The 72,089-nt window shown below is 43.0% G+C and overlaps 4 protein-coding genes across 4 annotated transcripts; all 4 read right to left on the bottom strand.

Moving 5' to 3' along the window:
- Positions 1 to 5,005: 5,005 nt before the first annotated feature.
- Positions 5,006 to 9,248, bottom strand: LOC307262951 (uncharacterized protein; the record flags this gene model as incomplete). The annotated part of the gene is made up of 3 exons (XM_080043972.1): positions 5,006 to 6,411; positions 7,175 to 7,618; positions 9,131 to 9,248. The coding sequence occupies 3 exons, from the start codon at positions 9,246 to 9,248 to the stop codon at positions 5,006 to 5,008; spliced, it is 1,968 nt and encodes a 655-aa protein (XP_079900098.1).
- Positions 9,249 to 19,025: 9,777 nt separating this feature from the next.
- LOC307262950 (uncharacterized protein) lies at positions 19,026 to 26,011 on the bottom strand (the record flags this gene model as incomplete). Its single annotated transcript, XM_080043971.1, has 3 exons — positions 19,026 to 22,613; positions 23,376 to 23,819; positions 25,894 to 26,011. The coding sequence occupies 3 exons, from the start codon at positions 26,009 to 26,011 to the stop codon at positions 21,232 to 21,234; spliced, it is 1,944 nt and encodes a 647-aa protein (XP_079900097.1). The 3' UTR covers positions 19,026 to 21,231.
- A 15,750-nt stretch (positions 26,012 to 41,761) lies between these two features.
- Positions 41,762 to 49,437, bottom strand: LOC307262868 (uncharacterized protein). Its single transcript, XM_080043874.1, has 3 exons — positions 49,427 to 49,437; positions 46,485 to 46,605; positions 41,762 to 43,300 (listed from the first exon to the last, which is right to left on the bottom strand). Exons 2-3 carry the CDS (start codon positions 46,600 to 46,602, stop codon positions 42,261 to 42,263), a joined length of 1,158 nt encoding a protein of 385 aa, XP_079900000.1. The 5' UTR covers positions 46,603 to 46,605; positions 49,427 to 49,437; the 3' UTR covers positions 41,762 to 42,260.
- Positions 49,438 to 51,154: 1,717 nt separating this feature from the next.
- On the bottom strand, positions 51,155 to 57,531 carry LOC307263335 (uncharacterized protein). The gene is made up of 3 exons (XM_080044468.1): positions 57,517 to 57,531; positions 56,815 to 56,934; positions 51,155 to 53,481 (listed from the first exon to the last, which is right to left on the bottom strand). Exons 2-3 carry the CDS (start codon positions 56,930 to 56,932, stop codon positions 52,583 to 52,585), a joined length of 1,017 nt encoding a protein of 338 aa, XP_079900594.1. The 5' UTR covers positions 56,933 to 56,934; positions 57,517 to 57,531; the 3' UTR covers positions 51,155 to 52,582.
- Between the last annotated feature and the right edge of the window lie 14,558 nt (positions 57,532 to 72,089).

The following is a 72,089-nucleotide window of genomic DNA, read 5'->3' as shown; positions in this document are numbered from 1 at the left end:
TCGGTAGCTTTAGAATGAGCTGATAGGACCAACTGAAGGACAACACTGGTGTTAATATTACAGCCAGGAAAAGATCACTAGAGCACTGTGATGAGATATGACAGAATATTAGACTTTATTGTCTTGTGTGTGTAAAAATTTGGTTTAACAATAAGAACACAGAACAATAGACAGAAATACAGAAATTAAACGTGAAAAAGGAATCACTCTGATGGACAAAGTCAAATTGTTTATTTCCATTCAGAAATCGAATAACCTTGAAATCTCAAAACATGTCAAAATATATTTACAGAAGTCTTAATAAGCTCAGATTGTGTAAGTCATGTGAACAGAAAAGGTAAAGGGATTCTTTGAGAACAGTTAACAGTCAATCAAGGGGCTCAAGGGAAAATCTGAAATGACCCTAGAAATTCATTTGACAGAAGCTTTTAATGAGTGGAATAGAGAACTTTTGTGAGGATTTTAAAGGTATTTATATGCATCTGCACGAGTCAAAAATATAGCTGTCAATAAATCTAGTTCTAAGTGATATTAAAAGGTCTTAAATTTGATTTTGAAAACCCGGGTGGTACTCTAGCAGACTAAACAAGGTAATTCCCAACATTTGATGAAATTGGAAAATTATAAAAACAGGTTGTGTTAAATTATATAATCTCATAACGATCGCAGGCCCCTGAATCAAATTGAATTGAAGTCATGTCAGGGCAGACTTTGTGACTCTGTGAATATTGTATCATTGTCCAATGAATCTAAAATCATATCGTGATGAAACCAGCGATTTACACAACAAGTAAATAACTGTCTCCCACATGAACCACAGTACTACGGCTTCACCCCGTGCGAGTCCTCATGTGAGTATTGAGGTGGGAGCTCTGACTGAACGCTTTCCCACACCTGTCACAGAGGTACGGCTTCTCCCCTGTGTGGGTCCTTGTGTGGTTATGGAAAGCAGATCTGTCACGGAACTCTTTCCCACAAATGTCACAGTGATACGGCTTCTCCCCCGTGTGTGTCCTCATGTGAGCATTGAGGTTGTCGCTACGACTGAACGATTCCCCACAAATGTCACAGTGATACGGCTTCTCCCTTGTTTCATTTCCCTTTTTACTGGGTTACTAGCTGAGGATGGGGCATTCAAGCCAAATGCCAAACATTCCCTCGCCTTTAGAGACTCCAACCGAGAGCTCTTTTCAAGATTCTGACAGTTCCCTTAAGTGCAATTGTTTGGATTTCACTTGCACTCGGGTCTCCGGGTATACTGGCCAAGTAGTTTTTAAAGTTCTTTTTCATGAGCCCAGTGGCTCCTATAATAACTGGGATGATTGAAACCTCTAGGAGGTTCCAGTTTCCTTTCATGTCATACATGAGTCCTTGGTATTTTGTGACCTTCTCCCTCTCAGCTCTGTTGAGCCCCCCATCATTCGGAACACTGACCTCAACTAGTGTTGCTGTTCTTTCTGCCTTGTTCCAGATCACAATTTCTGGTTTGATGGCTGAGTTTTCCAGGTAGGTGGCTGTAGGGATTTCATGGTCGTAGTGTATGATGTGCGTGTTATTTCCCACCGTTCTTTCGGGTACGTGTTCCCAGGACTTGCTGCTACACTTGATGTTAAGTTTCCTGCAGATGGTCCAGTGGAGGTACTTGCACACTCCGTTGTGCCGAGCTGTGTAGTAGCCGTCCCCCAAGAGCACCTTGCAACAGGATGTCAGGTGGCTCACACTCTCCACTTCAGTGTGGCAGAACCTGCATTTATTGTCATTGCTGAGGCCAGCCATCTTTTTAAAAGCATTGGTCATCAGGCCTTGATCTTGAGCAGCCATTATGAGTCTCTCCTGGTCGTAATGGAGTGTACCCCTCTTAAGCCAGTCCAAGGAGCCTTCCTTGTCGATATACTCCTTGGAGAGCTCCTCCAAGAAATATGTGGCACGCTGTTGTGATGCCCACTCCTTGAGGCACTTGCTTTTAAAAATCTGGCTGTACTTCTGCTGACTTTTCCGGGCCATCTCCGTGGCAGGCATATTGGGAGTCTCTGTCTCCATGCTAAGGCAGCCTTCTCCAAAATGCCTGGCCAGCTGTGTGATGGAGGTTGTTTTACTGGCCCTTGAGTCTTGGTGTTCTTTTATGATGTTCATGATGAAGTTGGCCGAGCTGGGCAGGTACTGGCCGATGCTTACGACAGTGGCCCTATGTTGGTGATTGACCTCTGAGAGCCCTAGACCTCCTTCTCCTCTCGGTAAGTACAGTCTTGGCAGACACTGATTCCTGTAGATCACCCTGTGCAGTGTTAGGATTTTCCTTGTTTTTATGTCCAGTCTGTTTATGTTAAGTTGGGGCCAATCTATGATGCCAAAGCTGTAATTTAGGACTGGCATGGCAAGCTGGTTGATGGCAGTTATTTTGTTTTTATTGATAAGCTGTGTTTTGCAGATCTTCCTCACTCTACGCACATACTCCTTGCCAACCTTCTCCCTCATTTTAGCATGTTGTATGGCGTCATTCTCTTCAATACCAAGGTATTTGTATGGCTCCTGCTCCTCAAGGTCTCTGATGTCATTTGCCTCATCAAGTTGGATGTTCTCTGACTGTACCTTTTTCCCAGCCCTTAGGGTGCATTTGGCACATTTGTCAAGGCCAAACTTCATCCTGATGTCATTGGAGAAGGTGTGCACAACCTGTAGCAACTGGTGTAGCTCGGTGTTTGAGCTTGCATACATTTTGAGGTCATCCATGAAAAGCAGGTGATTGACTCGCTTGGTTGGGTAACGGTGGCGGCCAATGCTCAGGTTGTAGGCGCTCTCACAGTTGTTCAGGAGCTTGCTGAGCAGGTCAATTATAGGTAGTCATATATGCTATCCGCTAGCAAGCCGGTGAAGAGCTTGTAGGTGGTGCACAGACAGCATATAGGGCGATACTTGTTTGGTTTCTGTGTTTCATTCGATTTTGGGATGAGGCTTGTATCCCCTCTGGTCAGCCATGGTGGAGTGGCCTCCTCCCCCCTAAGGAGCCTGTTGAAGCAGTTGCTATAGTGGGGATGGAGCGCAGTCAACTGTTTCAGCCAGAAATTGGGGACCTTGTCAATACCAGGCTTCTTGTGGTTAGCATAGTGTGCCAGTTTCCTCGAGACCTTCTCTGGTGTTATTTCCGGTTCTGGCATTGGGGGCTTGGTCTTATTTAGCCTCTGTATGTCGCTTATCCACTGGGCCTCATAATTATGAGTAACCTTGTTCTCAAACAAAGGTCTCCAGTATGTCTCCAGGTCTTGTTTTTCCGGGGGGGTTTCTACTGTGATTGTTTCTCTGATTAGTGTTCTATAAAACATTTTGGGGTTAGCATTGAACTGCCTGTTTTGATATTGTGACTCTCTCTTTGCCTCCTGGTTTTTTATCCTCTTTGCAATTGCTGGTATTTTGCCTTCCAGCTCTCGGGCTATATTGCCAAGCCCTTCGTTGTTGGTGGTACGATATTTCGCGTGCAGTCTACAGATGGCGTTTTTTAGTCGACCCTGCACGGTGGGAGCTGTGAGGAATTGCTTTATCTGGTTTAGTTCCTTCCTGCAGATGTTAAGTTGTTTTTGCAGCTTGAGCTTCCATGCAGGTGTGTCTTTGCCGGATCTAGTATCTGTGTTTCCCCCGATGGTAACGTGGGGTAAACATTTTTCTATCAATATAGAGTGCAGCAGCATATGTGACCTGGTTGAGTTCTGTGAGGGGTATCACCGGTGGTACCAACCTCTGGAGGGCGGTGTTTACTTTCCTAATAATTTCCTTGGTGGTTCTGGTGGTTTGAATCTTGGACAGTGCCGGTCGATCCTCAGGTCTCATGGCTTTTACTTCTTCAATTGTGTTGCTGAGGTGTTCTTCCAACATCAATTGGTCATCATCCAGCTCCGGTGGCGGGGGTGCTGGGATAAAAGCAAGTCGCGACAGCGGCTCTGTTGTGGAGCTATGTAGTGGATAGGGGCTCTGTGGTGGGGCAGAGCTTGGTGGTGAAGGAGGCCTAATGGGAATGCTTAAGGGCTGTCCATGTGTTTGGACTGGTGAAGAGGGTTGTGTTTGCACTGGGTTTTGGGCTGGAGAGGCGGGCTCAGGTGGTACTTGCCTAGTTGGTAGTAGGCCTCTAGGGGTTGGCTCTGGAGTACTCCTGCCAGCTGGTCTTGATCCCCTATTCCTCGGGCTTCCTGGAGTTTGGTGGCGGTTTGGAACAGGAATGGGGTTTTGTAATGGGCAACTGTCAGTAGTTATAAGGGCCCCTACTTGAGCTCTCATGCAGTCAAAGTCTGCTTCACTGAAATACCGCAAACTATTGTGGTGCTGGGTGTTGAGTCTATTGGTGGAATATTACACTTTGCTGGGCAGAAATGGAAGAATATCATCCTCCATGACGCTGTAATTTCTTTTTGCTTCCTGTGTTTTGTTTTTGCATACTCCATGGCCCATATGAGTGTCCATCTCTCTACCATTTCCCATCTGGTCTCTTGTCTCCTCCGGGATTCCTCCTCTTGTATTGGTAGGTAGTCCTGCTCTGCGTCCTTTTGGGCTTTGCTTTTAATAGTTTCGATTTCCTCTGGTGTAAGGTATTTGCTTGCCTGGGAAATTATGGAACGTAGGTTGGCCATTGTTGATCTTTTCTTCTCCTCAGAGAGGTCAGACATCGTGATTCTCTCGGTTAAAATCTCACTGGAGTTCCTGCTCCATTTCTCAAACATTGAGTAGTTGTAGCAGTGCATCAATACCTTCTTTTCTGCAATTGACCATTTCTGGGTTTTTAGGCCTCTTAAATTTCTTTTTTGGGTCACTGCTAGCGGTGGGGGCTGGGAGCCAGGGCCTTCTTCATCAAGGCCTGGTGGGGATCCCTGCCTAACCTCTGGCATGGGTGAAGCACCATGGTTAGAGGGAGAAAGGTTTGCACCATCGCTAACCTCTTCCCGCCTGGTGCATGAACGGGTTGAGGGGCCCTTTTTATCCTGGGCGACGGCCTGCCAGTATGGGTTACTCTTTGGGTTACTCATTTTTCATGATTCCTCATTGTCCACGGCTTCTTATTGGCTATTCGAAGCTGCCCTCGTAGAGAGGGGGGGCCCCCATCCGCAACCCGGGGGACGCACTGGATGGCCTGAGGAGACGGCACACCTGTGTGGGTCCTTTTGTGGTTATGGAAAGCAGATCTGTCACGGAACTCTTTCCCACAAATGTCACAGTGGTACAGCTTCTCCCTTGTGTGTGTCCTTATGTGAGCATTGAGGTTGTCGCTACGACTGAAACCTTTCCCACATATGTCACAGTGGAACGGCTTCTCCCCCGTGTGGGTCCTTATGTGAGTATTGAGGTTGGTGCTCTGAATGAAAGCTTTCCCACATATGTCACAGTGATACGGCTTCTCCCCTGTGTGGGTCCTCATGTGAACAATGAGGCTGGAGCTATTAATGAACCCTTTCCCACAAATGTCACAGTGGCACGGCTTCTCCCCCGTGTGGGTCCTTATGTGTCTATTGAGGTTGGAGCTCTGACTGAACACTTTCCCACAAACGTCACAGTGGTGCGGCTTCTCCCCCTTGTGCGTCTTCATGTGACGATTGACTTTGGTGCTCTGACTGAACCCTTTCCCACAAATAGCACAGTGGTACGGCTTCTCCCCTGTGTGGGTCCTTGTGTGTTTGATCAGGTCCTGTTTCCTGAGAAATGTCTTCCCACAGTCTTGACACTCAAAGTCTTTAATCCCTGTGTGTGTCTTGGAATGCATCCGTAGGTTGCACCTGTTGGAGAACCTCTTGCCACAAACCTTACAAACCAGGTTTTCAGTTTGAGTTCCCTCCAAATGACTGAGGAGCTTCTTCTCAGACTCGCTCATCCTCTTGTGGGATTTCATGTGCTCTGTTAAATGAAACATGTAGCGGAAACCCCGTCCACACACGGGACAAGTCCTGCTGTCTCTATGACTTCTGGAAGACTCTCTGTCGGGCAGCGCTGCCTGGACCTTCTCTTTTGTTTTTTCACTTTGTCTTTGTGGAGCCTTCAATTTCGGTGTCCTTGTTTTTTTCTGCGGCCCTTTTCCCTCATCGCTGCCGTTGTTGTCGCTCTCGGCCACAGAGAAGTCTGAAGTAAGGAGCAACTGTTCATTGTAGTCTGGTGTTACTGGCTGCTGATCTCTCTCTTCTTTCACAGATTCAGGAAAGGGAAGAATGACCTCCTGTGTTTGACCGTCATCAAGTTGTTCCTCCGTCTCCTCTTTTATCTCTAAGCTAAAACAAAGCGAGCTCTGGTTCCCGTGGCTGTTTTCTGTATTTATAATGGTGTGAGAAAGGCCTGGGGGCTCAGATGGGTCATGGTTAAACTCTTCTTTGATGGAGGGTTGTGTTGAAGTCTCCTCTCCGGCCAGAGCAGCAGCACTGTTGGTCAACAAAGGTAGTGTAGCTACAGGAGGAGATAGAAGCAGAAGTCACTCAATAGGCCACTTTACCTGACTATTACTGGATCAAATACACAGAGTATTTATCTACAACACTTGAGATCATCTTAAAGTCATTTTAAGCATAACGATAGAAGGTTTAAACTGTAACTAGAGTGTTATGAATCCTGGATGACCACCAGATGCTCAAAGTACTGGATATATCCGTCCTGCACATGTGCAGTTCAAGTCCCTTTACCTACGTAGCAACTCCTCATATTCAAGCAGAACGCTGCAAGCTTAAACCTTGAAGCCACTGTTCCCCCGCAAGCGAGATGATGAAAGGAACAGATTCTTGGATGAGACTAAAACATATAGTCTTCCCTGGGTCATGTGAGGGTTACAGGGGACTGTGTTGGTATAGGGACTCGAACTGCACTTGGATTAATCCGGTGTTTTAAGCACCACCTCTGCAGGTCAGTAAGGATGAAATAGATCACTATTTACAGCCTCTGATGTGTCCATGTGCTGTTTTTCTTTGTCTTATATGATATCATATATTTGGGGTTTTGACTCTTGGTTTAACAAATATGAAACTTGAACTTAGGAAAATTCTTAGACATTTTAAATTACATTCTATAAACCAGACAGTGGATTAATAAAATATTGTTTATCAGATTAATGATAAAGATAGTCTTTCCTTGCAGCCTTACTGTGGATCGAGTCAACAATGACGATGGCCTTTTAAAAATCTCTTCACATCAGATTAGAACTAACAAACCCCCTAACCTGTAGTATGGAGCAGGGAGTCCGGGTCAGCCAGCCTGATGGTTCTCTCTACCTCCCAGAGGATCTCCTCTGCTGCCGCCAGCAGCCGCAGCTGGATGAAGGTCTCTCTGTCAGGCAGCGCCTCCTGGACATTCTCTTCTGCTTTTTCACTTTCACTAGCCGTTACTGGCTGATCTCTCTCTTCTTTCACATATTCAGGAAAGGGAAGAACAACCTCCTGTATTTGACCGTCATCCACAAGTTGTTCCTCCGGCTCCTCTTTTATCTCTAAGCTAAAACAAAGCGAGCTCTGGTTCCCGTGGCTGTTTCCTGTATTTATAATGGTGTGAGAAAGGCCTGGGGGCTCAGATGGGTCATGGTTAAACTCTTCTTTGATGGAGGGTTGTGTTGAAGTCTCCTCTCCGGCCAGAGCAGCAGCATTGTTGGTCAACGAAGGTAGTGTAGCTACAGGAGGAGATAGAAGCAGAAGTCACTCAATAGGCCACTTTACCTGACAATTACTGGATAAAATCAATAAACGAGCCGGACACTGACCCTCCAGCCGAGCTGCCCGCCTGTAAAGACATTACAACAGGCAGCTGTGGACAGCATGTCATCCTCTTAGTAAGAAGGATGCGCAGCCGCAGCTAGTATACCATGAGCTGGTTGGGGGTTTTGTAGGGCTTAAATCTGAGCAAACTTGTTTGAAAGAGTATCCACCATGGGATATCCAAAATGTCAACCTTATGGGACTTCCCGAGGGTCCACCAGCTGCCGAGGCGTCTGGTGCCACTAGGACCAACACCCGAAGGGGGCGACCCTGGTCCACCCTCCACTTCAGCCAACCTAACAAGCCTCAGTGCATGAGGCATGGAACTATAGTTCATGCATGGGCGTTTAACATGTCAGCAAAAATGAATTATGTCAAGCCAACTTTAGGCGGGAGCGCCCAAGTCACGTTGTGACTCAGCGACGATGACTATCGGAAAAACCAAGCAGCTGCCGGCAAATTAATTAGTAGCAACCGGGCTTCAGGCGAAAGCACCAACGCAACGGTCCAACACCCCTAATAGCAACAGTGACGGCGACTTTAGGAAAACCTAAGCCGACCACTGGCGAGCCAATACCGGTATGCAACAGGCTTTAGGTGATAAAACCCGAGCACGGGGCGACACGGTGCAACGGTGAAAAACTAAGCTGTCGACGGGCAAGCCTCTTAAATTAAAGTAATATACACCACCGGGATTAACACAGCGGGGAGGTTAGCTGCCGAGCTAGCCAAAATCACAACAGCAGGTCACAGCCTCTGGTGGACGAAGTGGTAAAACCAGTTGAGGCACCAACGCTTGGGTTACGAGGCTACAAGCGACGAGCTAAGATCCAGTTGGAACAGATCCTCTGGTGATTTCAGGAGTATATAGATATTTCGGGTTCACCAATGTGTCACAGTGACTTTGTCGTTATAATATCTCGACATGCGCTTGCGCGAGATGGAATCACCCAGTGCTGAAGCACCGCCTCTGGTCAGTAGGAATAGAATAGAACTGGAACTAGAGTGAATCCTGGATGACTATACATCCGTCTTGTGCAGTTCAAGACCCTTTACCAACACAGTCCCTTGCGACCCTCACATGACAGTAGGAAGGAAACATCTTCCAGGCTATTCAGAACCCTAACCTGCAGTATGGAGCAGGGAGACAGGCTAACCTGCAGTATGGAGCAGGGAGACAGGCTAACCTGCAGTATGGAGCAGGGAGACAGGCTAACCTGCAGTATGGAGCAGGGAGACAGACTAACCTGCAGTGAGGAGCAGGGAGACGGACTAACCTGCAGAGAGGAGCAGGGAGACAGACTAACCTGCAGTATGGAGCAGGGAGACAGGCTAACCTGCAGTGAGGAGCAGGGAGACAGACTAACCTGCAGTATAGAGCAGGGAGACAGACTAACCTGCAGTGAGGAGCAGGGAGACAGACTAACCTGCAGTGAGGAGCAGGGAGTCCGGGTCAGCCAGCCTGATGGTTCTCTCCACCTCCCAGAGAATCTCGTCGGCTGCTGCCAGCAGCCGCTGCTGGATGAAGGACTTGAGCTGGAACATTGTCTGAAATGACAATGTTTTTTCTTTTAAGATTGTATTTTTTTTTAGGTATTTTTATACTATTTATTGTGTGAGTGTTGTGTGAGCATTGTTTTAAGAGGCTGCATAAGCACATTTTGTTGTATGGTTCTACTGCATAATGACAAATAAAGTATATTCTATTCTATTCTATTCTATGTCTGAGTGGATCAGATGCAGGACACAGACCCAATCACACTTTATATAAATGATTAGTCTGGATTTACAGTAGGAAAACAGACAGTGAAAAGCAACATGACATAGCAGGTGTAGGTGTTCATACGTTCGTTGCTGTCTTAGGAAATATGATGTATGAATGTATCTGTTGACTGAAGGATTCTCCTATTTTTATAATAATGCTGCTGACTAATCCTGGTCTCAGTACTGTACGTGGTCATCCACGTGGAAACATTGGTTTAATTGTCTCCTTTAACGTGTATGTTGTATGTCTTTTAAAAGGACCTCGAGTCTCTTGAATAAAGCTGATTGATTGATTGATTGATTGATTGTACACCTTTAAAGTCTCTAGTGGAGAGAACAAGTTGGTCTCGTCTGCAATTTGTTTGATTTATTCATAATTATCATGATATGCAACATTTTCTGGGCGAGTACATTTCTAACCTATCTGTATAAAATGATGCTGTGACCGCACTGCATTTATTTTGTATATATATTTAAAAAGAATATATAATATATTAAATAAATGTAAAATAATAAACAGCAACTTGTATAAAAATATGAAAATAAATTAAATTAGATGCTTAATTCAATTTGCTGCATTTTTACACATGTTAATACCACCAGCATTAATATTTCCTATTGAACAGACACAGGGCCGACGGACTGGGGGGAAAAGTGATACAGTCGTGGGGGGGCCCAAGGCAGAGGGGGGCCCATAAAAAAAATATATATTTTTTTATATATTTTTATACATAGGGGAGAGTGGCCTAAGTTGTGCAACTTTTCACTCAAAGTGACTTTAAAGTAAGGCCTTGACAGTAAAGCCTCCAACTCAAATATGTACATATATTTCAGGGTGTTGTGCATCCCTGGCAATAAAAACTTTGAATCTGGAATAAACTGTTGAAGAAATATAGCTTTCGGAAAAAAAGTTGTCTTGTTGCACAACTTGCCCCCGGTGTGGTGTAAGTTGTGCGGTTGGAGAGAATACCATGGGGTGAATTGTGCCATTGATATATATCTCATAAACTGTAATGCAAGACAAATCCATTAGACAATTACTTATTTAAGGTGTATTTAAAGTAAATAAAGTAAATAGTTGCCAAAGATTGAAGGACAATTTTCTTAAACAAGGCCTAGCAGATCTAGGTGGTTTTGCCTGCAAAGCTCACAATGACAAAGTCACCATGATCACCTTTCTGGCCATCTGAACTCTCATCAGTGGTGTCGTTAAGTGGAATTGAGATGTCACTCTCTTCTGAGCTACTGTAGACAATCACTTTCTTTTGGTGACCAGCGTATACAGCCATGCCACTGGCACAACTCATGTACAACACAAATGTACTTTGCACTAGTTGCTCCGTGCTTGTGGAACCAACTGCCACCTGACAAATGTGATTCCCCCTACATTTTAGGGGTGTAACGATCCATCGATGTAGATCGATCCATCGATTGATTTGCGAACGATCCAACTGAATCGATACAACGTCCAAACATCGATACAAATCGATGTTGTATATGCTTTTATTTTGACAATGTCCTTGCCCGGATGTTTGTGACACCATTTCCGCCCGACCGCAGCAGGCTTTTCACGCTTGTTATGATTATCAAAGTTCATTTCGGACACTGAAACCATCGGTAACAGACCTGTCGGTGTTTGCACCATGGGCAGAGGATCATATATCCCCGCTGACAGAGCAGTCGAGCCGGCGCTTACCGGGGCAGCGCGCCGCTCGACAGGCTCGCGGGGTTAGCAGCCGAGCTAGCGGGGCATTCGGCTGTTATCCCCGCGGGCTGTCCAGCACAGCGCTGCCCGGCTCGCAGTGTAAAGTTCCAAGAATGCGCGGCTCGGCTGCTCTCTCAGCGGTGAGAAGCTCCTGCGCTCCCCCGGGCGGTCACCCTCTCCGTGGGGTGAATTTACAAGCCACCGCAGCCTCAGCTAAAGAGGATAGCTCTATTAGGCTAATGAGCTAAGCTAGCGAGGAATCCACCAATTCAGTCCTGTGCCCTGAAACCCCACACGGCCCAAAACTACTCAAATGTCACTCCAAGCATTGTTTACTGCACCTTAAGATATGAATAATAGTAAGAGATTGAAATATATTAATCTTATGAAAGATATTAATCTTTCATTCAAATAATTCGAGCTAATATTTTTTAGCTGTATTTTACATAGAGTTATTTTATAAGGAAGTCCCCTTGACATTAAATAAAATGTCATCAAAAAGAGGGAAATAGCCGAGGTAGCAGCTTAAATTTGTTGTTTATCCTGTTAATTTCAAGATCTTTAGTGTTCAGAATGCATACAATGGATTAAAATTATACAAACAATTAAGAAGGCTATTCTATTATCAACATGTATTGTTAGATAACGAGATAGGCCATCTTGTGTTAAATGGGCATATAATATCGTCTCATATCGTCTCATATCGATCGCAGGCCCCTGAATCGAAATCGTATCGCAGCAGATTTTAGATATCGGCAAATATCATATCGTTGTCTAGGGGGCGCCTTTAGCTCAGTTGGTAAGGCGTCCCCCTCCCGGGCCAGGCCCAGCAGCAGACCCGGGTTCGATTCCCACCCGCGGTCGTTCTCTGCATGTCACTCCCCTCTCTGCCCCATTTCACCTCTGTCTCTCTGCACTGTCAATAAAAGCATAAAAATGCCAAAAGAATATCTTTAAAAAAAAATATATCATATCGTTGTCTAAAGGCCAGGACACACCAGCCCAATAATCGCCGTCGTCAAAAAAAAAGACGAATCCGTTTGGTCTGTGCCGTGACGTCGGCCGACGTAGAGGTCGTCGGGCTTGTTTTGAGCCCGTCGGCCGCCGATTGAACATGTTCAATCGGCGGCCGACCGTCTTTCATTTGGAGCAATTTGATTGGTGGAGGGCTAGCGAATCAGTGAAGCCCGGAAGTGAGGCGGGTAGCACAAACAGCTAACAACAGCTAGCCATCGTTTTAATGTGTTTGTTCGTTTCGTTTTGAGAGTACTCACATGCATCAACCCTTGTTGACTGCTCGACACCATGCTCGACACTCTCTGCTAAAAATTGTGCTCTTATGGTCCATAAATATAAATACGTATTTCTATCTATGTTTATGCTCTAGAGAGATGTCCAATCATTTCCGGCTTTCGTATTTTTTCGGGCCACAATACAGATTAGCGCCGCCTGCTGTTGTGGAGACATTACGTCCCGCGAGCGTACGGAAAATAAACAGTCGTCTCGGTGTGTTCTTTGGCCGCGACGGGAAGACTGGAGCTTCCTGAAACGGCCGACTCCATTTTTTGCGTAGTCGGAACATGTCGGACTGGTGTGTCCTGGCCTTAATGAATCGATTTAATATCGTATCGTGATGAAAGCAGCGATTTACACCCCTACTACATTTCTGCCTTTAAATCAAGGCTCAAAACCCATATGTACACCCTGGTGTTTCCTCCCCATTAACTATCTTACCTCTGCACTACTATCTGTGTTTATGTGGATGTATGGGCTTTACGTCTTTTATTTTGGTTATTGTTATTTTACCTTCATTGTTTATCTACTGAATGCACTATGTACAGCACTTTGGACAGTGCAAACTGTCATAAATGTGCTTTTATAAATACATTTTACTTACTTACTTACTTATAACTCACCTAGGCCCTTTGGCACAAATCACCCCATCCCCAGAATTTTGGATAATAGGCATGATGCAGCAATTTAGGGCTGACATCGTGCTAACTATATAGACTCAAAGTGTAGCATACCAAAGCACTATCTGTGTTTATGTGGATGTATGGGCTTTACGTCTTTTATTTTGGTTATTGTTATTTTACCTTCATTGTTTATCTACTGAATGCACTATGTACAGCACTTTGGACAGTGCAAACTGTCATAAATGTGCTTTTATAAATACATTTTACTTACTTACTTACTTATAACTCACCTAGGCCCTTTGGCACAAATCACCCCATCCCCAGAATTTTGGATAATAGGCATGATGCAGCAATTTAGGGCTGACATCGTGCTAACTATATAGACTCAAAGTGTAGCATACCAAAGCACTAAAACATGTGTCAAATGTTTTCAAACTTGTCTATAATTGTTCAGACACAATAATCAAAAAACCTTGATCATGGAAATTTTACTTTGAAAGGCAAAACAGTTTTTTGAGCTTAAATGTGCTTATATCTTATTCCTTGTGTCTCCCTTCTTTACAGGATGAGTCAAATGGATGGCTCTTCTTAAATATGTGGTCACATTTCCAATTTCTTCCACGGTTTTCTAGAAACAAGGGGTGGCACAACTTCCAAAATGCACAACTTAGGCCACTCTCCCCTATCTATCTATCTATCTATCTATCTATCTATCTATCTATCTATCTGTCTATCTATCTATATATATATATATATATATATATATATATATATATATATTTTTTTTTTAACAAGCTAAATGTGGGGCCCCGATCTTTGAAGGCCCTGAACAATGCCATTCCAAAAAAAGGAATAATTGACTGGCTCGTGATAGGCCCCTGACCCTTGCAAGGAGATCAGGGGCCTGCGCATGACTAAGGCATGTGTGCGGGAGAGTAAGCAGGAGCAAGCAAACATTGAATAGAACTGGTGGCGAAAATAAACGCAGCGATGTTTCTATGGGGATATTTAGCTGTACAGAAATAAGTGCTGGCAAAGCTAGGACAGTTTAAGACTCCACATCACTGTGGCAACACAACCTATCTATCAGCTCAGACAGCGCAAAGAAAAGTCTGATGAATACATGAGAGTGATGGCCCCTGCAAGTTTCAGTAAGTTTAAAGAAGTGCCACACTGTTACTGTCTTTGAAATGCATTTAGACATTTTAAGGGGAAAACACATTGTATTTATTATTTCAACTATTGAGTTATTTGTAGAACAGCATGCTAGTGTAGGCCAACAAGATTTATTTTCTGAATTTTCAATGCTGCTTTATTTTTATGTTTTGAATTGGGAAAGACATGTTCCAAAACGACCTGTATTTAAAAAGAAATCAAGCAAGTAGGCTAATAATAACCATTAATGAAGTGTAGGCTATCACATCAAAGTAGGCCTATTGTCCACAATAATCACAGCCCCCCATCCATAAAGGAACTTTAAAAAGTTGAATTTGCACTTGATGTGCCTACACAAGTGTATGGTCTATTATTTGTATTTAGTGTGTCTGCATAGTATTGCACCATAACAGTAGAAGTTTTCTTTAATTGTGTTTTGTACTGTCTGTAAAATTATACCTGCACATAGCAAACAAAATTGCACAACTGTATTCAAATAAACAGTTGTTTATTTCTATAGTGCACATTGGCATCTTTGAGCAAAATACCCCCAACATTTTCGCCGCGCCTCCTGTGACCCTGGCCAGTGACCACCTTGACTAAGACATATTGTCGGGGAAACACCGGTAAAAGTAATGATTTGGTCATTCATCAGATGAAATATTGTGGAGTTGTCTGGCTCAGAGAGCCATGTGTATTGTAAGACCGCTTTTCAGGGGGCCCATCAGGACTTTTTGTATAGGGGCCCAGAATTTGGTGCTACGCCCCTGAACAGACATAACATTCAGACATGCATGAGCTAAAGCGAGCCAGGACAACCAACATATCCCGGCTTAATCCCTTATCTTGGTTTAGTGCAATAGGCCCCGGTTCCGCATTCCCTTGTTCGCAAACAAACACACGAGGAAACCCTGTAGCACTCGGACGCACGTGTGTACAACACAACTCTTAAAATGTGTCTTTACGGAGAGTTGGTTGAAATGTCAGCGCTGGTCTGTGTTCACAGCTTTAATACTAACACATTACGTTCAACATTAAACATTTGAATTGTCTACAAAACGAATTACATGCTCAGAAATGATGACAACAATAGCAACATACCTCCTCTCTGTTAGGTTGGCGCAGACTGAGCAACGCGCTGCACTGACGTCATATAACAGGGACATTTCTTAAAGTGACAGTACAGGTATAGGCCTCATATTTAAATTAACATTGGAGTTTGAACAGGTTACAGAATGTACCTTGAACAAAGCTTAAACGTATACTGGCATCATGTTAATCAGTATTTGGTGCAGGGTTCGACATAACGTATAGCCCGATGGCCCGGGGCCAGTAAAATCATATGCAGGGCAAGTTGATTGGCCAGTCACTGTGATTGACAATTCACCAGGTGAATTGTCAATCAAAATAAAGACATAATCTCACCCTGGTTACACTACCATCTGTTACATTCTCTGAGTTCCAATCCCCATACTTCACTACGATTTAGTATGTCAGAAAAATATTTAGGATGTAGATGTAATATTTAGAATATTTAGGAGAAAAATGCCCCACTATCTCCAATCGCATTTCGCAGTATTTGTCTTTATTCTTGACATTTCTCGACATAATGAAAAAAAAACTTCATTATTTGATTTTTTTCTCTCCCGTGGCCCTAAAACTCATCTGTTCTTTAGTATGTAGTGTAGTAAAAAGACTAAAACTCTTCTGTACTTTAGTATGTAGTGTAGTATAAAGAAACAGTATGAGATTTGGAACGCAGGGATTATTTCATGTACACCAGTCTTCTCATGGACCTATAAAGAGTCTTCTGGGGTCTTAAGGTGCAAACACACTACACATGTTACACGCGTACAGCGTATAAAATCGGCTATTTTTCCATAGGGAACCATTGGTTTACGCGCGTACATGGTGCGTAGATGCGTCACTCGCGCTAAAGCAACATTTTAGCCGCGTTAGCCGCGTATATACGCGCCTACGCAGCTATGCGCGGAGTTCAATGATTAGCCGCGTTGGCCAATCAGCGTTGGGCTTGACCCGACGTCACATACATTGGCACGGTCGGAGAACAGTGTACTGTACACAGAGGCTGATGAGAGACACCGAGGAGTAAATGTATTGCAGGCGGCCCGGTGCTGTATGACAGCAGCTCGGGAATAGAAGACGTGGGGAAAGTAAACCAGGAGAATGGACTTCCTGGTTAATTCAGTGAATATGTGCGGCTGTGCTTTAGCCGATAAAACAAGTTAGCGCCGTATAGCATTAGTTAACTCACCCGGTTGTGTGCGGTTGTGAACCCAAACATGACGGCTATGTCCGGGGGACTTTCACAACAAGTACAGCAAAGCACCGGTGTAGATCTACGCCAGCCACGGTCCACTGTCACAGCCAGGTAGGGTAATGTTGGCTACTTGGCTTTATGTTGTGCCGCCGTGCACCGATGCTGCTGTAACTGTGTTTGTTATGTAGCTGCCGTGAATATGCAATGCTGTTTTAATGCTAGGCTATTTGTGCTGTTCAGTTTGTTTGAACACACTACACGCGGGTAACGCGTGTAGTGTGTTCGTACCTTAGCTTACCTTCATTACAGCCAGTTCACACTGCTACATCAGGGTCAGGGTATCAAAATAAAGGTCCTCCATGCAGTTAAAAGAGGAAACAGGAATGAACTAAGAACACAATCTATAAGTCACTCTTCATATCACACCACAAACTAAAGACTCACGTTATGATTATTAAAGATATGTATCACTGCCATGAAATAAAAAATATAATAAAAAAATGTATACATTTATTTTCTCCTTTAAATCAAAATAGCTTAAAAATAATCAGAATTGTGTGTTTTGTGAGTCAGACACTGAAACTTCGGAATATTAATTTTTTTGTTTTCAGTTATTCTAACAAGTTTTTTGGAACATTTTCTAAATTGGATTTCTTAAAAAGTCATCCAAATGAGAATTTCACGATTTAAAATTTTGAACAATAAAATGTGTGGCGCATATGGGCAGCAATTAAAAACATTGATCCCATTCAAATTCTAGAAAGAAATTCTAGAAAGTAGTCAAGCCACATTACGGGTAAGAAAAATCCACATACAAGCCTGTAGTAAATGACACATCGGTAGAATGAGCTGATAGGACCAACTGAAGGACAACACTGGTGTTAATATTACAGCCAGGAAAAGATCACTAGAGCACTGTGATGAGATATGACAGAATATTAGACTTTGTTGTCTTCTGTGCGTAAAAATTTGGTTTAACAATAAAAACACAGAACACAGAACAATAGACAGAAATACAGAAATTAAACCTGAAAAAGGAACCACTCTGATGGACAAAGTCAAATCCTTTATTTCCATTCAGAAATCGAATAACTTTGAAAATCTCAAAACATGTCAAAATATATTTACAGAAGTCTTAATAAGCTCAGACAGCCTTTAGCTCAGTTGGTAAGGCGTCCCCCTCCCGGGCCGGGCACAGCAGCAGACCCGGGTTCGATTCCACCCGCGGTCGTTCTCTGCATGTCACTCCCCTCTCTGCCCCATTTCACCTCTGTCTCTCTGCACTATCAATAAAGCATAAAAAAGCCCAAAAAATATCTTTAAAGGGAAAATTCGCCCATTTTCATGTGAATGGTATATCAGGGCCGAGTATATTAGTAGTCTATTGAAAAAAGCCCCCCAAAAATTTATCCGAATTGGCAGAGAGCACAATGATTTCGGATTTAAACTGATGACGCGGGGCTGACGTAGCCGTTTTTACAGTTCCTACAGGCCCCAGGATGCATTGCGCGGGGGGGTACGCTCTGCAGCCAGCCTGCCCAGATTCCGAGCTGCTCGCGTTACCATGGTGACAAACACAGCACGGACCTGACCCGTGTAAGCAGTACAGTAATAGCGCGCTTCGTATTATTTCACTGTTGGACTACTACCACAAAGAAAACATGCCGTCCTATAATGTGCCTAGATGCGCCAACTTTAGGAAACAGAAAAGAAGCAGGAGTAAGCGTAAGCTGAAGATACTAGGCCCTACCTGTTGCCTATTCACCGGCGTGATGCATAGCCCCAGCCCCGGGAAAAAGAATCCGAATAAAGGTAAGCTAACGTGAGCTAAATTGCATAGTAGCCTACTGTAGTTAGTATCAGTGTTTCCCCTACATTAATAACTGTGCTGCCCACACCGCTGTTGAATATTGTGTCCCGGTGTAAGGCTGATAGATGGGGCAAGGAGGAATTAGTCTACCGGTTGTAGCTGTAGCCAAGTTACCTTAGCCGCTAAGCTACAGTTAGAAGTGAACTCGTGAGGGGGGCAGTAGGCCCCTCTGTGTATCCTTGAGGAAGATTTAGTTGCATTTGCAAGACTGTTTGTGTGTGACTGTGTGTTTGTTTTCCATGTGCATGGTTATTAGCGATGTCGTTAAAATGATCAGCTTTCCAAAACCATAAACAATTGCTATGCTGATGGTGATGGCTGGGTGATTAGCACTGATGTCCCTAGTCTTGTGTCGTCTTGGCTCTTCCTAATGCAAATGCATAGCCACACCCTGGCATACAGTATGCTTGGCTGCTAATATAAACATGATGTCTTCTTAGACAAAAGACTACTATTGTGTTAGTGCACTAACTGACTGACCTATCTATGGTTACATAGTGGTTTGTCTGTTTTATATATTTATTGCAACAGCAACATTATCTTTACAGTATAACACATTGATTTTTCTTTTGTCATCTCTTCAGTGCTGGGCTGGCCTTGTGATACAATCATAATTTGTCATTTCAGGTGAGGTCCAAAGGAAGATGGTGTATTGTCCGAGGACCACGCACTCTGTTGTGAAGACTGTTTACATCCCGCACACACGCACCACTTCAGAGCATCCCTCGTAGAACTCGTCATCACATGAAGAAGAGACTGCTGCCTGCAAAGTGCTGTCATCATCACTACAGCTCCCTCAGCCTGCCCTCCCTCACAACATGTCCAAAACCAACTACAGAAGAAGCTGCTGCTAAACATCACTCAATATTTCAACAGTAACTTGACGAAGGAAGCATTATGCTACAATTGTTTTTCCCAACACACTGGAAACTCAAAGCTTTTGAAAATGTTATTTTTCTTTTTTACATTTGTATATGTACATACTTTACAGTTGTGTGTAGAATAATGCACACTGTTTTACTTGCTTGTTATATTAAACTCTATCTATGCCTTATAAAGTGTTTGATTCTCTGAAACTATTTCACTTTTAGTTGATAAGTCAAACCTATGTATTAAAATGGTTACCTATGCAATGACAAAAAACAATCATGTTTATACAAAATTTTATTTGTAAATACAGTCAAGGAGAATTGACACATTTTCACATGATTAAATCTCAATCAGTGTCCATAGTTAGCAGCAGTATTTACAGGTCAAAATATTTGATCATAGCTCATCCGTAGCTTCTACGTAGCGTCTTCTTCAGCCTGTCGCCTGTAGTGACCATTTGGAGATGGATATTTGGCTCTGATGCGCTGTATGACACAATCAGGTAAGACGATGCGGTCCCCTTGCCAAGTCTCTCCCCTTTGGAGCACCCACTCAATCAAGAACCGACGTGTGACAAGTCGATTATGTCTAAAGGAATTAAAACACAAAACAAGTGGTTACTCTCCACAAAGCTATAATGTAACAATAGCAGCCAATGTAAGAACAAAAGACTGGTCATTTTATTTGACCTGTTGTAAAGGGTTCTTCTGAAAAGTGCTATAGACATGCTAAGTGCAACATCAGTGCAATGGCTCAGACAACACAATGTGACAAAGATAACGTTACAACATGCTAGAAAAAAATAATGTTACTCACTCAATGATCATCTGCCCTCCCGGTCTTGCTGGTATTTGTTGTCTTTTCCAAATTATTTTTGGGATATTGAAAATGTCTCTCGGTTTCTAATGGTGGTCCAGTTGTATTGTCTTACAAGGCTAACCCTAACCAAGGCTGAAACAGCTGCAGCCTCGGCCTCTCTGCATACTGTATTTCCTCGCTGAATTTCTTCAGCAGTGTAGGCTTCTCTGGCCCAACTAAATACCCTGCTGGTTCATTCCAGTCAGCCAACACACTTTTTAAAGTATCCTCATCCATATCGTCTGTGCCCGTGTGAAAAGATGCAATTTTCAATGCAGGAAATGATACAAGTAAACTGTCACGGACCATGGGCATGGACAGACGGTTTGTTTTGGTTCGCACGTGCTTTTAGAGCCCGCCCCCTGGATTCACAGGGAGGGGGGTTGGTGAGCTCGGCTCGAGAGTCTGTAGTCTGCACGAGCTCTTCCTTGACACGGAAACGTCACAGAAACGTCACCGGTGAATGGATTTTTGAAGCTCGGCCCCCGCGAAACGGACGATGTTGAAAAAATACACGGGGATATACTGCAACCCAAAGGATATTATGGTAGATGAGTTAAGGTTGAAAATCGGCGAATTTTCCCTTTAAAAGAAAAAAAAATAATAAGCTCAGACTGTATAAGTCATATGAACAGAAAGGGTAAAGGGATTCTTTGAGAACAGTTAACAGTCAATCAAGGGGCTCAAGGGAACATCTGAAATTCATTTGACAGAAGCTTTTAATGAGTGGAATAGAGAATTTCTGTGAGGATTTTAACGGTATTTATATGCATCTGCACAAGTCAAAAATAAAGCTGTCATTAAATCTAGTTCTAAGTGATATTAAAAGGTCTTAAATTTGATTTTGAAAACCCGGGTGGTACTCTAGTAGACTAAACAAGGTAATTCCCAACATTTGATAAAATGGAAAATTACAAAAACAGGTTGTGTTAAATTCTATCATCTCATAACGATCGCAGGCCCCTGAATCAAATTGAATTGAAGTCATGTCAGGGCAGACTTTGTCACACGAATATTGTATCATTGTCCAATGAATCTAAAATCGTATCGCTATGAAACCAGCGATTTACACAACAAGTTAATAACTGTCTTCCACATGAACCACAGTACTACGGCTTCTCCCCTGTGTGTGTCCTCATGTGAGTATTGAGGTGGGAGCGCTGACTGAACGATTCCCCACAAATGTCACAGTGATACGGCTTCTCCCCTGTGTGGGTCCCTATGTGTCTGTTGAGGCTGGAGCGCTGACTGAACGCTTCCCCACAAATGTCACAGTGATACGGCTTCTCCCCCGTGTGTGTCCTCATGTGAACAATGAGGCCGTCTCTACGACTGAACGCTTCCCCACAAATGTCACAGGGATACGGCTTCTCCCCCGTGTGTGTCCTTGTGTGACCATTGAGGTTGGAGCGCTGACTGAACGATTTCCCACAAATGTCACAGTGATACGGCTTCTCCCCTGTGTGGGTCCTCATGTGCCTATTGAGGTCGGAGCTCTGACTGAACGATTCCCCACAAATGTCACAGTGATACGGCTTCTCCCCCGTGTGTGTCCTCATGTGACTTTTGAGGTGGGAGCTCCGACTGAATGCTTCCCCACAAATGTCACAGTGATACGGCTTCTCCCCCGTGTGTGTCCTCATGTGAACAATGAGGCTGGAGCTATTAATGAACCCTTTCCCACAAATGTCACAGTGGTGCGGCTTCTCGCCTGTGTGTGTCCTTGTGTGTATGATCACTTCATATTTCCTGAGAAATGTCTTCCCACAGTCTCGACACTCAAAGTCTTTAATCCCTGTGTGTATCTTGTAATGCATCTGTAGGTTGCTCCTGTTGGCAAACCTCTTGCAGCAAAGCTTACAAACCAGGTTTTCAGTTTGAGTTTCCTCCAAATGACTGAGGAGCTTCTTCTCTGACTCGCTCGTCCTATTGTGGGATTTCATGTGCTCTGTTAAATGAAACGTGTAACGGAAACCCCGTCCACACACGGGACAAGTCCTACTGTTTATTTTAGTTCTGGCAGAAGACTCTCTGTCGGGCAGCGCTGCCTGGACCTTCTCTTTTGCTTTTCCACTTTGTCTTTGAGGAGCGTTCAATTTCTGTGTTCTTGTATTTTTCTGCGGCCCTTTTCCCTCATCGCTGCCGTAGTTGTCGCTCTCGGCCACAGAGAAGTCTGAAGCAAAGAGCAACTGTTCATTGTAGTCTGGTGTTACTGGCTGATCTCTCTCTTCTTTCACAGGTTCAGGAAAGGGAAGAACGACCTCCTGTGTTTGACCGTCATCCACAAGTTGTTCCTCCGGCTCCTCTTTTATCTCTAAGCTAAAACAAAGCGAGTTCTGGTTCCCGTGGCTGTTTTCTATTTTTATAATGTTGTGACAAAGGCCTGGGGGCTCAGATGGGTCATGGGTAAACTCTTCTTTGATGGAGGGTTGTGTTGAAGTCTCCTCTCCGGCCAGAGCAGCAGCATTGTTGGTCAACGAAGGTAGTGTAGCTACAGGAGGAGATAAAAGCAAAAGTCACTCAATAGGCCACTTTACCTGACAATTACTGGATAAAATCAATAAAGTATTTATCTACAACACTTGAGATCCATCTCTAAACTAATTTTAAGCAAAAAGATGGAAGGTTTAAACTGTACCTAGAGTGTTATGAATCCTGGATGACCACCAGATGCTGTGCTTAAAGCACATGTGCAGTTCAAGTCCCTTTACCAAAACTGTAGCAAATCCTCATATTCAAGCAGAAAGCTGCAAGCTTAAACCTTGAAGCCACTGTTCCCCCGCAAGCGAGAAGATGAAAGGAACAGATTCTTGGATGACACTAAAACATATAGTCTTCCCTGGGTCATGTGAGGGTTACAGGGGACTGTGTTGGTATAGGGACTCGAACTGCACTTGGATTAATCCAGTGTTTTAAGCACCACCTCTGCAGGTCAGTAAGGATGAAATAGAACACTATTTACAGCCTCTGATGTGTCCATGTGCTGTTTTTCTTTGTCTTATATGATATCATATATTTGGGGTTTTGACTCTTGGTTTGACAAATATGAAACATGATCTTAGGCAAATTCTTAGACATTTTAAATTACATTCTATAAACCAGACAATGGATTAATAAAATAGTATTTATCAGATTAATCAATGATGAAGATAGTCTTTCCTTGCAGCCTTACTGTGGATCGAGTCAACAATGACGATGGCCTTTTAAAAATCTCTTCACATCAGATGAGAACAAACCCCCAAAACCCCCTAACCTGCAGTGAGGAGCAGGGAGTCTGGTTCAGCCAGCTTGATGGTTCTCTCGACCTCCCAGAGGATCTCCTCTGCTGCCGCCAGCAGCCGCAGCTGGATGAAGGTCTCTCTGTCAGGCAGCGCCGCCTGGACATTCTCTTCTGCTTTTTCACTTTCACTAGCCGTTACTGGCTGATCTCTCTCTTCTTCTTCAGATTCAGGAAAGGGAAGAACAACCTCCTGTATTTGACCGTCATCCACAAGTTGTTCCTCCGGCTCCTCTTTTATCTCTAAGCTGAAACAAAGCGAGCTCTGGTTCCCGTGGCTGTTTTCTGTATTTATAATGGTGTGAGAAAGGTCTGGGGGCTCAGATGGGTCATGGTTAAACTCTTCTTTGATGGAGGGTTGTGTTGAAGTCTCCTCTCCGGCCAGAGCAGCAGCATTGTTGGTCAACGAAGGTAGTGTAGCTACAGGAGGAGATAGAAGCAGAAGTCACTCAATAGGCCACTTTACCTGACTATTACTGGATCAAATCAATAGATATTTATCTACAGCACTTAAGTTAATCTTTAAAGTTATTTTAAGCAAAAGGATAGAAGGTTGAAACGATAGTTACGTGTAACTACGGTTCTATGAATTCTGGGTGACCACCAGCGGCGGTGCTTTAGCACTGGATGATTCAACCATTCATGCCACGCACCACTGTGAAAACAACCTCCACCACACACAGCTGCAGGCGCCCCGGGTTTATGTGCCATATGTGTCCACCTACCTGAGACAGAAGGTCTGTCTCTCTGGAAGGCTCCAAGCCTCTCCACTGAGGAGTTTTAGTAACGCTGGGAACCATGGCCTTCCTGGCCAGTGTGCAGCCACCAGACGTAGGCTGTGCCTGCCATGCTGGACCCTGTCCAGTGTTGCCAGTGAAAGGGGAATTGGAGGAAATAAAGCAGCTGTCTGGCCTGAGATGGAATCACCCAGTGCTGAAGCACCGCCTCTGGTCAGTAGGAATGAGATAGAACTGGAACTAGAGTGAATCCTGGATGACTATAAGAGGCGCTGCTTAAAGCACTGGATATATCCGTATGGTGCAGATCTAGTCCCTTTACCAACAGAGTCCACTGTGACCCTCACATGACACTAGGAAGCTACATCTTCCAGGCTATTCTGAACCTCCTAACCTGCAGTGAGGAGCAGGTCAGACTAACCTGCAAGGTTTTTCCTGCATAGAGAAATTTTCGGCGCCCTCCAAAGAGGATTTGTCCAGCGCCAAAGGAAAATCACCAGCGCCAAAATAATACAATTTGAGAATAAATATAGCAATTTAAAACCTCTCCACATTCTGCCCAATTTAAGTCATCCTTCTTGAAGGGTTGGGCAATAGCTTGAATTTGAATTTCGATTACTATTACGGTTTCCCTCAATCATGAAAACTAAATAATCGTAATTAATCTACCATTGTTCCGCATGCCGTGACATGCAGGCTTTTAAATGCAGCGAACCCTTTCAGCCGAGCGGTGCGCTCGGCCCCTCCCTCACCTGATAATTTAGTTGTCGGCTGGTCCAGAGAGTGGGAGGGAAATGTTGCGCATTGCTTGGTGTTTTGAAAAACTTTGGAGGACGACAGTAAGTCAGCCTTTGGTCGAGAATAAAGGTAAAACTAATTTTGTTGTCTGTAAACACTTCACTCACAACAGACTAAAATAATGTGCAAGATATGTCACACGCGAGTCACGTGACATACGCGACCGCGAGAGAGAGAGAAAAAAGGCATTCGACCATGTCTGCACCTAAAAACATCCCGACCAATTAGTTTATTCACTTAAAGTCAAATCATAGTGGTCTATGACCAAGAAATAAATGAATTAAAAACACAGGAGTTTAAAGCTCCTTGACTCCTATGTTTATGATTTTTTCATAATCGAGCAGCCCTACCTTCTTGCAATTTCCATAGTTCAGATCAATTAGAAACAATTACATTATTAAATAGCTAGTCATTATTAGTATTTTGACTTTATACTTATTGTGATTTTATCAGTCAGTGAGCTCCATGGTAACACAGTGATTGACAGGCTGACTGAAATTATCTTTATCTGGACAGAAACTCCCCTCTCCCAACCCCACACCTCTCTTAAAATACACAAACGTTTTGCCTTTACTGTTGCACATAGTCACAACCCCCAAAAAAGTCGGTCCGCATACTGACCCCCCAAAGGCCCATTCTGAGCCATGAAAAACCCTGACCTGTAGTATGGAGCAGGGAGACAGGCTAACCTGCAGTATGGAGCAGGGAGACAGACTAACCTGCAGTATGGAGCAGGGAGACAGGCTAACCTGCAGTATGGAGCAGGGAGACAGACTAACCTGCAGTATGGAGCAGGGAGACAGGCTAACCTGCAGTATGGAGCAGGGAGACAGGCTAACCTGCAGTATGGAGCAGGGAGACAGACTAACCTGCAGTATGGAGCAGGGAGACAGGCTAACCTGCAGTATGGAGCAGGGAGACAGGCTAACCTGCAGAGAGGAGCAGGGAGACAGACTAACCTGCAGTGAGGAGCAGCGAGTCCGGGTCAGCCAGCCTGATGGTTCTCTCCACCTCCCAGAGAATCTCGTCGGCCGCTGCCAGCAGCCGCTGCTGGATGAAGGACCTGAGCTGGAACATGGTGCTGTCTCAGTGGATCAGAGCAGATGCAGGACACGGACCAAATCACACTTTATATAAATGATTAGTCTGGAAAGGCGGTAACAGCGTCTAAACGGCCTGAATCATATAAGAAGAAGAATAAATGATTTATTGCTTGAGTATACTTCAGTGTGAACGTTTCGACACACCTCTTATACACAATGGATCTTTGAGTAGACAGTATGTAGGATATGGATGTTGAGTATGTAGGAGGGAGGACGTTAGAATGGCTTTCCGAACACAGCCTCCAGAAAAACCTCATTCATTATATTCCTATAGCGATTTGATAATAATAGAACTCCGGTTCCGTATGGGTGAAGTATTCCTTTAAGTGCAATAGGCCCCGGTTCCACATTCCCTTGTTCGCAAATGTAGAGGTATAGGTTTACATGGTCAAAAGAGTATTCATTTAGTTATTGTGGGCATTCTATACAGTTAAAGCAGAGCTCAAGTTATTTAATATATGTTCTATAAATGCATGATTGTGTTACTGTTTCATGCCGGTTAATATTCTAAGGTGTAATGTCAAGTTCCGCCAATAGGCGAATCTATTGAATTACTGAGGAGGTTTTGAGTAGAAGAAGAAAACTCTGTTGTTGATGTGATATTATTACTGTCGTAGAAGAAGAAGTTTTTGGGTTAGCTGAGTAGATGCTTGCAGCCATGCATACAGCATGAGAGAGTAGGACGCTGGCACCCTGTATTGGAACATATTCTTCTTGTTTTCGGTAAAATAAAAGAGTGTTACTCCAACGCAAGTACAGCCTCTGTCTACGTTTCTGTAAGCCTGCAACACAAACAAACACACGAGGAAACCCTGTAGCGCTCGGACGCACGTGTGTACAACACAACTCTTAAAATGTGTCTTTACGGAGAGTTGGTTGAAATGTCAGCGCTGCTCTGTGTTCACAGCTTTAATACTAACACATTACGTTCAACATTAAACATTTGAATTGTCTACAAAACGAATTACATGCTCAGATATGATGACAACAATAGCAACATACCTTCTCTCTGTTAGGTTGGCGCAGACTGAGCAACGCGCTGCATTGACGTCATATAACAGGGACATTTCTTAAAGTGACAGTACAGGTATAGGCCTCATATTTAAATTAACATTTGAGTGTGAACAGGTTACAAAATGTACCTTGAACAAAGCTTAAACGTATACTGGCTTCATGTTAATCAGTATTTGGTGAATTGCCAATCAAAATAGAGAGATCATTTCACCCTGGTTACATTACCATCTGTTACATTATTTCAGGTACACACATAGATAGTATATAAACACACATAGCTTCGAGTTAGTTTACCTGCAGTCCACACGGCTACATCCGGTTCAGGGTATCAAAATAAAAGTCCTCCATGCACTTAAAAGAGGAAAAAGGAATAAACTAGAAACAAAATGTATAAGTCACTCTTCATATCACACCACAAACTAAAGACTCACGTTATGATTATTAAGGATACATATCCCTGTCATGAAATACAAAAATCTAATAAAATAAATATATATTTCTTTTCTCTTTTAAATCAAAAATAGCTTAAAGCTACTACGAGTAAGTCGGCACGTTGGCGACACCTTTGAACAAAAGCGGTAGTATTATTACGACGCCAGCTGTCGTGAAGCTGTTTTGTAGCTCGTGCAGGCGTGCAAGATTCAAATAATCAGGAAGCAATATGGTGCGTGTCCGTGTGTTGAAAGTGTGAGGGCACCGGACTCTTTTCGGCTCCGTGAGTCTATGGGTGACACAGCATCAACTAATGCCAGTAAGAGCTAAACACACCTGATTGCAATGAGTTGATGCATTGTCACCTCTCACGGAGCTGAACGAGTCCCCGTGTCCTCACACAAAGCGAATGTACGAGAGATGGCAGTTAGTTAGTATCACGATGAGGTAATGTGTTTATGTTGTAAATAATGACTATTTCAGATGAATAATGGTCATCTGATGATGCTGGTGAGGCAAAGTAAACTTTGTTTTAGTAGGCTACCGCTCATTCATTTAGGAGTAAACACTGCAGTCTAGTTTCGCTCCGTGAAATTGTGTATACGTTGCTTGGCAACGCCCTCCCGCCCGACTATCACTCTCCCTTTTAGCTTTTCTTCATTGCATTTTCTTTTATGGTTCAGCCCCGTTATCGGTCATTATGACGACAAACAACTGTCTCAAACAAGGCTCCCACTCCCCTTCCCTCACCTGGAGGGATAGGCTTCTCAAATCGCGTTCCTGCGCCTCACTGAAATCTGTGACCAATACGGATATGTGACCATAGAGCATGCACGCTTGAACCGAAAATCGGACTGGGTGTACGACCAGATCAAATGCAGTAATAAAAACTATATAAAAACGTCTTTCTTTGCACTGATGGTCTCGTTTGCTGTTAAAGGTAATTTATGATTATGAGAGGAAACATGAGGCTGTTTAAAAGATATTTAAATGTTACTCGGAGCTGCTTTAAACAATAATCATTGTGTGTTTTGTGAGTCAAACACTGAAATTTTGGAACATTTAATTTTTTGTTTGCAGTTATTCTAAAAAAATTTTGGGAACATTTTCAAAATTGGATTCCTGAAAAAGATACAGTCATCCAAATGAGAATTTCACGATTTTAAATTTGGAACAATAAAATGTGTGGCGCATATCGGCAGCAATTAAAAACATTGATCCCATCCAAATTCTAGAAAGAAATGCTAGAAAGTAGTCAAGCCACATTATGGGTAAGAAAAATCCACATACAACCCTGTAGTAAATGAAACATCGTATATCATTAGCTTTAGAATTAGCTGTTAGGACCAACTGAAGGACAACGCTGGTGTTAATATTACAGCCAGGAAAAGATCACTAGAGCACTGTGATGAGATATGACAGAATATTAGACTTTATTGTCTCGTGTGTGTAAAAATTTGGTTTAACAATAAAAACACAGAACAATAGACAGAAATTAAACGTGAAAAAGGAACCACTCTGATGGACAAAGTCAAATCCTTTATTTCCATTCAGAAATCGAATAACTTTGAAAATCTCAAAACATGTCAAAATATATTTACTGAAGTCTTAATAAGCTCAGACTGTAAGTCATATGAACAGAAAAGGTAAAGGGATTCTTTGAGAACAGTTAACAGTCAATCAAGGGGCTCAAGGGAAAATCTGAAATGACCCTAGAAATTCATTTGACTGAAGCTTTTAATGAGTGGAATAGAGAATTTTTGTGAGGATTTTAACGGTATTTATATGCATCTGCACGAGTCAAAAATAAAGCTGTCAATAAATCTAGTTCTAAGTGAAATTAAAAGGTCTTAAATTTGATTTTGAAAACCCTGGTGGTACTCTAGCAGACTAAACCAGGTCATTCCCAACATTTGATCAAATTGGAAAATGACAAAAACAGGTTGTGTTAAATTCTATCATCTCATAACGATCGCAGGCCCCTGAATAAAATTTAATTGAAGTCATGTCAGGGCAGACTTTGTGACTGTGAATATTGTATCATTGTCCAATGAATCTAAAATCATATCGTGATGAAACCAGCGATTTACACAACAAGTAAATAACTGTCTTCCACATGAACCACAGTACTACGGCTTCACCCCGTGTGGGTCCTTATGTGTTTATTGAGGTGGGAGCTCTGACTGAACGCTTTCCCACACCTGTCACAGTGGTACGGCTTCTCCCCCGTGTGTGTCCTCATGTGAACATTGACGTTGGATCTGTCACTGAACGCTTCCCCACATATGTCACATTGGAACGGCTTCTCCCCCGTGTGGGTCCTCATGTGAACATTGAGGCCGCCTCTACGACTGAACGCTTCCCCACAAACGTCACAGTGATACGGCTTCTCCCCCGTGTGTGTCCTCATGTGAGCATTGAGGTTGGAGCTACACCTGAACCCATTCCCACATATGTCACAGTGGTAAGGCTTCCCCCTTGTGTGTGTCCTTATGTGAGTATTGAGGGTGGTGCTCTGACTGAACCCTTTCCCACAAATGTCACAGTGATATGGCATCTCCCCCTTGTGTGTCCTTATGTGAGTATTGAGGGTGGAGTTCCGACTGAACCCTTTCCCACAAATGTCACAGTGGTGCGGCTTCTCCCCTGTGTGGGTCCTTGTGTGTATGATCAGGTCGTTTTTCCTGAGAAATTTTTTCCCACAGTCTCGACACTCAAGGTCTTTAATCCCTGTGTGTATCTTGGAATGCATCCGTAGGCTGCTCTTGCAGGAGAACCTCTTGTTGCAAACCTTACAAACCAGGTTTTCAGTTTGAGTTCCCTCTAATTGACTGAGGAGCTTCTTCTCAGACTCGCTCGTCCTCTTGTGGGATTTCATGTGCTTTGTTAAATGACACATGTAACGGAAACCCCGTCCACACACGGGACAAGTCCTGCTGTTTTTTTTACTTCTGGCAGAAGACTCTTTATCGGGCAGCGCTGCCTGGACATTTTTTTTTTTCTCTTTTGCTTTTCCACTTTGTGTTTGGAGAACCTTCAATTTCGATGTCCTTGTATTTTTCTGCAGCCCTTTTCCCTCCAACCACTCTTCATCACTGACGTAGTTGTCGCTCTCGGCCAAAGAGAAGTCTGAAGCAAAGAGCGACTGTTCATTGTAGTCTGGTGTTACTGGCTGATCTCTCTCTTCTTTCACAGATTCAGGAAAGGGAAGAACGACCTCCTGTGTTTGACCGTCATCCACAAGTGTCTCCTCTTTTATTTCTAAGCTGAAACCAAGCGAGCACTGGTTCTCGTGGCTGTTTTCTGTATTTATAATGGTGTGAGAAAGGCCTGGGGGCTCAGATGGGTCATGGTTAAACTCTTCTTTGATGGAGGGTTGTGTTGAAGTCTCCTCTCCGGCCAGAGCAGCAGCACTGTTGGTCAACGAAGGTAGTGTAGCTACAGGAGGAGATAGAAGCAGAAGTCACTCAATAGGCCACTTAACCTGACTATTACTGGATAAAATACACAGAGTATTTATCTACAACACTTGAGATAATCTTAAAGTAATTTTAAGCAAAAAGATAGAAGGTTTAAACTGTAACTAGAGTGTTATGAATCCTGGATGACCACCAGATGCTGTGCTTAAAGCACTGGATATATCCGTCCTGCGCATGTGCAGTTCAAGTCCCTTTACCTTTACTGTAGCAAATCCTCATATTCAAGCAGAACGCTACAAGCTTAAACCTTGAAGCCACTGTTCCCCCGTAGGCGAGAAGATGAAAGGAACAGATTCTTGGATGACACTAAAACATATAGGTTGCGTTCCGAATCGCATACTCTTTCTTTTTTCTATTCTACATACTACATCCGAAGATAAAAATAATCTAGTTAGGATGCAGTAGGCATACTATTGGGACATACTTTACTCTCTTATTTCATCATAACATTGCGCCTTGATCTTGCCTCTTGCTTTTATATCCGTCGCATCCCCGTTTGTTTTCATATGGAGGCTTCGTCGATGTTACGTCACTTCACGTGCGCACTGGATTGTGGGTCAGAATCGCCCAAATAGGATGCACTTTTCAACACTAACAATCTTGGCCGCATGAAGTAGGACATCCGGGTACTTCTAACCATCCTAAATCTGGCCATAAGAATCGGGACATCCTAAATCTTTTTACTACATACTATATAGTAGAAAGTATGCGATTCGGAACGCAACCATAGTCTTCCCTGGGTCATGTGAGGGTTACAGGGGACTGTGTTGGTATAGGGACTCGAACTGCACTTGGATTAATCCGGTGTTTTAAGCACCACCTCTGCAGGTCAGTAAGGATGAAATAGAACACTATTTACAGCCTCTGATGTGTCCATGTGCTGTTTTTCTTTGTCTTATATGATATCATATATTTGGGGTTTTGACTCTTGGTTTGACAAATATGAAACTTGATCTTAGAAAAATCACTACAGACATTTTAAATTACATTCTATAAACCAGACAATGGATTAATAAAATATTATTTATCAGATTAATGATAAAGATAGTCTTTCCTTGCAGCCTCACTGTGGATCGAGTCAACAATGACGATGGCCTTTACAAAATCTCTTCACATCAGATGAGAACAAACCCCCTAACCTGCAGTGAGGAGCAGGGAGACCGGGTCAGACAGCCTGATGGTTCTCTCCACCTCATGATGGATGAAGGTCTCTCTGTCAGGCAGCGCCGCCTGGACATTCTCTTCTGCTTTTTCACTTTCACTAGCCGTTACTGGCTGATCGCTCTCTTCCTTCACAGATTCAGGAAAGGGAAGAACGACCTCCTGTATTTGACCGTCATCCACAAGTTGTTCCTCTGGCTCCTCTTTTATCTCTAAGCTGAAACCAAGCGAGCTCTGGTTCCCGTGGCTGTTTTCTGTATTTATAATGGTGTGGGAAAGGCCTGGGGGCTCAGATGGGTCATGGTTAAACTCTTCTTTGATGGAGGGTTGTGTTGAAGTCTCCTCTCCGGCCAGAGCAGCAGCACTGTTGGTCAACGAAGGTAGTGTAGCTACAGGAGGAGATAGAAGCAGAAGTCACTCAATAGGCCACTTTACCTGACTGGATAAAATCAATAGAGTATTTATCTACAGCACTTAAGTTAAAGTCATTTTAAGCAAAAGGATAGAAAGTTAAAACGATAGTTACATATGTAACTACGGTTCTATGAATTCTGGGTGACCACCAGAGGCGGTGCATCAGGGGATGATTTCATTGATGATTCGAGTTATTATACCAACAAAGTCACTCGTGACACATTGGTGACCCGGGATTATCTATATATTCCAGAAATCACCAGAAGATCTGTTCCAACTGGATCTTCTCGTGGAATCTGAGAAGTCTTGAGTGACAGAGAACTCTGGCGGTCATCCTGAATTCATAGAACCGTAATTACATACGTAGCTATCGTTCAAATTTCATTCTTACTGACCGCCAGAGGCTTTAGCACTGGATGACTTAAACCAAAAAGGTCACGAAGAGTCATCAATTAAGGGTTTGAAGCCGTCGACAAGACAGCCGTCATCCCACAGGATGAGGAGCAGCAACATTTACTCTGTAGAACCACGCAACATACATGATGAAGACCATGTAGCCGCAGAGCAAATGTCCTGACGTGGAACCTGCTTCAAGGCAGCCCATGATGGAGCCAGACTCCTGGTAGAGTGGCACTTAAAGGTCAAGGGCACATGGAGCCCCCGTGCTCTTTGTGCATTCAAGACCACATCCACAATCCAGTGGGAGAGTCTGTTTGGACAGAGCAGCCCCTTCCCTGCGACCCCCGTAACAGACTAAGAGGTTATTTGTCTTAAACAAGTTGGTTGTTGCTTCAACATATGCCCTAAGTGTCAGCAGCTCAAATGGGGGTAGACTTAAAGATCTCCTATTATACTACTTTTCTGGTCTTAACTTCTTGTTAAAAACTGCTATAGAGCAACCTGACACGAATCACATCACAAAAAACGATGTAGATTTTCGGGAAACTCTTCCTCTCATCTGGGTGCATTCAGCAGTCTCTGTCCACACTCGGCTTTGTGCTTCTCCGCCCCCTCTCCCCCTCCTGCTGCAAACCCCACTCCGTTGTGATTGGTTACCTTCATTCCGGAACACTTTCAGCAGCACGCGGGCAGATTTGAGAGCAGGAAGGTGGGGGCATGGCCGGAGCTTGCCTGAGCAGCACGTTGCAGCATTACCATACATGGAAACATCCGCTTTTCGTGACGACAAGAATATCAGGAAATTCTGAACCGATTTGAACACATGATTTCTCGAGCGGCTGCCCTAGTGTTTAGTGCTCTGCACAGCCACCCCAGACGGTCAGCAGGGAATACGTCTAAATGCATGTACGTCATTATTTGATACGCTAGTATGGTTAAACATGACTATAAATCATTATAACAATGTTTATAGGTCATAAAAGTCAAAAAGTATCATAGGTCCTCTTTAAGGACCAGGAACCGTATTCACAAAACATTTTATCTTAGCGCTAAGAGTACTCCTAAGGAGCACTAAAAGTTCTTAGTAAGGAGTAATTTCTTAAAACCTATTCACAAAGCTGATAAGACCAACTTTTACTAAGAAATGGGAGAGACCCTAAGCTAAGACTAGAGGGCGGTGTTGACCCTGTTGCTATGGATGATGTCATGTTCATACCTTCTATGCCCACAGTGATTGGCTGAGAGGGAATTTATGATAGAAACACTGATGCCTCTGTCTTTGTCGCCATGGGGAAACGATTCGGCACAACACTTTCTAAATATAGTTTTACTAAGATCATTAAACCCTTACAGCTATTAAGGTACCTTTTGTAAAGCTCACTAGCATTAAATATCTCCAAAATGTCATCAAATGGTTGTCTGTGATTTACTCTTAGTGATTTAGGAGTCCTCTGGAGGAATTACACTTATCTTAAAAAGTTAGGAGTCCTAAAATTAGGAGTGAAACGCCCCTTATATTTGAGAGTTACTCCTAAATCAGCACGTTAGGACCTACTCTTAGCCTTAAAATGTTTTGTGAATACGGCCCCTGAGGACTACCTGCAAGTCCCATGATGGAGCCTCAGGGGAAACTGCTGACTAGGTAGAGGGACCGTCTGGTTGTCCACCCTCTGAGATCACGGCCACCTAGCTCCAGGTAACTCACAACCCAACATGGTGTAAGGTTGCTCTCGGTAAAGTTGACAGAGCTTCATCAAACCCCAGACTTGGCAGGGCCATACGCACGGCTGGTCAAACAGTGTCAGTGCCGGACACTGACCCTCCAGCCGAGCTGCCCGCCTGTGAAGAGATTACAACACGCAGCTGTGGACAGCATGTCATCCTCTGAGTAAGAAGGATGCGTAGCCGCAGCCGGTATACCATGAGCTGGTTGGAGGTTTTGTAGGAGGGCTTACATCTGAGCAAACTTGTTTGAAAGAGTATCCACTACAGGATATCCAAAATGTCAACCTTACAGGACTTCCCGAGGGTCCACCAGCTGCCGAGGCGTCTGGTGCCACTAGGACCAACACCCGAAGGGGGCGACCCTGGTCCGCCCTCCACTTCAGCCAACCTAACAAGCCTCAGTGCATGAGGCATGAAACTATAGTTCATGCATGGGCGTTTAACATGTCAGCAAAAATTATTTATGTCAAGCCAACTTTAGGCGGGAGCGCCCAAGTCACGTTGTGACTCAGCGACGATGACTATCGGAAAAACCAAGCAGCTGCCGGCAAATTAATTAGTAGCAACCGGACTTCAGGCGAAAGCACCAACGCAACGGTTCAACAGTAACAGTGACGGCGACTTTAGGAAAACCTAAGCCGACCACTGGCGAACCAATACCGGTATGCAACAGGCTTTAGGTGATAAAACCCGAGCACAGTGCGACACGGTGCAACGGTGAAAAACTAAGCTGTCGACGGGCAAGCCTCTAGAATTAAAGTAATATACACCACCGGGATTAACACAGCGGGGAGGTTAGCTGCCGCGCTAGCCGAAATCACAACAGCAAGTCACAGCCTCTGGTGGACGAAGTGGTAAAACCAGTTGAGGCACCAACGCTTGGGTTACGAGGCTACAAGCGACGAGCTAATACAAATCTTGTTCTTGTTATATCCGTATGGTGCAGTTCTAGTCCCTATACCAACAGAGTCCACTGTGACCCTCACATGACAGTAGGAAGGATACATCTTCCAGGCTATTCATAACCCTAACCTGCAGTGAGGAGCATGGACTCCGGTTCAGCCAGCCTGATGGTTCTCTCCACCTCCCAGAGAATCTCGTCGGCCGCTGCCAGCAGCCGCTGCTGGATGAAGGACCTGAGCTGGAACATGTCTGAAATGACAATGTTTTTTCTTTTAAGATTGTATTTCTTTTAGGTATTTTTATACTATTTATTGTGTGAGCATTGTTTTAAGAGGCTGCATAAGCACATTTTGTTGTATGGTTCTACTGCATAATGACAAGTAAAGTATATTCTATTCTATGGATCAGATGCAGGACACAGACCCAATCACACTTTATATAAATGATTAGTCTGGATTTACAGTAGGAAAACAGAGTGAAAAGCAACATGACATAGCAGGTGTAGGTGTTCATACGTTCCATGCCCTTTTAAGAAATATGATGTATGAATGTATCTGTTGACTGAATGATTCTCCTATTTTTATAATAATGCTGCTGACTAATCCTGGTCTCAGTACTGTACGTTCATGTACATGGTCATCCACGTGGAAACATTGGTTTAATTTTATCGTGTATGTTGTATGTCTTTTAAAAGGACCTCGAGTCTCTTGAATAAAGCTGATTGATTGATTGATTGATTGATTGATTGATTGTACACCTTTAAAGTCTCTGGTGGAGAGAACAAGTTGGTCTCGTCTGCAATTTGTTTGATTTATTCATAATTATCATGATATGCAACATTTTCTGGGCGAGTACATTTCCAACCTATCTGTATAAAATGATGCTGTGCCCGCACTGCATTTATTTTGTATATATATTTAAAAAGAATATATAATATATTAAATAAATGTAAAATAATAAACAGCAACTTGTATAAAAATATGAAAATAAATTAAATTAGATGCTTAATTCAATTTGCTGCATTTTTACACATGTTAATACCACCAGCATTAATATTTCCTATCGAACAGACCCAGGGCCGACGGACTGAGGGGAAAAGTGATACAGTCGTGGGGGGGCCCAAGGCAGAGGGGGGCCCATAAAAAAAAAATATATATATATATATATATATATATATATATATTTTTTTTTTTTTTTTTTAACAAGCTAAATGTGGGGCCCCGATCTTCGAAGGCCCTGAACAATGCCATTCCAAAAAAAGGAATAATTGACTGGCTCGTGATAGGCCCCTGACCCTTGCAAGGAGATCAGGGGCCTGCGCATGACTAAGGCATGTGTGCGGGAGAGTAAGCAGGAGCAAGCCAACATTGAATTGAACTGGTGGCGAAAATAAACGCAGCGATGTTTCTATGGGGATATTTAGTTGTACAGAAATAAGTGTTGGCAAAGCTAGGACAGTTTAAGACTCCACATCACTGTGGCAACACAACCTATCTATCCGCTCAGACAGCGCAAAGAAAAGTCTGATGAATAAATGAGAGTGATGGCCCCTGCAAGTTTCAGTAAGTTTAAAGAAGTGCCACACTGTTACTGTCTTTGAAATGCATTTAGACATTTTAAGGGGAAAACACATTGTATTTATTATTTCAACTATTGAGTTATTTGTAGAACAGCATGCTAGTGTAGGCCAACAAGATTTATTTTCTGTATTTTCAATGCTGCTTTATTTTTATGTTTTGAATTGGGAAAGACATGTTCCAAAACGACCTGTATTTAAAAAGAAATCAAGCAAGTAGGCTAATAATAACCATTAATGAATTATAGGCTATCGCATCACAGTAGGCCTATTGTCCACAATAATCACAGCCCCCCATCCATAAAGTTGAATTTGCACTTGATGTGCCTACACACAGGGCCTCGTATAGGGGGTAAAGGTTATGACGATTATAAGGGCCCACAGCCAGCTAGGGCCCACACAGCCCCCAGTAGAATCTACGACAAAATGATTATGCATACAGTGAACTAATATAATCATAGGAATGAGTCCGAATTAAAGAAAGCCACAAGTCATACAATATTCTAGTTTTAATCATTTCAATAACCCCCTGGGCCCCTTCTTAAAAAATGGTTTGGTCCTCCCCGCGGTTCGTTCTTCCTCATTGGAATTAAGTGAGCGCGAGCGAACTCAAGCAGGGCGAGGATGCCCCCAAAAAAGCACAAGTTCGCACACCAGAAAGAGTTGAGAAGGAGGCCAGGAGTAGGATATGAGCAGCAGAGCAGGGGCCCAGGACTTCAAAAACTTTTTTTCTAAGAATGGTGAGAGTAAAACTACAGAGGGAGGCTGAAACAATTAGCCTACTACTTGTTCATTGATAACATTACCTTTGACGGGGCGCAGACTGAATCCCACGTTAGCTGTCATCTGGCCGCGCTACACTCTGATCAAGTCGTCAGTTCATTAAAAAAAACTGAAAAAAAAAGTCGCCAGTTCATTGTAGAGCAACGGTTCCTACAGTAACTATAACTGAACGTTACTACTACAGTGACTATGTGTTTCACACATATTACTGTCTGACAGTGCTCCAGTAGCCTATGCGCCCATTCAGAGGCTGCATTGAATTGTATTATGACGCATTCAACTTCTACTCGGTAATTATGAGCATCTGACGATGGTCAGTTACGTTCAGGGCCGTCTGACTGCGGACAGGCTTGGGGGGCCCAAGGCAGAGGGGGGCTGCACCAAAAAAAATAAAAACATATTTTTTATTTTTTTAACTGGCTCAATATAGGCCCCTGATCTTTGAAGGACCAGAAAAATGTTATTTAGGAAGAAAAAAAACGGATATCAGGAGCCTTTCATTCGTCACATTTGTTATTTTTTAAATAACATTGTTCGGGGCTACGAAGATCAGGGGACTATATTGGGTCATTAAAAAATACAAACGAAGGGAAAAAATTCCCGAGGCTGACTGGATTTTTTAAACATGTACATTTCTTCTTTCTGCTTTTTGGTCATTCTGTGTCTATTAATTATTCCAGAAAATAGTAATAAATAGCTCCCATAGGAAACAGTTGATTTAGCCTTAGTTTTCTCCTCAAATTGCACCAGATTGATGAATTTTACTTTAACATTTTTAAAAAATTCTTGCGGGGGAGCATTCCCCCGGACCCCCCTAGAAGGTCCAGGGTCCACGACACAATCTCCCAAATTCCTGTGAGAAACACTGTGTGTGTGCATGGTTATTAAGAGTCATTAGACCAGGGGTTGTGTTCAAGTACGCGTAATGATTTGGTCATTCATCAATAGAAACATTTTGTTGTTATCTGGCTCAGAGAGGGACCAGTCACTCATACGTTTTGGACTATAGACAAACATAGCTTTTACATGTTTGTATTGTAAGACCGCCTCTCAGAGGGCCCATCAGGACTTCCTGTATAGGGGCCCAGAATTTGGTGCAACGCCCCTGCCTACACAAGTGTATGGTCTATTATTTGTATTTAGTGTGTCAGCATAGTATTGCACCATAACAGTAGAAGTTTTCTTTAATTGTGTTTTGTACTGTCTGTAAAATTATACCTGCACATAGCAAACAAAATTTCACAACTGTATTAAAAAATAAACAGTTGTTTATTTCTATAGTGCACATTGGCATCTTTGAGCAAAATACCCCCAAAATTTTCGCCGCGCCTCCTGTGACCCTTGACTAAGACATATTGTCGGGGAAACACCGGTAAAAGTAATGATTTGGTCATTCATCAGATGAAATATTGTGGAGTTGTCTGGCTCAGAGAGCCATGTGTATTGTAAGACCGCTTTTCAGGGGGCCCATCAGGACTTTTTGTATAGGGGCCCAGAATTTGGTGCTACGCCCCTGAACAGACATAACATTCAGACATGCATGAGCTAAAGCGAGCCAGGACAACCAACCGGCTTAATCCCTTATCTTCGTTTAGTGCAATAGGCCCCGGTTCCGCATTCCCTTGTTCGCAAACTAACACACGAGGAAACCCTGTAGCACTCGGACGCACGTGTGTACAACACAACTCTTAAAATGTGTCTTTATGGAGAGTTGGTTGAAATGTCAGCGCTGCTCTGTGTTCACAGCTTTAATACTAACACATTACGTTCAACATTAAACATTTGAATTGTCTACAAAACTAATTACATGCTCAGAAATGATGACAATAGCAACATACCTTCTCTCTGTTAGGTTGGCGCAGACTGAGCGACGCGCTGCACTGACGTCATATAACAGGGACATTTCTTAAAGTGACAGTACAGGTATAGGCCTCATATTTAAATTAACATTGGAGTTTGAACAGGTTACAGAATGTACCTTGAACAAAGCTTAAACGTATACTGGCTTCATGTTAATCAGTATTTGGTGAATTTTCAATCAAAATAAAGAGATCATTTCACCCTGGTTACACTACCATCTGTTACATTCCCTGAGTTCCAGTCCCCATACTTCACTACGATTTAGTATGTCAGAAAAATATTTAGGATGTAGATGTAATATTTAGAATATTTAGGAGAAAAATGCCCCACTATCTCCAATCGCATTTCGCAGTATTTGTCTTTATTCTTGACATTTCTCGACATAATGAAAAAAAAACTTCATTATTTGATTTTTTTCTCTCCCGTGGCCCTAAAACTCATCTGTTCTTTAGTATGTAGTGTAGTAAAAAGACTAAAACTCTTCTGTACTTTAGTATGTAGTGTAGTATAAAGAAACAGTATGAGATTTGGAACACAGGGCTTATTTCATGTACACCAGTCTTCTCATGGACCTATAAAGAGTCTTCTGGGGTCTTCAGGTGCAAACACATTACACGCGTACAGACGCATATAAAATCGGCTATTTTTCCATAGGGAACCATTGGTTTACGCGCGTACATGGCGCGTAGATGCGTCACTCGCGCTAAAGCAACATTTTAGCAGCGTTAGCCGCGTATATACGCGCCTACGCGCGGAGTTAAACATTTTTTAACTTTTTACGCTCCTACGCATGACGATTAGCCGCGTTGGCCAATCAGTGTTGAGCTTGACCCGACATCACATACATTGGCACGGTCGGAGAACAGTGTACTGTACACAGAGGCTGATGAGAGACACCGAGGAGGAAAATGTATTGCAGGCGGCCCGGTGCTGTATGACAGCAGCTCGGGAATAGAAGACGTGGGGAGAGTAAACCAGGAGAATGGACTTCCTGGTTAATTCAGTGAATATGTGCGGCTGTGCTTTAGCCGATAAAACAAGTTAGCGCTGTATAGCATTAGTTAACTCACCCGGTAACGCGTGTAGTGTGTTCGTACCTTAGCTTACCTTCATTACAGCAAGTTCACACTGCTACATCCGGTTCAGGGGATCAAAATAAAGGTCCTCCATGCAGTTAAAAGAGGAAATAGGAATGAACTAAGAACACAATCTATAAGTCACTCTTCATATCACACCGCAAACTAAAGACTCACGTTATGATTATTAAATATATGTATCACTGCCATGAAATAAAAAATATAATAAAAAAATGTATACATTTATTTTCTCCTTTAAATCAAAATAGCTTAAAAATAATCAGAATTGTGTGTTTTGTGAGTCAGACACTGAAACTTCGGAATATTAATTTTTTTGTTTGCAGTTATTCTAACAAGTTTTTTGGAACATTTTCTAAATTGGATTTCTTAAAAAGTCATCCAAATAAGAATTTCACGATTTAAAATTTTTAACAATAAAATGTGTGGCGCATATGGGCAGCAATTAAAAACATTGATCCCATTCAAATTCTAGAAAAAAATTCTAGAAAGTAGTCAAGCCACATTACGGGTAAGAAAAATCCACATACAAGCCTGTAGTAAATGAAACATCGGTAGCTTTAGAATGAGCTGATAGGACCAACTGAAGGACAACGCTGGTGTTAATATTACAGCCAGGAAAAGATCACTAGAGCACTGTGATGAGATATGACAGAATATTAGACTTTGTTGTCTTCTGTGCGTAAAAATTTGGTTTAACAATAAAAACACAGAACACAGAACAATAGACAGAAATACAGAAATTAAACGTGAAAAAGGAACCACTCTGATGGACAAAGTCAAATCCTTTATTTCCATTGAGAAATCTAATAACTTTGAAAATCTCAAAACATGTCAAAATATATTTACAGAAGTCTTAATAAGCTCCGACTGTGTAAGTCATGTGAACAGAAAAGGTAAAGGGATTCTTTGAGAACAGTTAACAGTCAATCAAGGGGCTCAAGGGAAAATCTGAAATGACCCTAGAAATTCAATTGACAGAAGCTTTTAATGAGTGGAATAGAGAACTTCTGTGAGGATTTTAACGGTATTTATATGCATCCGCGCAAGTCAAAAATATAGCTGTCATTAAATTTAGTTCTAAGTGATATTAAAAGGTCTTAAATTTGATTTTGATGAAAACCCTGGTGGTACTCTAGCAGACTAAACAAGGTCATTCCCAACATTTGATAAAATGGAAAATTACAAAAACAGGTTGTGTTAAATTATATCATCTCATAACGAACCAAGGCCCCTGAATCAAATTGAATTGAAGTCATGTCAGGGCAGACTTTGTGACTCTGTGAATATTGTATCATTGTCCAATGAATCTAAAATCATATCGCTATGAAACCAGAGATTTACACAACAAGTAAATAACTGTCTTCCACATGAACCACAGTACTACGGCTTCTCCCCCGTGTGTGTCCTTGTGTGACCATTGAGGTTGGAGCGCTGACTGAACAATTCCCCACAAATGTCACAGTGATACGGCTTCTCCCCCGTGTGTGTCCTCATGTGCCTATTGAGGTGGGAGCTATGACTGAACGATTCCCCACAAATGTCACAGTGATACGGCTTCTCCCCCGAGTGGTTCCTCATGTGAACAATGAGGTTGGAGCTATGACTGAACCCTTTCCCACAAACGTCACAGTGGTGCGGCTTCTCCCCTGTGTGTGTCCTTGTGTGTATGATCAGGTCGTGTTTCCTGAGAAATGTCTTCCCACAGTCTCGACACTTAAAGTCTTTAGTTCCTGTGTGTATCTTGGAATGGTTCCATAGACTGCCCCTGCTGGAGAACCTCTTGCCACAAACCTTACAAACCAGGTTTTCAGTTTGAGTTTCCTCCAAATGACTGAGGAGCTTCTTCTCAGACTCGCTCGTCCTCTTGTGGGATTTCATGTGCTCTGTTAAATGACACATGTAACGGAAACCCCGTCCACACATGGGACAAGTCATGCTGTTTTTTTTACTTCTGGCAGAAGACTCTCTGTCGGGCAGCGCTGCCTGGACCTTCTCTTTTGCTTTTCCACTTTGTCTTTGTGGAGCCTTCAATTTCTGTGTTCTTGTATTTTTCTGCGGCCCTTTTCCCTCATCGCTGCCGTAGTTGTCGCTCTCGGCCACAGAGAAGTCTGAAGTAAGGAGCAACTGTTCATTGTAGTCTGGTGTTACTGGCTGATCTCTCTCTTCTTTCACAGATTCAGGAAAGGGAAGAACGACCTCCTGTGTTTGACCGTCATCCAAAAGTTGTTCCTCCGGCTCCTCTTTTACCTCTAAGCTGAAACCAAGCGAGCACTGGTTCCCGTGGCTGTTTTCTGTAATGGTGTCAGAAAGGCCTGGGGGCTCAGATGGGTCATGGTTAAACTCTTCTTTGATGGAGGGTTGTGTTGAAGTCTCCTCTCCGGCCAGAGCAGCAGCACTGTTGGTCAACGAAGGTAGTGTAGCTACAGGAGGAGATAGAAGCAGAAGTCACTCAATAGGCCACTTTACCTGACTGGATAAAATCAATAGAGTATTTATCTACAGCACTTAAGTTAAAGTCATTTTAAGCAAAAGGATAGAAAGTTAAAACGATAGTTACATATGTAACTACGGTTCTATGATTCTGGGTGACCACCAGAGGCGGTGCATCAGGGGATGATTCTCTCCATCTTGCGCATGCGCAGGTTGAGTAATTATACCAACAAAGTCACTCGTGACACATTGGTGACCCGGGAATATCTATCTATTCCAGAAATCACCAGAAGATCTGTTCCAACTGGATCTTCTCGCTCAAGACCACATCCACAATCCAGTGGGAGAGTCTGTTTGGACAGAGCAGCCCCTTCCGTGCGACCCCCGTAACAGACAAAGAGGTTATTTGTCTTAAACAAGTTGGTTGCCACTTCAACATATGCCCTAAGCGTCAGCAGCTCAAATGGGAGTAGACTTAAGGACCAGGGGCCGTATTCACAAAACATTTTATCTTAGCGCTAAGAGTACTCCTAAGGAGCACTAAAAGTTCTTAGTAAGGAGTCATTTCTTAAAACCTATTCACAAAGCTGCTAAGACCAACTTTTACTAAGGAATGGGAGGGACTCCTAAGCTAAGACTACGGTGTTGACCCTGTTGCTATGGATGATGTCATGTTCATACCTTCTATGCCCACAGTGATTGGCTGAGAGGGAATGAGAGCTAAGACTGAATTTATGATGTGGGAGATATCCATATTGTGTCGCTGTATTAAAGTAAAGAGTTTTTATATACAATTATTGACAAGTGACACTGATTTAACATGAAACCAAGATACTGCAGGGTTTCCCACACATTCGTTCACAATTAACCTACAATAGCGCCACATAGGTCTATTCATTTTAAATTTTACAATGATTTGAATCGGAAAAAATATACTCATTGAACAGCTGCACGCCATGCACTCTCACTGTATATCTCTCAACGGCGGACTATGCAGCAATAGTCAGACAGCGACGAGCCGGGAAATTCACCATTTAGAAACAACAGCCGGCGAAATCGTAAAGTACATGCGGAAGGAAAAAGGCGAGACGCGCAACTATACAGTAGCGGATCTGTGGAATGGAGGAGATGCTGCGAAGCGCCACATATAGGCCTCTAGTAGGAAATTAAACCCAAACGTGACACCAACAGTAACTTTCAGTGCACCGTAAACCCAAAGCAACTGCAGGAAAAGGAACTTAATAAATATTTTTTATATTAATATAAATGTGTCTATACTTTCTAAATATAGCTTTACTAAGATCATTAAACCCTTACAGCTATTAAAGGTACCTTTTGTAAAGCTCACTAGCATTAAATCTCTCCAAAACACCATCAAATGTTTGTCTGTGATTTACTCTTAGTGACTTAGGAGGCCTCTCGAGCTTTTCATAGATTTAAGAGCTAGTTTTAGCACTAAAATGCTTTGTGAATTACACTTATCTTAAAAAGTTAGGAGTCCTAAAATTAGGAGTGAAACGCCCCTTATATTTGAGAGTTACTCATAAATCAGCACGTTAGGACCTACTCTTAGCCTTAAAATGTTTTGTGAATACGGCCCCTGAGGACTACCAGCAAGTCCCATGATGGAGCCTCAGGGGTCGTGGTGGTTGAAGCCTCTGGGCTCCTTCAGAAACTGCTGACTAGGTAGAGGGACCGTCTGGTTGTCCACCCTCTGAGATCACGGCCACCTAGCTCCAGGTAACTCACAACCCAACATGGTGTAAGGTTTCTCTCGGTAAAGTTGACAGAGCTTCATCAAACCCCAGACTTGGCAGGGCCATACGCACGGCTGGTCAAACAGTGTCACTGCCGGACACTGACCCTCCAGCCGAGCTGCCCGCCTGTGAAGAGATTACAACATGCAGCTGTGGACAGCATGTCATCCTCTGAGTAAGAAGGATGCGCAGCCGCAGCCGGTATACCATGAGCTGGTTGGGGGTTTTGTAGGGCTTAAATCTGAGCAAACTGATTTGAAAGAGTATCCACTACAGGATATCCAAAATGTCAACATTATGGGACTTCCCGAGGGTCCACCAGCTGCAGAGGCGTCTGGTGCCACTAGGACCAACACCCGAAGGGGGCAACCCTGGTCCGCCCTCCACTTCAGCCAACCTAACAAGCCTCAGTGCATGAGGCATGGAACTATTATGCATGGGCGTTTAACATGTCAGCAAAAATTAATTATGTCAAGCCAACTTTAGGCGTGAGCGCCCAAGTCACGTTGTGACTCAGCGACGATGACTATCGGAAAAACCAAGCAGCTGCCGGAAATTAATTAGTAGCAACCGGGCTTCAGGCGAAAGCACCAACGCAACGGTCCAACAGCCCTAATAGTAACAGTGACGGCGACTTTAGGAAAACATAAGCCGACCACTGGCGAGCCAATACCGGTATGCAACAGGCTTTAGGTGATAGCACCCGAGCACGGGGCGACACGGTGCAACGGTGAAAAACTAAGCTGTCGACGGGCAAGCCTCTTAAATTAAAGTAATATACACCACCAGGATTAACACAGCGGGGAGGTTAGCTGCCGCGCTAGCCGAAATCACAACAGCAAGTCACAGCCTCTGGTGGACGAAGTGGTAAAACCAGTTGAGGCACCAACGCTTGGGTTACGAGGCTACAAGCGACGAGCTAATACAAATCTTGTTTGTCGTTGACCTTCTATTTAATTCGCTACCGCAACAAGATTCAGTTGGAACAGATCCTCTGGTGATTTCAGGAGTATATAGATATTCCGGGTTCACCAATGTGTCACAGTGACTTTGTCGTTATAATATCTCGACATGCGCTTGCGCGAGATGGAAACATCCAGTGCTGAAGCACCGCCTCTGGTCAGTAGGAATAGAATAGAACTGGAACTAGAGTGAATCCTGGATGACTATATATCCGTCTTGTGCAGTTCAAGACCCTTTACCAACACAGTCCCTTGCGACACTCACATGACAGTAGGAAGGATACATCTTCCAGGCTATTCAGAACCCTAACCTGCAGTATGGAGCAGGGAGACAGGCTAACCTGCAGTATGGAGCAGGGAGACAGACTAACCTGCAGTATGGAGCAGGGAGACAGACTAACCTGCAGTATGGGAGACAGGCTAACCTGCAGTGTGTAGCAGGGAGACAGACTAACCTGCAGTGAGGAGCAGCGAGTCCGGGTCAGCCAGCCTGATGGTTCTCTCCACCTCCCAGAGAATCTCGTCGGCCGCCGCCAGCAGCCGCTGCTGGATGAAGGACCTGAGCTGGAACATTGTCTGAAACAAGGACAATGTTTGTTCTTTGAAGATTGTATTTTTTTAGGCTTTTTTATACTATTTATTGTGTGAGCATTGTTTTAAGAGGCTACATAAGCAAATTCTGTTGTATGGTTCTACTGCACAATGACAAATAAAGTATATATTCTATTCTATGTCTGAGTGGATCAGATGCAGAACACAGACCCAATCACACTTTATATAAATGATTAGTCAGGATTTACAGTAGGAAAACAGACAGTGAAAAGCAACATATAAAAATATGAAAATAAATTAAATTATAGGGGAGAACGGGGTAATCTGAGCCACTTTTTACATTTGCTCCCCTCTAAGCGAGCTAAAATGATTTATCACTCAAATTTACACATTTCCCATTAATTCAGGATGTTTCCTAGAAATGGGCATTAGCAGAATTTTTTCAAGACAAAGGGCAGTGAAAATAGGATTGTTTTAAATAAACTAATCCACTTACTTTTTCCACTCTGAAACTACCATGACAACACATATTGTAACAGTAAGAATCCTGAAAGCTAGCCACACATTCCAGAACTAATGTCGGACTAGTAAAAGAATGATGGGGTTTGGTCAACTAAGCAAAGCAAACACTTGAAAGTAACACTGAACAAAATCAAATACAACACATTATAATTCAAAAGGTTTTAATAAGATTCAAATGAAAGATAGAACCAGTTAGATTAGAACACAGTCTGGGGGTCAGAACACAGGACCCTTAGAGCCAGCTAGTGTCTGGGGGCCAAAGCACAGGAAAATCAGAACCAGCGAGAACAGCCTGGGACTCAGAACACAGGGGAAGACCCAACTGGAATATAACATCAGCCTGTCATACTCTACAACTAGGCCTACTCTACATTCCAGCCCTGAAGGTTACGGGGAAAGATGAGAAGGTGCTCTTTCCGTGTGGTTGCCCCAGGTCGTCTTCCTGGTGTATTTCCTTGGCATGATGGCTTTTCTACAATGTGTATGACATTAAAATAAAACATATGTCATGTAATATTACATTAAAATATGCTTAAGACTAAACTTAACTTGTGCCTCATGGTGGGGGAAAGTGAGACAGTGGCTCACTTTCCCCCACCACCACAATTTGAGAAAAAACTACCTCTCTTAGCATTTCAGGCTAATCTTCAGTTATCAGTATCACATGGTTTCATATGTTGGTAGTTCATCAACACGTATGATCGAAGTTTTTCTACGTGAATACATTTGCTTTGGCACAACAGTTGATTAAGTTGACAGCAAGAAAATTTACTTTTACATGCAAAATACCTATTTTGGTGAAAAAAACATGCTTACCACAGCACCATGAGGTCCTCTCTTTCAGGGCCATGGGGAAATGAGAGGGGCTTGAAAACATATCTCACATGACCAAAAATGTTTTCCGTTGCCTAGATACAGGGGGTGGCTCACATTACCCGATGCCTCAGATTCCCCCGTTCTCCCCTATGCTTAATTCAATTTACTGCATTTGTTACACATGTAAATACCACCAGCAGTAATATTTCCCATTGAACGGACATAACATTCAGACATGCATGAGCCAACCGAATCATGGCTAAAGCAAGCCAGGATAACCAAAATATCCCGGCTTAATCCCTTATCTTGGTTTAGTGCAATAGGCCCCGGTTCCGTATGGGTGAAGTATTCCTTTAAGTGCAATAGGCTTAGGTTCCGCATTCCCTTGTTCGCAAACAAACACACGGGGCCTATCCGAAAACTTTTTTTTGCATAGGAAATTTCCTTTCCTATCGAGATGAACCGGAAGTACTCGGCGGATAGGTGATCCGAATTCTCCAAATGCTTAGGAAAGGCATAGGAAAGGAGCCTCGATTCATCCTTTAACCCTCCTTTAGCATAGGTTACTCCTGACCAACCTATGCTAAAGGAAAGGAGATAGTGGTGTCCCATAATCCTTTACGGCGGCAAGATTTAAAGCAACAGGCCACCGCCGGAGTTTACCGACTCTACACGAATACGAACGAGAGGTAAAACAGAAGAGAGGAGAGGAGAAGAGAGGAAGATTTAACTCGGCTAAAACAAAATACCCCCCCCCCCCCCACACACACACACACACACACACACACACACACACAGGCTAAAGATAATAAAGAACTCATAAAAGACCAACATCATAATAGTTATTTTCGTAGCACATAATTTACACCATAAGAAAATAAAATACCAACTTCACATTTAATGAAGTTACTGGGGGCAGTTCATTTCAACATCAACACAAGTGTAGCCTCTTTTTATTCCACATGTGAATTGGGATATATGGGAGTGATTCTCACTCTGTTGGCGACAACCTGATTAAAATCAATATGAAAAGAACGCATGGATCAAACGAGCGCTTGTTGTGGTTAATTTTCGGAGAATAGGCTATAGTGTAGTTTCACGCTAGTGACTCACGTCAGCAATACTCGCCGTCGCGCGATGACGTCGGTTAGGAAAAGTGGAGTCGAATTCATTTGAAACAGCGCTGTCCTTTCCTATGTTCGATAGGAAGCACCTTTCATCTCTCCTTAACCCCGATGACGTTTAGGGGTTAAGGTATAGGAAAGGAGGTTTATAGGTTAGGAGATTGGATTTTTCGGATAGGCCCATGGGGAAACCCTGTAGCACTCGGACGCACGTGTGTACAACACAACTCTTAAAATGTGTCTTTACGGAGAGTTGGTTGAAATGTCAGCGCTGCTCTGTGTTCACAGCTTTAATACTAACACATTACGTTCAACATTAAACATTTGAATTGTCTACAAAACTAATTACATGCTCAGATATGATGACAACAATAACAACATACCTTCTCTAGGTTGGCGCAGACTGAGCGACGCGCTGCATTAACGTCATATGACAGGGACATTTCTTAAAGAGACAGTACAGGTATAGGCCTCATATTTAAATTAACATTTGAGTTTGAACAGGTTACAGAATGTACCTTGAACAAAGCTTAAACGTATACTGGCTTCATGTTAATCAGTATTTGGTGAATTGTCAATCAAAATAAAGACATCATTTCACCCTGGTTACACTACCATCTGTTACATTCCCTGAGTTCCAATCCCCATACTTTCCTACTTTTTAGTACGCCAGAAAAAGATTTAGGATGTCCCAATACATGCACGTCAATTACAGTATGCTGAAAATACAGAAATGCCCAATTAATTCCAATAGCATTTTGCAGTATTCGTCGTTAATTTTGACATTTCTCAACACAATGAAAAAAAAATCTTCCTTATTTGATTTTTGTATCTCCCGTGGCCCTAAAACTCTTCTCTACTTTAGTATGTAGTGTAGTAAAAAGACTAAAACTCTTCTGTTCTTTAGTATGTAGTATAGTAAAAAGACTAAAACTCTTCTGTTCTTTAGTATGTAGTGTAGTAAAAAGACTAAAACTCTTCTGTTCTTTAGTATGTAGTGTAGTAAAAAGACTAAAACTCTTCTGTTCTTTAGTATGTAGTGTAGTAAAAAGACTAAAACTCTTCTGTTCTTTAGTATGTAGTGTAGTAAAAAGACTAAAACTCTTCTGTTCTTTAGTATGTAGTGTAGTAAAAAGACTAAAACTCTTCTGTTCTTTAGTATGTAGTGTAGTAAAAAGACAAAAACTCTTCTGTTCTTTAGTATGTAATGTAGTAAAAAGACTAAAACTCTTCTGTACTTTAGTATGTAATGTAGTAAAAAGACTAAAACTCTTCTGTACTTTAGTATGTAGTGTAGTAAAAAGAAACAGTATGAGATTTGGAACACAGGGCTTATTTCATGTACACCAGTCTTCTCATGGACCTATAAAGAGTCTTCTGGGGTCTTAGCTTACCTTCATTACCTTCAGTTCACACTGCTACATCAGGTTCAGGGGATCAAAATAAAGGTCCTCCATGCAGTTAAAAGAGGAAAGAGGAATAAACTAGAAACAAAATGAATACGTCACTCTTCATATCACAGCACAAACTAAAGACTCACGTTATGATTATTAAAGATATGTATAACTGCCATGAAATAAAAAATAAAATAAAAAAATTAATACATTTATTTTCTCTAAATCAAAATAGCTTAAAAATAATCAGAATTGTGTGTTTTATGAGTCAGACACTGACATTTTGGAACATTTAATTTTTTGTTTGCAGTTATTCTAACAAGTTTTTTGGGAACATTTTCAAAATTGGATTCCTGAAAAAGATACGGTCATCCAAATGAGAATTTCACGATTTTAAATTTGAAACAATAAAATGTGTGGCGCATATCGGCAGCTATTAAAAACATTGATCCCATCCAAATTCTAGAAAGAAATGCTAGAAAGTAGTCAAGCCACATTACGGGTAAGAAAAATCCACATACAAGCCTGTAGTAAATGACACATCGGTAGCTTTAGAATGAGCTGTTAGGACCAACTGAAGGACAACACTGGTGTTAATATTACAGCCAGGAAAAGATCACTAGAGCACCGTGATGAGATATGACAGAATATTAGACTTTATTGTCTTCTGTGCGTACAAATTTGGTTTAACAATAAAAACACAGAACACAAGGACGATAGACATAAATACAGAAATTAAACGTGAAAAACGAACCACTCTGATGGACAAAGTCAAATTGTTTATTTCCATTGAGAAATCTAATAACTTTGAAAATCTCAAAACATGTCAAAATATATTTACAGAAGTCTTAATAAGCTCAGACTGTGTAAGTAATGTGAACAGAAAAGGTAAAGGGATTCTTTGAGAACAGTTAACAGTCAATCAAGGGGCTCAAGGGAAAATCTGAAATGACCCTAGGAATTCATTTGACTGAGGCCGTGTCTGAACTGCCATACTAGTGTCCTACATCCTACATACTAATGCATACTCTCTACTCAAAGATCGATTGTGTATGCGAGCTGCGTCTAAACGTTCTCAGTTGAAGTATACTCAAGCAATGAAGAATTTCTTCTTCTTCTTATAAGATTCAGGCAGTTTAGACACTGTTAAGCTTATAACCGCCCTCTACAGGTTAGATATTGAACTGGACTTTTACAGTCCTGTGTTCATCATCTGTGTTTTAGACCTCTTGTTTTATAATAATGATGTTTTGAGGCGGAGGATCCCTCCGACGCTCTCTGTCCGGCTCATCAGCACTCAGCTGTCTGTGAGTTGAGCTGGACGAGCCGCGGTGTGTGGAACAGCGATCTGTTCTAATCTCTCTCCACTATCAGACTCACAACACTCATTTCACTTAGTGACTCTAATGTTGTTAGGTATTTATCTTCATCTCTTATCTATTGTAAGAGTGCATGAATGACTGCACGTACAGTTGTCAGATCACGGAACCCCAAACAATGTTGTTGCCTAGCAACTTGCTCGAAAATATTTCATTTTCCTGGGCGGGTAGAATTGACCCAGTGCATTGTGGGGCGGTTGAGTAGGAAAAGTATACAATCGATTCATACCCAAAATCTTCCCGGAAGTTAGTACTCATCCGGGAATTTCTCACATACCCAAACTCGCATACCCAACCGTCACATACTCAAATTGAAGTCAAAATGAGTATGAGTAGGACGTTAGTATGGCAGTTCAGACACGGCCTAAAGCTTTTAATGACTGGAATAGAGAATTTCTGTGAGGATTTTAACGGTATTTATATGCATCAGCGCAAGTCAAAAATATAGCTGTCATTAAATTTAGTTCTAAGTGATATTAAAAGGTCTTAAATTTGATTTTGAAAATCCTGGTGGTACTCTAGCAGACTAAACAAGGTCATTCCCAACATTTTGATGAAATTGGAAAATTATAAAAACAGGTAGTGTTAAATTATATCATCTCATACCGATCGCAGGCCCCTGAATCAAATTGAATTGAAGTCATGTCAGGGCAGACTTTGTGACTGTGAATATTGTATCATTGTCCAATGAATCTAAAATCATATCGTGATGAAACCAGCGATTTACACAACAAGTAAATAACTGTCTTCCACATGTCCGACATTACTACGGCTTCTCCCTCCTGTGGGTCCTCATGTGAGTATTGAGGTGGGAGCTCTGACTGAACGCTTTCCCACAAATGTCACAGTGGTACGGCTTCTCCCCTGTGTGTGTCCTTGTGTGTATGATCAGTTCCACTTTCTGGATGAATGTCTTCCCACAGTCTTGACACTCAAAATCTTTAATCCCTGTGTGTATCTTGTAATGCAGCCGTAGGCTGCCCTTGCAGGAGAACCTCTTGCCACAAACCGTACAAACCAGGTTTTCATTTTGAGTTCCCTCCAAATGACTGAGGAGCTTCTTCTTGGACTTGCTCGTACTCTCGTGGGATTTCATGTGCTGTCTTAAATCAAACGTGTAACGGAAACCCCATCCACACACAGGACAAGTCCTGCTGTTTTTTTTACTTCTGGCAGAAGACTCTCTGTCGGGCAGCGCTGCCTGGACATTTTTTTTTTTCTCTTTTGCTTTTCCACTTTGTGTTTGGAGAACCTTCAAATTCGATGTCCTTGTATTTTTCTGCAACCCTTTTCCCTCCACCCACTCTTCATCACTGCCGTAGTTGTCGCTCTCGGCCACAGAGAAGTCTGAAGCAAAGAGCGAATCTTCATTGTAGTCTGGTGTTACTGGCTGATCTCTCTCTTCTTTCACAGATTCAGGAAAGGGAAGAACGACCTCCAGTATTTGACCGTCATCCACAAGTTGTTCCTCCGGCTCCTCTTTTAACTCTAAGCTGAAACCAAGCGAGCTCTGGTTCCCGTGGCTGTTTTCTGTATTTATAATGGAGTGAGAAAGGCCTGGGGGCTCAGATGGGTCATGGTTAAACTCTTCTTTGATGGAGGGTTGTGTTGAAGTCTCCTCTACGGCCAGAGCAGCAGCACTGTTGGTCAACGAAGGTAGTGTAGCTACAGGAGGAGATAGAAGCAGAAGTCACTCAATAGGCCACTTTACCTGACTATTACTGGATCAAATCAATAGATATTTATCTACAGCACTTAAGTTAAAGTCATTTTAAGCAAAAGGATAGAAGGTTAAAACGATAGTTACATATGTAACTACGGTTCTATGAATTCTGGGTGACCACCAGAGGCGGTGCATCAGGGGATGATTCCATCTTGCGCAAGCGCAGGTCGAGTAATTATACCAACAAAGTCACAAGTGACACATGGTGACACGGGAATATGTGTATATTCCAGAAATCACCAGACGACCAGTTCTAACAGGATCTTCTCGTGGAATCTGAGAAGTCTGAGGGACAGAGAACTCTGGCGGTCATCCGGAATTCATAGAACCGTAGTTATATACGTAACTATCGTTCTATTTTCATTCTTACTTACCGTCAGAGGCTTTAGCACTGGATGACTTAAACCAAAAAGAAAGGTCACAAAGAGTTCTCATCAATTAAGGGCTCAAAGCCATCATCGCAACATTTACTCTGTAGAACCACGCAACTTACATGATGAAGCCGCGGAGCAAATGTCCTGACGTGGAACCCGCTTCAAGGAAGCATTCAAGACCACAATCCATTGGGAGTGTGTCTGTTTGGACAGAGCAGCCCCTTCCCTGCGACCCCCGTAACAGACAAAGAGGTTATTTGTCTTAAACAAGCTGGTTGCCACTTCAACATATGCCCTAAGCGTCAGCAGCTCAAACGGGGGTAGACATAAGGACCTCAGGACAACTTGCAAGTCCCATGATGGAGCCTCAGGGGTCGTGGTGGTTGAAGCCTCTGGGCTCCTTCAGAAACTGCTGACTAGGTAGAGGGACCGTCCGGTTATCCACCCTCTGAGACCACGGCCACCTAGCTCCAGGTAACTCACAACCCAACATGGTGTAAGGTTGCTCTCTGTAAAGTTTTTTTTTTTTTTTAAAGATATTTTGGGCATTTTTATGCTTTATTTGATAGTGCAGAGAGACAGAGGTGAAATGGGGCAGAGAGGGGAGTGACATGCAGAGAACGACCGCGGGTGGGAATCGAACCCGGGTCTGCTGCTGGGCCCGGCCCGGGAGGGGGGGGGACGCTTTACCACCTGAGCTAAAGGCGCCCCCACTCTCGGTAAAGTTGACAGAGCTTCATCAAACTCCAGACTTGGCAGGGCCATACGCACGGCTGGTCAAACAGTGTCACTGCCGGACACTGACCCTCCAGCCGAGCTGCCCGCCTGTGAAGAGATTACAACACGCAGCTGTGGACAGCATGTCATCCTCTGAGTAAGAAGGATGCGCAGCCGCAGCTGGTATACCATGAGCTGGTTGGAGGTTTTGTAGGGCTTAAATCTGAGCAAACTGGTTTGAAAGAGTATCCACTACAGGATATCCAAAATGTCAACCTTACAGGACTTCCCGAGGGTCCACCAGCTGCCGAGGCGTCTGGTGCCACTAGGACCAATACCCGAAGGGGGCGACCCTGGTCCGCCCTCCACTTCAGCCAACCTAACAAGCCTCAGTGCATGAGGCATGAAACTATAGTCCATGCATGGGTGTTTAACATGTCAGCAAAAATGAATTATGTCAAGCCAACTTTAGGCGGGAGCGCCCAAGTCACGTTGTGACTGAGCAACGATGACTATCGGAAAAACCAAGCAGCTGCCGGCAAATTAATTAGTAGCAACCGGGCTTCAGGCGAAAGCACCAACGCAACGGTCCAACAGCCCTAATAGTAACAGTGACGGCGACTTTAGGAAAACCTAAGCCGACCACTGGCGAGCCAATACCGGTATGCAACAGGCTTTAGGTGATAGCACCCGAGCACGGTGCAACACGGTGCGACGGTGAAAAACTAAGCTGTCGACGGGCAAGCCTCTTAAATTAAAGTAATATACACCACCAGGATTAACACAGCGGGGAGGTTAGCTGCCGCACTAGCCGAAATCACAACAGCAAGTCACAGCCCCTGGTGGACGAAGTGGTAAAACCAGTTGAGGCACCAACGCTTGGGTTACGAGGCTACAAGCGACGAGCTAATACAAATCTTGTTCGTCGTTGACCTTCTATTTAATCCGCTACTGCAACAAGATCCAGTTGGAACAGATCCTCTGGTGATTTCAGGAGTATATAGATATTTCGGGTTCACCAATGTGTCACAGTGACTTTGTCGTTGTAATATCTCGACCTGCGCTTGCGCAAGATGGAATCACCCAGTGCTGAAGCACCGCCTCTGGTCAGTAGGAATAGAATAGAACTGGAACTAGAGTGAATCCTGGATGACTATATATCCGTCTTGTGCAGTTCAAGACCCTTTACCAACACAGTCCCTTGCGACACTCACATGACAGTAGGAAGGAAACATCTTCCAGGCTATTCAGAACCCTAACCTGCAGTATGGAGCAGGGAGACAGGCTAACCTGCAGTATGGAGCAGGGAGACAGGCTAACCTGCAGTATGGAGCAGGGAGACAGGCTAACCTGCAGTATGGAGCAGGGAGACAGACTAACCTGCAGTGAGGAGCAGGGAGACAGGCTAACCTGCAGTATGGAGCAGGGAGACAGGCTAACCTGCAGTGAGGAGCAGGGAGACAGGCTAACCTGCAGTATGGAGCAGGGAGACAGGCTAACCTGCAGTATGGAGCAGGGAGACAGGCTAACCTGCAGTATGGAGCAGGGAGACAGGCTAACCTGCAGTATGGAGCAGGGAGACAGGCTAACCTGCAGTGAGGAGCAGGGAGACAGGCTAACCTGCAGTATGGAGCAGGGAGACAGGCTAACCTGCAGTGAGGAGCAGGGAGACAGACTAACCTGCAGTATGGAGCAGGGAGACAGGCTAACCTGCAGTATGGAGCAGGGAGACAGACTAACCTGCAGTATGGAGCAGGGAGACAGGCTAACCTGTAGTGAGGAGCAGGGAGACAGGCTAACCTGCAGTATGGAGCAGGGAGACAGACTAACCTGCAGTGAGGAGCAGGGAGACAGACTAACCTGCAGTATGGAGCAGGGAGACAGGCTAACCTGCAGTATGGAGCAGGGAGACAGGCTAACCTGCAGTATGGAGCAGGGAGACAGGCTAACCTGCAGTGAGGAGCAGGGAGACAGACTAACCTGCAGTGAGGAGCAGGGAGACAGACTAACCTGCAGTATGGAGCAGGGAGACAGGCTAACCTGCAGTATGGAGCAGGGAGACAGGCTAACCTGCAGTATGGGAGACAGACTAACCTGCAGTGTGTAGCAGGCAGACAGACTAACCTGCAGTGAGGAGCAGGGAGACAGACTGACCTGCAGTGAGGAGCAGGGAGACAGACTGACCTGCAGTGAGGAGCATGGAGTCCGGGTCAGCCAGCCTGATGGTTCTCTCCACCTCCCAGAGAATCTCGTCGGCCGCTGCCAGCAGCCGCTGCTGGATGAAGGTCCTGAGCTGGAACATGTCTGAAAGGGGTCAAAGCATAGGAAAATCAGAACCAGCGAGAACAGCCTGGGACTCAGAACACAGGAGAAGACCCAACTGGATTACTTATACTCTACAACTAGGCCTACTCTACATTCCAGCCCTGAAGGTTACAGGGAAAGATGAGAAGGTGCTCTTTCCGTGTGGTTGCCCCAGGTCGTCTTCCTGGTGTATTTCCTTGGCATGATGGCTTTTATACAATGTGTATGACATTAAAATAAAACATTTGTCATGTAATATTACATTAAAATATGTTTAAGACTAAACTTAACTTGTGCCTCATGGTGGGGGAAAGTGAGACAGTGGCTCACTTTCCCCCACAGCATTTGGCTCACTTTCCCCCACCACCACAATTTGAGAAAAAACTACCTCTATTAGCATTTCAGGCTAATCTTCAGTTATCAGCATCACATGGTTTCATATGTTGGTAGTTCATCAACAGGTATGATAGAAGTTTTTCTACGTGAATACATTTGCTTTGGCACAACAGTTGATTAAGTTGACAGCAAGAAAATTTACTTTTACATGCAAAATACCTATTTTGGTGAAAAAAACATGCTTACCACAGCACCATGAGGTCCTCTCTTTCAGGGCCAAGGGGAAATGAGAGGGGCTTGAAAACATATATCTCACAAGACCACAAATGTTTTCCGTTGCCTAGATACAGAGGGTGGCTCACATTACCCGATGCCTCAGATTCCCCCGTTCTCCCCTATGCTTAATTCAATTTACTGCATTTTTTACACATGTAAATACCACCAGCAGTAATATTTCCCATTGAACGGACATAACATTCAGACATGCATGAGCCAACCGAATCATGGCTAAAGCGAGCCAGGATAACCAAAATATCCCGGCTTAATCCCTTATCTTGTAGGCCTTTCACACCAAAATGAACCAAGAGTCAGTTCCAGGCTGGTGTTGGGGTCAGTTCAAAACTGGTTACAGCCTTATCCCAGTTATGAACCGGTTGGTTTCACATCGACCGGAGACAGCCATGGAGCCGGCAAGAGAGCAACGTCATGACGTCACTGTAAACGTGTGTGTACGTCACCCGACGCCGCTGCTCTTGTGGCTAACGCTAAAGCTACCGCTAGCTTTAAGCACAACAACAGCGGCGAACACGTCTTATTTTTACACTTGTTGGCTCTCGCTTTGCTATCTTAAGCAAACAGGACCCATACAGCGTATTCTCGCCGGTCAATTTGATCGCTACATTCGGTAATTATGTTATGTTTACGTCTCGTAGTAGCGGTGTTTTTAAATATGGCGGGCATGAGGTTTGAGTTGCTCTGGTTGGTCAGGATAATCCCTCCCCCAACCGTTCGCGCAAGCAGTTCTTATCAAACCCTGCTCAATCCTGGGGTATGAGTTCCCCCGGTTTTTACGGCCCGGAGCAGGCTCTCTGGCGGTGTGAAACCAAAACACTGGCTCTAACTCCGAACAAGCCCAGAACTAGCTCCGATTTTGCGGCGGTGTGAAAGGCCTATTAGTTTAGTGCAATAGGCCCCGGTTCCGTATTCCCTTGTTCGCAAACAAACACACGGGGAAACCCTGTAGCACTCGGACGCGAACACAACTCTTAAAATGTGTCTTTACGGAGAGTTGGTTGAAATGTCAGCGCTGCTCTGTGTTCACAGCTTTAATACTAACACATTAAGTTCAATATTAAACATTTTAATTGTCTAAAAAACGAATTACATGCTCAGATATGATGACAACAATAGCAACATACCTTCTCTCTGTTAGGTTGGCGCAGACTGAGCAACGCGCTGCATTGACGTCATATAACAGGGACATTTCTTAAAGAGACAGTACAGGTATAGGCATAGACTAGGGGCCTATCCGAAAAGTCCAATCTCCTAACCTATAAGCCTCCTTTCCTATGCCTTAACCCCTAAACGTCATCGGGGTTAAGGAGAGATGAAAGGTGCTTCCTATCGAACATAGGAAAGGACAGCGCTGTTTCAAATGAATTCGACTCCACTTTTCCTAACCGACGTCATTGTGCGACGGCGAGTATTGCTGATGTGAGTCTAGCATGAAACTACACTATTCTCCGAAAATGGACTATAACAAGCGCTCGTTTGATCCATGCGTTCTTTTCATATTGATTTTAATCAGGTTGTCGCCAACAGAGTGAGAATCACTCCCATATATCCCAATTCACATGTGGAATAAAAAGAGGCTACACTTGTGTTGATGTTGAAATGAACTGCCCCCAGTAACTTCATTAAATGTGAAGTTGGTATTTTATTTTCTTATGGTGTAAATTATGTGCTACGAAAATAACTATTATGATGTTGGTCTTTTATGAGTTCTTTATTATCTTAATGGGGGAGGGGGGGGGTATTTTGTTTTAGCCGAGTTAAATCTTCCTCTCTTCTCTTCTCCTCTCTTCTGTTTTACCTCTCGTTTGTATTCGTGTAGAGTCGGTAAACTCCGGCGGTGGCCTGTTGCTTTAAATCTTGCCGCCGTAAAGGATTATGGGATACCACTATCTCCTTTCCTTTAGCATAGGTTGGTCAGGAGTAACCTATGCTAAAGGAGGGTTAAAGGATGAATCGAGGCTCCTTTCCTATGCCTTTCCTAAGCATTTGGAGAATTCGGATCACCTATCCGCCGAGTACTTCCGGTTCATCTCGATAGGAAAGGAATTTTCCTATGCAAAAAAAAGTTTTCGGATAGGCCCAAAGGATAGACGCCGCATTGGGCGTTGAGCGCGAGAAATGCGGGCGCCATCTTGGACCGGTCACACGTTCCACTCAGTGTAGTCTGTTTGGCAGGTGGAATGAACTGTCAGCCCATGTAATTAATCATATCTCATTAAATACCAAACTGATTTTCACGCGGTTTTCTTTGCTGCAAAGATCATACATGTAGCTAAGATACAGGGCACAAGTTTCGACGTGTTTTAATATTCATAGTGGGCTTAACAGTCATAGAAGATTCTGATATGATATAAGTAACCAGACGTCCGAGTCACACACTTCGTCCGGGAGGAGATTGAAACGGAGGATGTTTTTCTGCTTGGGGAACATATTGAGGAGACACAGTTTGGCATCGACAACCACCATTCCGACTTGTTGTCATTGGTTGTGTCTGTCTTTCACAAATTAAGGCTGCACCACATTGCCAAACTCGCCTCGCTTGAATTTCTCTTCGGAGTAAAATGCGATTGTAAGGATGGTTAACTTTATTTTATGCATTTGAGTATTATTGTTTGCTGTTGTTGTTTGATTTTCCCTTAATTTAATACTTTTGATTGCTGTGGTTTTGTATTGAATGTGTTTTTAAATGTAGCCTACCGCGCTGCAAGGCACGCATTGATTTCCTGTCTGTGTCTGAGGAACCAACTCGAGACTAGACTGAACTTGGTATTCCCCCCCTAGTAGGCTATAGAACATTGGACAACCAAGAAGACTTTGCTTTTAAATAATCCCGTCCTCTTTTAAGAGGCAATTGCCTAACAAGCTTGTGTTTTAAATTAGAGAAATAAAACATATTTTTACATGAACACTCATGTTGTCCTTCTCTTTTAATGAGATAGGCCTATTATATACACTGGTTTTTATTTATAGGCTATGACAGCTTTTAGCTTCAGTGCCCCCGACTCCTGGAACAACTTACAGCAACAAATTAAACTAAATACCTTCATATCCTTTAATCAATTTAAACAAACTATCTTAAATCTGCCAAACTCTACCTGTAACTGTTTTAATTAGGCTATATTGTACTTTCACCCATTTAATTTCATTTTAATTGCTGCCACTCTTCACCACTATGTAAATGTTTCAATTGTTTTTTTGTTTTTTCTTCTCTTCACCTGTTGTTGTGTATTTGATGTATTTGCATTGAATATTGTGTATGCATTGTTGTTTTTCCTTGGAATTTGTTTGAACTCGACACCATTGAAAATGAGGGTCACCCCTCAATTGGTCTCTCGAGGATAAATAAAAGTTAAATGAAAAATGAAAATGAAATTTAATGCCTTCATGGGAAACATCCACCCTTCATATGTACCATGCTCGACTACTCCTCCTAAATTGCCCCGAGCTAACTCCAGTTTAGGAATAACTGCCTTTTCATGTAGTGCCCCTAATTCATGGAACGCTCTGCAGAGCAATTTAAAAATGACTGCTCTTCCTACTCTTGGCTTATTTGAATCTATGATTTCTGAATTTTACACATCTGACTGTAACTGTTTTAGCTGAATTCATTGTTCATTTAGTATTTTATTTTTGCTCTTGTTTTGTATTTTGTATAGGCCTACTTTATTTAAATTAATATATTTTATCCTATTTTATTTCTGTTCTCTGTTTATGTTATCCCTGTGATTGTCTTTATTGTGTATGCTCGTCACTGTAAATGAATAAATATATTTATATATAGCCTAATCATATATTGTTAACTTATTAAAATAGCTGACTTTACTGCCCCTATCTGTTTCTGCTTCCCTTTTCGGGGGATGTTCCTCGTTTTGATCTCGGACGTCTGGTTACTTATATCATATCAGAATCTTCTATGACTGTTAAGCCCACTATGAATATTAAAACACGTCGAAACTTGTGCCCTGTATCTTAGCTACATGTATGATCTTTGCAGCAAAGAAAACCGCGTGAAAATCAGTTTGGTATTTAATGAGATATGATTAATTACATGCGCTGACAGTTCATTGCACCTGCCAAACAGACTACACTGAGTGGAACGTGTGACCGGTTCAAGATGGCGGCCGCATTTCTCGTCAGCGCCAATAGGCAGTAGCGGCCAACGCGGCGTCTATCCTTTATAATGTCTATGGGTATAGGCCTTAAATTAACATTGGAGTTTGAACAGGTTACAGAATGTACCTTGAACAAAGCTTAAACGTATACTGGCATCATGTTAATCAGTATTTGGTGAATATTTTAATCAAATTAGAATACCTCATTTCACCCTGGTTACACTACCATCTGTTACATTCCCTGAGTTCTAGTCCCCACACCTTCCTACTTTTTAGTATGCCAGAAAAAAATTTAGGTTGCGTTCCGAATTGCATACTTTCTACTATATAGTATGTCCCGATTCTTGTGGCCAGATTTACGATGGTTAGGTGCGTGTGTGTGTGTGTGTGTGTGTGTGTGTGTGTGTGTGTGTGTGTGTGTGTGTGTGTGTGTGTGCGTGCGTGCGTGCGTGCGTGCGTGCGTGCGTGTGTGTGTGTGTGTGTGTGTGTCTTACCTCCCAGGTGAGTCGTTGGCTGTGTCTTGATTCAGGGGTTGCGGTCTTGGAACCGGCCTCGTAGGCTGCATTTGAAGACCGATTGCGTCATAGCGGCGCGCAAAGGCTGTCCCATTTGCAAGGCTCCTTGCAAGGCTCCTCATATGCGGTCGTGAAATGCAGCCTTCGTTTCACGGTTTTGAAGCAGTTTTGAAGGCTGCATCAGATGTATCCTTCGTGGCCCAACATATCCCAAGATTCATTGCGTTTTTTTCAGAGATTGCATAAAATAAAATAAAAAATAACAAAACAGCAACGTGTTGCTCCATCTTCTTAACTTTTATCTTCCTTTCTTTTTTTCTTGTACTTTTTTTTCTTTTCGTCTGGTAGACAACTTATTTTTCTTTTTTCCTCCGTTGACAGGGCTGTCTCCGTTGGCAGCAATCAGGGTTGCTAGGCAGCACAGGAGCGGCGAGTCGTCACGCAAGGTAACGGCTTGTTACGTAAACCGGAAATGCTCGTAAACGGAGACCTGCGGAGACCGTCTCGTTTAACAAGGCTCGTTGGCCTTAAAACCGGCCTTAAAATCGGCCTTCATAGGCTATAGCCTTCATAGACCGCGTCCTACCAAGTGCGTGGTCTCTGAATCAAGACACAGCCATAGGCTGTGTCTTGATTTTTCATTTTCTCTCCCATGGCCCTAAAACTCTTCTGTTCTTTTGTACGTAGTGTAGTAAAAAGACTAAAACTCTTCTGTACTTTAGTATGTAGTGTAGTAAAAAGAAACAGTATGAGATTTGGAACACAGGGCTTATTTCATGTACACCAGTCTTCTCATGGACCTATAAAGAGTCTTCTGGGGTCTTAGCTTACCTTCATTACAGACAGTTCACACTGCTACATCAGGTTCAGGGGATCAAAATAAAGGTCCTCCATGCAATTAAAAGAGGAAATAGGAATAAACTAGGAACAAAATGAATACGTCACTCTTCATATCACACCACAAACTAAAGACTCACTTTATGATTATTAATGATATGTATCCCTGTCATGAAATAAAAAATCAAATAAAAAAAACAATTTATTTTCTCTTTTAAAATAAAATAGCTTAAAAATAATCAGAATTGTGTGTTTCGTGAGTCAGACACTGAAACTTCGGAACATTTATTTTTTTGTTTGCAGTTATTCTAACAAGTTTTTTGGGAACATTTTCAAAATTGGATTCCTGAAAAAGATACAGAGTCATCCAAATGAGAATTTCACGATTTTAAATTTGGAACAATAAAATGTGTGGCGCATATCGGCAGCTATTAAAAACATTGATCCCATTCAAATTCTAGAAAAAAATTCTAGAAAGTAGTCAAGCCACATTATGGGTAAGAAAAATCCACATACAAGCCTGTAGTAAATGACACATCGGTAGCTTTAGAATTAGCTGTTAGGACCAACTGAAGGACAACACTGGTGTTAATATTACAGCCAGGAAAAGATCACTAGAGCACTGTTTTGATTTGATTTGATAAATCTTTATTGTCCCCGAGGGGCAATTTGTTCTGCATTCAGTAGTAGAAACACAATGTCACACAACAAACAAATAATCATACTAAATACAAAACACAGAATATAAAAAAACATTAAAACATAAAAACATACGGGAGACATCATGGAATATAATCATTTACATTGCTTAAGAAAGACAACGCTACTACCCTAATGTGTTTAGGAAGCCAACAGCTGAGGGAACAAATGATTTTAGATATCTGTTTGTTTTGGCCCTCTTCCTGTATTATATCTCCTTCCTAGTGGCAAGAGTGGAAACTCTGCATGTAGAGGATGTAGGGGGTTTGACAGAATGGCCTTTGCCTTCCTAGTGGCTCTGACTTGGTAAATATCACCAATGTGTTCCAGGTCAAGGCCAATGCTCTTTTGACATAACAGAACAATTTTTCCTTTTCTTATTGCTCAGACTGAGGTTACCGAACCAACAGATCATTCCAAATGTTAAAATTGACTCGATAAAAGATGAATAAATTTTTTTTAAAATCGATCTGTCGACATTAAAACTCCTCAGCTTCCTCAGGAAAAACAGCCTCTGATTGGCCTTCTTACAGATGGAGTCTGTATTCTCATTGAAAGTCAATTTGTCGTCCAGAATGCTACCGAGGTATTTATATGTGTTGACTGTCTCCACAGCTACACCACTGATTACAGTGGGTGCTGTGTCAGGAACATTCCGGCGGAAGTCGATTTTCATTTCTTTTGTCTTTGAGACATTTAGTTGTAGATATGAACTATCACACCACTTGATGAAATTGTCCAAGACAGGCCCATGGTCCACCTCATGGTCCTGCAGGAGACTGACTATGACTGAATCATCGGCAAACTTAATAATAGTCCTTGACTCAAAGGTACTCTGGCAGTCATTGGTGTAGAGCACAAATAGTAAGGGCGACAAAACGCAGCCTTGTGGGGATCCAGTGGAACACATCAGGGCATCAGACAAAGTGTCATTAACAGGAGTTCTTTGTGACCTCATTGTCAAGAAGCCAACAAGCCAAAGTCCATGCCAGGTATATTAGAGACCCTCTGAGCAAGTATATGGGGCTGCATGCAGTTGAACGCTGACGAGAAATCTATGAAACATAAGCGAGCATGTGTCTTCTTGCCCTCCAGGTGGCCAACAATGGAATCCAGCAGAGTAGCTATGGCGTCATCTACCCCCTTTCCTCCCTGATAGGCTAATTGGAGAGGGTCGACCACACTCTGTGTCACTGCCAATAAGCTTCTCTTAACAATTTTTTCAAAACCCTTCATTACCAAAGAAGTGAGGGCCACTGGACAATAATCACCCAACTCCTTTGGTGATGAACCCTTGGCTACGGGGACAACAATTGATTCTTTCCATGGGGACTTTGTTACTGGATAAGGAGAGCTGGAAAATATAGGTTAAAATTCCACTCAAAAACAGGGAACAATTTTTAAGCAGTTTTCCACTGATATTGTCAGGCCCTTGACTTTTCCTCACATTTGTCTTTTCAAGTGTTCTCCAAACATCTGCTTCGTTTATGAGATATGACAGAATATTAAACTTTATTGTCTTGTGTGTGTAGAAATTTGGTTCAACAATAAGAACACAGAACAATAGACAGAAATACAGAAATTAAACGTGAAAAAGAACAACTCTGATGGACAAAGTCAAATCCTTTATTTCCATTCAGAAATCGAATAGCTCAGACTGTGTAAGTCATGTGAACAGAAAAGGTAAAGGGATTCTTTGAGAACAGTTAACAGTCAATCAAGGGGCTCGAGGGAAAATCTGAAATGACCCTAGAAATTCATTTGACAGAAGCTTTTAATGAGTGGAATAGAGAATTTTTGTGAGGATTTCAACGGTATTTATATGCATCTGCACGAGTCAAAAATATAGCTGTCAATAAATTTAGTTCTAAGTGATATTAAAAGGTCTTAAATTTGATTTTGAAAACCCGGGTGGTACTGTAGCAGACTAAACAAGGTCATTCCCAACATTTGATAAAATGGAAAATTATAAAAACAGGTTGTGTTAAATTATATAATCTCATAACGATCGCAGGCCCTTGAATCAAATTTAATTGAAGTCATGTCAGGGCAGACTTTGTGACTCTGTGAAGATTGTATCATTGTCCAATGAATCTAATATCGTCTTGTGATGAAACCAGCGATTTACACAACAAGTGAATAACTGTCTCCCACATGAACCACAGTACTACGGCTTCTCTCCCGTGTGAGTCCTCATGTGTCTACTGAGGTTGGGTTTCTGAGTGAAAGCTTTCCCACATATGTCACAGTGATACGGCTTCTCCCCCGTGTGGTTCCTCATGTGAACAATGAGGTTGGAGCTATTAATGAACCCATTCCCACAAACGTCACAGTGGTGCGGCTTCTCCCCTGTGTGGGTCCTTGTGTGTATGAGCAGGTCGTGTTTCCTGAGAAATGTCTTCCCACAGTCTTGACACACATTGTCTTTAATCCCTGTGTGTGTCTTGGAATGGATCTTTAGGTTGCCACTGCTGGCAAACCTCTTGCCACAAACCTTACAAACCAGGTTTTCATTTTGAGTTCCCTCCAAATGAGTGAGGAGCTTGTGGGATTTCATGTGCTCTGTTAAATGAAACATGTCACGGAAACCCCGTCCACACACGGGACAAGTCCTGCTGTTTTTTTTACTTCTGGCAGAAGACTCTCTGTCGGGCAGCGCTGCCTGGACCTTCTCTTTTGCTTTTCCACTTTGTCTTTGTGGAGCATTCCATTTCTGTGTTCTTCTATTTTTCTGCGGCCCTTTTCCCTCCACCCACTCCTCATCACTGCCGTTGTTGTCGCTCTCGGCCACAGAGAAGTCTGAAGCAAAGAGCGACTGTTCATTGTAGTCTGGTGTTACTGGCTGATCTCTCTCTTCTTTCACAGGTTCAGGAAAGGGAAGAATGACCTCCTGTGTTTGACCGTCATCCACAAGTTGTTCCTCCGGCTCCTCTTTTAACTCTAAGCTGAAACCAAGCGAGCTCTGGTTCCCGTGGCTGTTTCCTGTATTTATAATGGAGTGAGAAAGGCCTGGGGGCTCAGATGGGTCATGGTTAAACTCTTCTTTGATGGAGGGTTGTGTTGAAGTCTCCTCTCCGGCCAGAGCAGCAGCACTGTTGGTCAACGAAGGTAGTGTAGCTACAGGAGGAGATAGAAGCAGAAGTCACTCAATAGGCCACTTTACCTGACTATTACTGGATCAAATCAATAGATATTTATCTACAGCACTTAAGTTAATCTTTAAAGTTATTTTAAGCAAAAGGATAGAAGGTTGAAACGATAGTTACGTATGTAACTACGGTTCTATGAATTCTGGGTGACCACCAGCGGCGGTGCTTTAGCACTGGATGATTCAACCATTCATGCCACGCACCACTGTGAAAACAACCTCCACCACACACAGCTGCAGGCGCCCCGGGTTTATGTGCCATATGTGTCCGCCTACCTGAGACAGAAGGTCTGTCTCTCTGGAAGGCTCCAAGCCTCTCCACTGAGGAGTTTTAGTAACGCTGGGAACCATGGCCTTCCTGGCCAGTGTGCAGCCACCAGACGTAGGCTGTTCCTGCCATGCTGGACCCTGTCCAGTGTTGCCAGTGAAAGGGGAATTGGAGGAAATAAAGCAGCTGTCTGGCCTGAGATGGAATCACCCAGTGCTGAAGCACCGCCTCTGGTCAGTAGGAATGAGATAGAACTGGAACTAGAGTGAATCCTGGATGACTATAAGAGGCGCTGCTTAAAGCACTGGATATATCCGTATGGTGCAGTTCTAGTCCCTTTACCAACACAGTCCACTGTGACCCTCACATGACACTAGGAAGCTACATCTTCCAGGCTATTCTGAACCTCCTAACCTGCAGTGAGGAGCAGGTCAGACTAACCTGCAAGGTTTTTCCTGCATAGAGAAATTTTCGGCGCCCCCCAAAGAGGATTTGTCCAGCGCCAAAGGAAAATCACCAGCGCCAAAATACTACAATTTGAGAATAAATATAGCAATTTAAAACCTCTCCACATTCTGCCCAATTTAAGTCATCCTTCTTGAGGGGCTGGGCAATAGCTTGAATTTGAATTTCGATTACTATTACGGCTTCCCTCAATCATGAAAACTAAATAATCGTAATTAATCTATCATTGTTCTGCACGCCGTGACATGCAGGCTTTTAAATGCAGCGAACCCTGTCAGCCGTGCGCTCCGCTCGGCCCCTCCCTCACCTGATAATTTAGTTGTCGGCTGGTCCAGAGAGTAGGAGGGAAATGTTGCGCATTGCCGGGTGTTTTGAAAAACTTTGGAGGACGACAGTAAGTCAGCCTTTGGTCGAGAATAAAGGTAAAACTAATTTTGTTGTCTGTAAACACTTCACTCACAACAGACTAAAATAATGTGCAAGATATGTCACACGCGAGTCACGTGACATACGCGACCGCGAGAGAGAGAAAAAAGGCATATTCGACCATGTCTGCACCTAAAAACATCTCGACCAATTAGTTTATTCACTTAAAGTCAAATCATAGTGGTCTATGACCAAGCAATACATGAATTAAAAACACAGGAGTTTAAAGCTCCTTGACTCCTGCCATCACAACAGTCAACACTGTACAATATCCAGCCAGCTCCTTGAGATATGATGCACTCACATTCCTGCTAGCAAAATACATGCCCTATCAACACCATTTGCAACGGGTTATTTTTATTTTGACATTTATTTTATTCAATTATTATAAATATGTTTCACTCATTTAACCTATTTCTATTTTCCTTGTTTTCAGTTCAATACGGCCAAAGTCATGGTGTTAATAGAAACAACCTTGTAAAAAGTTAAATAAATGCATGATGTTCTTAAATAATTAACCCATTGATGACGGCTGCTGCGCGATGCCACATTGGCTCTCCTGCCTGATGCTGTGTCGCGCAGCATTATTACTTTATCTAATTTTCATGGAATTCCCAGCATAGAATGCACTGTCATTGGTTCAAATACACATGAGGTGGGTTTTGTTGATTTTTTTAAGACCACGTGACCACCCAAAAGTTGTGTGGTTTGCCGAAAATCATGTCAATCAAAAAAATAAAAAATAAAAAAATAAAACAAAATAATAAAAAAAATACGCCAGCTATGTTGGCGACAGAACAGTTTGGTGCGCAGAATCAAGGTCTACTATAGACTACTGACGAAAATCACACAACACATCGCATCTATTTATTAACAATATTTAATAATTTTCTAATTCATCTAATTTTGACGATTTTTAGAAATATTTGTTGGTTTGTAAGCGCTAAGGGAGCATGTTTAAATAAAACCTGTGAACCTTAACTTTTAAATGTATTTTATTTCATGTTTCTATGTGCTACACAGGCTTAGATATTAAGGTTTTGGTAGACTTGACAATTCGTACTATTTTTTCAGAAAACCCTCAGGCATTAAGGACATGCATCCTAGATTGCCATAGTCATCAATGGGTTAATTAATAATCATGATTAGACAATGTCAATCAAAATAATCATAATTCTTCCTTCTTGCAATTTCCATAGTTTAGATCAATTAGAAACAATTACATTATTAAATAGCTAGTCATTATTAGTATTTTGACTTTATACTTATTGTGATTTTATCAGTCAGTGAGCTCCATGGTAACACAGTGATTGACAGGCTGACTGAAATTATCTTTATCTGGACAGAAACTCCCCTCTCCCAACCCCACACCCCTCTTAAAATACACAAATGTTTTGCCTTTACATAGTCTGCACATAGTCGCGACCCCCAAAAAAGTCGGTCCGCATACTGACCCCCCAAAGGCCCATTCTGAGCCATGAAAAACCCTGACCTGTAGTATGGAGCAGGGAGACAGGCTAAGCTGCAGTATGGAGCAGGGATACAGGCTAACCTGCAGTATGGAGCAGGGAGACAGACTAAGCTGCAGTATGGAGCATGGAGACAGGCTAACCTGCAGTATGGAGCAGGGAGACAGGCTAACCTGCAGTATGGAGGGAGACAGACTAAACTGCAGTATGGAGCAGGGAGACAGGCTAACCTGCAGTATGGAGCAGGGAGACAGGCTAACCTGCAGTGTGTAGCAGGGAGACAGACTAACCTGCAGTATGGAGCATGGACTCCGGGTCAGCCAGTCTGATGGTTCTCTCCACCTCCCAGAGAATCTCGTCGGCCGCTGCCAGCAGCCGCTGCTGGATGAAGGACCTGAGCTGGAACATTGTCTGAAAGGGGTCAAAGCATAGGAAAATCAGAACCAGCGAGAACAGCCTGGGACTCAGAACACAGGAGAAGACCCAACTGGATTACTTATACTCTACAACTAGGCCTACTCTACATTCCAGCCCTGAAGGTTACAGGGAAAGATGAGAAGGTGCTCTTTCCGTGTGGTTGCCCCAGGTCGTCTTCCTGGTGTATTTCCTTGGCATGATGGCTTTTCTACAATGTGTATGACATTGAAATAAAACATATGTCATGTAATATTACATTAAAATATGTTTAAGACTAAACTTAACTTGTGCCTCATGGTGGGGGGAAGTGAAACAGTGGCTCACTTTCCCCCACCACCACAATTTGAGAAAAAACTACCTCTCTTTAGCCTGGAAATCCAGACCCTGATATCTTGAACGATAGAGGGTCTGGCCACGATCAATAGTAATTTCCAACTCAAGGGGCGGCTCCTACTCGTGCATTTCAAATGCCACTGCACGCAGTTGGATAGCACTACAACCAATCAGAGCGATGCACAAGGCGACGTAAGCCCCTTTCGTTTAGCGAACAGCTGTTAAACTGTTAAATTAAACGTTTGCCGTTGTCGGTCGGCAAAATAGAACATTCCACTTACTTGCTAATGAAAGATTTGAGTGCCGTCTTCCAAATCGTTAAGGGTCGAGGCCAAAGCAGTCTCAAACTCACACAACATATCCGCAGCCATATTTGATGTTTACTATCACGGCTTCGACGTCGCATGCACGTCACTGTCATCATCCGGTTACGTCCTCCCCAGAGCACCATATAAATGGCTCTGGCGCGCCCATATTAGATAGAACCAATTGAAACCACTAGCCAGATTTCTGGCTTTCTTGATAAAGCTTCAACGGAGCGTGTCCAGACCAACACGCGCAGCAAATTTTATTTGCCAGCGCCTAGTGGCAGGTCTGGGAATGCCAGGCAAACCTCTCTTAGCATTTCAGGCTAATCTTCAGTTATTAGAATCACATGGTTTCATATGTTGGCAGTTCATCAACACGTATGATAGAAGTTTTTCTACGTGAACACATTTGCTTTGGCACAACAGTTGATGAAGTTGACAGCAAGAAAATTTACTTTTACATGCAAAATACCTATTTTGGTGAAAAAAACATGCTTACCACAGCACCATGAGGTCCTCTCTTTCAGGGCCATAGGGAAATTAGAGGGGCTTGAAAACATATATCTCACATGACCAAAAATGTTTTCCGTTGCCTAGATACAGGGGGTGGCTCACATTACCCGATGCCTCAGATTCCCCCGTTCTCCCCTATGCTTAATTCAATTTACTGCATTTTTTACACATGTAAATACCACCAGCAGTAATATTTCCCATTGAACAGACATAACATTCAGACATGCATGAGCCAACCGAATCATGGCTAAAGCAAGCCAGGATAACCAAAATATCCCGGCTTAATCCCTTATCTTGGTTTAGTGCAATAGGCCCCGGTTCCGTATGGGTGAAGTATTCCTTTAAGTGCAATACGCCCCGGTTCCGCATTCCCTTGTTCGCAAACAAACACACGAGGAAACCCTGTAGCACTCGGACGCGAACACAACTCTTAAAATGTGTCTTTACGGAGAGTTGGTTGAAATGTCAGCGCTGCTCTGTGTTCACAGCTTTAATACTAACACATTAAGTTCAACATTAAACATTTTAATTGTCTAAAAAACGAATTACATGCTCAGAAATGATGACAACAATAGCAACATACCTTCTCTCTGTTAGGTTGGCGCAGACTGAGCAACGCGCTGCATTGACGTCATATAACAGGGACATTTCTTAAAGAGACAGTACAGGTATATGCCTTAAATTAACATTGGAGTTTGAACAGGTTACAGAATGTACCTTGAACAAAGCTTAAACGTATACTGGCATCATGTTAATCAGTATTTGGTGAATATTTTAATCAAATTAGAATATCTTATTTCACCCTGGTTACATTACCATCTGTTACATTCCCTGAGTTCCAGTCCCCACACCTTCCTACTTTTTAGTATGCCAGAAAAAAATTTAGGTTGCGTTCCGAATCGCATACTTTCTACTATATAGTATGTAGAAAAATTTTTTAGGATGTCCCGATTCTTGTGGCCAGATTTAGGATGGTTAGAAGTACCCGGATGTCCAACTTCATGCGGCCAAGATT

The sequence above is a fragment of the Ammodytes marinus genome (assembly GCF_949987685.1).
Source record: "Ammodytes marinus genome assembly, chromosome: 16".
Classification (NCBI taxonomy): Eukaryota; Metazoa; Chordata; class Actinopteri; order Uranoscopiformes; family Ammodytidae; genus Ammodytes; species Ammodytes marinus.
Note: the sequence above shows the minus strand (reverse complement) of the source record. Positions and strands in the feature narration are given on the sequence as shown.

Bases quoted from the DNA above. Each gene is read 5' to 3' on its own strand.
- LOC307262868 (XM_080043874.1), bottom strand. From the start codon at position 46,602: ATGTTCCAGCTCAGGTCCTTCATCCAGCAGCGGCTGCTGGCGGCGGCC. The intron at 43,301-46,484 runs GTTAGTCTGTCT...CTCCTCCTGTAG, and splicing joins CTCGCTGCTCCTCACTGCAG to CTACACTACCTTCGTTGACC.
- LOC307263335 (XM_080044468.1), bottom strand. From the start codon at position 56,932: ATGTTCCAGCTCAGGACCTTCATCCAGCAGCGGCTGCTGGCAGCGGCC. The intron at 53,482-56,814 runs GTCAGTCTGTCT...CTCCTCCTGTAG, and splicing joins CTCCATGCTCCTCACTGCAG to CTACACTACCTTCGTTGACC.